The sequence below is a fragment of the Urtica dioica genome, chromosome 6 (assembly GCF_054948205.1).
Source record: "Urtica dioica subsp. dioica isolate 48M chromosome 6, U.dioica_male_clone48M_v1_H2, whole genome shotgun sequence".
In the NCBI taxonomy this organism is placed as follows: Eukaryota; Viridiplantae; Streptophyta; class Magnoliopsida; order Rosales; family Urticaceae; genus Urtica; species Urtica dioica.
In genome coordinates, this window is record NC_142761.1 from 12254523 (window position 1) to 12326162 (window position 71640).

Sequence of the window (71640 nt, forward strand, 5' to 3'; positions counted from 1 at the left end):
GACATGCCATTTCACACCTTAGTATTCTCATTTGAGAAAGTCAAAGTTCGGACTCACTATGTGATTCTGAACAAGGCCTATTGGTGAAGTACTAAGTTGTGAGTCTGTCATGAGTAACTTTGTGAAGTTCTCATAGATATGGAATTCATGTACAAGATTGCTGAAATGCAATGTATGTCACCTCATGCTTTGTTCCTTGGAGTGTGAATAAATGAACTGGCCAGTGTCCAAATTGAGTCCTGACTCTTTTGGATGAAACAATGTGACTTGTTAGCTCCTCGTCAATACATTGTTTCTAACTTATTCACAAGCGACAAAGGAGTTGAGGAAATAACAGCTAGAAGGGTAAAATGGTAATTTAGTAAATCCCGACTAGCTGATGACATTCATGAAGGGTAAACATAGATAATATTCAGTGGATCCGCTCATCATAATTAGGTCGAATTCTTGAGTAGAAAATAAATTCATTTGAACCGAGAGATTTTCAGTGTCAGCTCTTTAGTGGAGTCAGTTGGCATTAAGCTAAACTTGGAAAAGGTTTGTGAACTTTTGAGTCCAAGTGTTTAGCTCAAGCTTTGTTCATTTGGGTCCATGAGGTCACTGTCACGAATCACATCGATAGGAATAGTTAAACTGGAAGCTAAGTCAAAACAAGAACGAAAATAGTTAAAAGGGTATTTTTGTCTTTTGAGACAAAGGATGAAATGAATGTCAATAAATTTTTTGACAAGTTCATTTGATGACTTAATGTCACTCGGCCATAACTTGTTTATTGGGCCTTGTGGATTAATTTCATTTCATAAGAATTTTATTGAAAATTCTTAATGGGCTTTTCTCATGTTGTCATGAACAAATGAAGAAGCTTCTAGAAGCTCCTTCTAGATGAGAGATGGGCGCCCAAAATACCCAAGAGAAAGAGAATATTTTGTGCATAAATGTATCAAGATACTTGCCAAAAGAAAAAGAAGAAACAAATTTCCTCTATGAGGAAACAAGGAGAATCGGCCAAGGCACCAAGAAGGGAAACAAAAGAGGAAACTAATCCCTTGTGGATTGTATGAGATGGGCGCCTATATTGATAGGTATGGGTAATAAAAGATTGCTCATAAAGGCTTGGAAAATAAGAGGAAACTACTTCTTTCCAAGGCCAACCCCTCTCCTATAAATAGGACCCTCATTCCCTTCATTTCATTCATTCAACATAAGTTAGAGATTGAGAGACTCTCTCTCTAGACATTGTTGGCCGAAAATCCTCTCTCTCTCTCTCTCTAGTTTATTTTCGATTTTTTCTTGTCTTGGCACCTAGGTCCTCACTCGACCTAGTGTTTAGCTCTGCGACTTCGAGACTCGTTCTTAAGTCGTAGCGTTTAAAAGTGCCCACTCACTGATTCCTTCTTTTCGAGTGATTTAGTGATAGAAACTTTCGTGGTTGCTCGAGGTGCCGAGGAAAGAAAGAGAGACGTGCTGCGAGGGGAGACGTGCGTTGCAAACTTTCCACAAGCTTCTTCAAAGTTCAAGCTTCAAGAAAGGTTAGTAAACTTCTAGCTCATATTGGTTTTTAATTACATGTACTTGCACTTGTCTAGGTTAGTAAAAACTGTTTTACTTGTAAAAGAAAATTTTTAAAATTCCGCCGCTTACCGAAGCGTTAATTATTTTCTCAAGCCCTAGATCGATTCCAACAAACGAGGGGGCATATGGGTGTGTCGAATCGGTCAAATTATCATTTAAAGTCGATTTTTGTGTTCTCTTGATGGTGGTTGGACATATTATGAGACTTGGTGCCCAAAAGCTTTCGAGATAGGTAAACATTGCAAATGGTCTAAGGTAATGCGACCTTGTATGGGGTTCTTTCACATTTGGTAGTTGACTTAGAGTTTAAAACCATGAATTCCCATGTTAATGTAAGTCTATAGATTTAAAGTTGAGGCAAGCATGAGTTGATCGATGTATTTCAAGCACTGAATTTCACTTGTTAGTTTCGATAACTTCTTGTGTGTGTGCTTTTGTTTTTGTTTTCATCACTTGAGAACAAGTGATGGTTCAAGTTTGTGGGTATTTGACTGGTGCGTTTTATACATGTTAAATTTATATCTTTGTTAAATTTATATCTTCCGGCTTGAAGTTAGCGAGTTCTCGGGTATTCTTTTATGGTTTTAGTGAGTTTATGAGGATTTACAGGTTCAACGGAGTAAAAGAGCCTTTATAAGCTCTCTGGAGCCAGTTCTAGGCAAAACAAAGCAATCGGGAGTTGAAACGGGTCCAAACGAAGCACGTGATGCGAAGGGATAGACACTTGACCCTCCGCGTGACGACGCTCTCTCCATCGCGCGGAGTGTCCAAACGGTCCCAGAGTGATACGACGGTCCGCAAAGAGCTGAAAGTCCTACTGCGCGTTGTGAACTCCTTTCTACAGAACGTGAGGTATCATCAAAATATGCGCCAAAATCCCAGAACAATATGCACGTTCCCCGAGCTCCCCAACTCCATCGAAGCGCGCCACGACTTTTCTTCTATGCGCCGCAAGGCTTGTTCTATGCGCCTAGAAGTTTCGTCATGCAGAACAGGAAATTAACAATTTTTTAATCGTTCTGGTCCATTAGATCTTATTTAAAGGCCCACTTGGCTCCAAAAATAACCCCATAAACCTATAAATGGAGCTCTTATAAGCTAAAAAACACGCTTTTGCTTTTATTTTAGTTTAGCTTAGGTTGTTTGGCTAATTGGGTGAGAAAATGCAACCGGATAAGAAGATCACCGTCGTCACGATTGACAATCGCGATTCAGCATTTTTTATTTTATCTCGATTCATTGGAACTCTCTTTTATTTCTTCTTTGTTTTACTTTAGTCTTTATGGTTTCTTTTAGTTTATTTTTCTCTTCTGTTACTCTCGTCGCCATGAACTAATCCTCGAGAGGATGATGGTGTAGCAAGTTTCGATTATGGTTATAAATTCTTTTTATTATTTATTTTCACTCCATCTTGCTTTGTTTCGTTTAAGTCTTATCTTAATTCTTGAATGTGATTAGCTACCACATTCATGATATTAGAATTGACTTGATGCTTGAGAAAGATTATGTTGATTGTGCTTTTGAATTAAATTAACGTAATACATACCTAGGCTAGAGATAGTTAAGTTGTTAATGCTAGCCATGCTTTTAGGAGTTAAGATCGAGAGATGAAATTCCGGCATAGTTTAGGTTGTTAGATGCTCGAGAGAGATTTAGTGATATCATTGTGAACGTGATTAGCAAAGTAGGAGTGTGTATAAATTTTGCGTGAACTTCATGAAACCAAACCATATGAGAGATTTGTGAAGCCATTGCCTTGCCTTCCTCATATCCGTTAACCTGTGTTTTAATTTGTGTTTTTATTTCGTTTATGCAAATTAGTTCATAATCATCCTTCGTTCTCTTGAGTTTAGTTCGTGACTAGTATTTAAGTTTCGGTTAAGCTTAGTCCTCGTGGATTCGACATCCGTACTTATTATTCTATATTACTTGGGCGACATGTGCACTTGTGTGTGCAAAAATATCGCAACAGTACTCGTTTAGACTTTACCGGGGTACATGTCACTTTGGAAGGGGAAATCAATTCATACCCGATCTTCCTGCCCAAGAACACTCTTTGAACTGCTGGAGCATCTACCTCGGCAACTCGTATCGATCTAGGAAGGCTGCCACTGCCCCCTCTGGGCGGTCCTCCTTCTAGATCCATTCTGGGCAGCTCCAGAGTGATCTCCCAAAGAAATCAATCGGGACCCTCCACCCAGCTGGTTGGAGAACTAAAGCAAATGATGTCAGACCCGATCGAACACACCATAATGACTTTGACAGGCCTTAGATATTAGTACCCCCCCAGCTGAGGATCCCACCATGAACGAGTTTTAAATATTTAAGGAGACTGTTGTAGCCGAACTCAGGGCTATCCGTACAAAGTTCCATAGCGCCATGAGCTTGGCCCCCAAAGATCGATCGACTTGTCACCGAGACGGGTTGAACTCCATTCACTGAAAAGATAGCGAATGTGTTCATCGGGGACTCTAAGAAAGTTTGCCTCCCACGATATGGTGACACATCTAACCCTAAAGCTCACATAACATCCTTTAGGATTGCGATGGGCCGAGCTCAGTTAAGGGGAACATGGACGGGCGGGATACTGCCAACTGTTCGCTGAAAACCTTTATGGACCCGCGCTCGAGTGGTTCTCAAGATTGGAAGAAAGACCCATCGTTAACTTCAAGCAATTATCGGCGGCTTTCCTAAAGCATTATTCCTTGTTTGTGGAGAATGAGTCCACTATGACAAGCCCTTGGAATATCCAATAGTCGGAGTTTGAGTCATTGAAAGATTACATGAGCTGATTTAAAGGCATCATGGAAAAAATCTCGAGCATCGAAAACAATTCCGCCCTAACGGTCCTAAAGAATGGACTCTAGAACAATTCTAGATTTCGTCTAGAAATGATAGTGAATCGTTCTTAAACCATAGAAGATACAATTCGTCGAGCTTTGAACTTCGCCAGGGCCGAGGAAGAAATAAGCTCAGTGGCTAAGAAGCACATCGCGAACAAGAAGCTCCAGGCCAACCAGGCTAAAACCTACACTCAACTGAGAAACAGATGGAATAACCCCAAGAAGGGAAACTCTCAACACGATACTCCACCCGAAAAAAAAGAAAAACACGCCCTCAAGTCTCAGATTCAATGTGAATGACGAGGGCAGTACTTCGTTGCTGGATCAGGTGGCGCCATTCTTCAAGTCTAGTCTACAAACAACATATATTCATAAGAACTAAAAGAATCCATAAGAAATTTCAACAAAATCACATATACATTCTAAACTTAATTTCAACAATCCATATGAAATTTAAACAATCAATAACAAATTTTAACAAAATCATACACATATTCTAAACTTAATATCAACAATTTATATCACATATTCAAAATTATATGAAATTTCAACAATCCATAACAAATGTCAACAAAAAATATACACATATTCTAAACGTAATTTCAACAATCCATATCACATATTCAAAATTCATATGAAATTTCAACAATCCATATCACATAAACTTACACATACACATATTCAAAATTTGAATTTGAATAACATTAGCTCATAATCATGTTCAAAACAAATAAATTAAGTTTAACCTTGACAAATTTATAAGAAATTTCAACAAATTCAACCAAATACATTCAAAACCCTAATTTCATATTAAAAATCCCTACTTTTGGATTAAAAAGATCAACATTTCGAAATCAAAATCAGATTGATTTACTAAACATGAAAAAAAACTAATTTTTTTTAAATAAAACTAAAAAATCCATAAGAAATTAAAAAAAAAAAAAGATTTCCTCATACCAAGAACTCGGTTGGAATTTGACGGGGATACTGGAGCTTCTCGTGAATCTCACCGAGAAGAAGGAAAATTTGTTTGTCTGGTTGCCGGGATCTGCAAGAACTCAGTGGGAAGTCCCGATTTGGCATGAAAATTCTCTTGCACAGAGACGGGAAAATAGTGACCTAGTTCTCAGCGTGAATGAAGATCTGAAGTCCGGAATCCCGTTTCATAGTCCGTTTTTTAGAAAAATAATAACTGGACTAGATCGGCTTTGCTGAACCAGTAAGAAAGCCGAATCTCGTCCGGTTCCCGGTTCCCCGGGAACCATATGATTTTGTGCTGAACCATGCCGGATAGTGTCCAGAATCCGATTCTCGGACGGGAACCGGTCGGTTCTCGTGGGATTTCTTGGTGACATATTCTCCGTATCTTGTAAAATGCATAACTCCCAAACCACAACGGATAATTAGATGTTTCTTTTTCCTGAATCCGTAGGTAAACATATAGAGCATTTTCTTATGAAGAAATTATTTTCATGAGAACAAAGCAACATATTGAAAAATCCATAAACACAAAAGGCTTGATTTTGAGTAAAACTATTTGTCAATCAAAACAGCTAAGCAATCATGCATGCAATAACCTAACTCTGATACCAATTGTTGAAAATTGCATATATCATTTTGAATAACGTTTGGCATATCTATATATGGCAGAAATCAATTTGTTTTTCTTCTCATTTTACAAAAACATATTTTAAGTAAACTATACATGATGATGAAAGCATAAACCGAAGCTAATTTTTTTTTACCAACAACTAGTGATCTTTAATATTGATTTGCTTGTACCTTGAAAAATCATTCTGAGAATTTTCGGTACAATTTTTGATGGTTTAAAAAATTTTGTACCCGCAAAATATGAAAATGAATAGACAAATTTAATTTTTGGAGTTTCATATGGCGAGCTTTAGACATGCCAAAATATGTTTTCTCGTTTACTTTCATGTAAACGTGGCCTAACGGTAGCGGGACGGGACGGAATCCCCGCTACTGTTAGTGAAAATAACGGGACGAGACTCCCGTTACCGTAACAGTAACGGGACGGGAGTCCCGTTATTATGGCTAACGGGACACGGTGGTCCCGTTAGTCCCGGCCGAATATTTTTTTTTAATTAGAGATCCAACGGCCTAAAAAAACGAGTCTGTTTTTACTAGTTGAAAAAGAGCCGTTTGAGCTATTTTGGACGAAAATTTTAATTTTTTTAACCCACTTTTTGAAATCTATAAATACCCCTCATTTCATTCATTTTCTTCACACCTTTCTCTCAAACTCTCTCAATCTCAATCTCAAACTCTCAAACTGTCAAGCTCTCAATATCAATTTTTCATGGCATCTTCATCCCACAATCGAGGAGGTAGAAGGGGAAGAGCTTCCCGAGGTCAACCTATGCACCGATTTGAAGAAAATTGGTTGCACTTGTCTCATAACCCCCGACCAAAACACCGAATACAGTTTCGATCCAAATTATGTTGCTCCTACTTTCCCCCATTCTGAATTCACCGAAATTCCAAACACCCAAGTGTCATACTACCCTCAAATGGATCCCGAGCAAGCCTATCAAGCTCAAATTCCGCCATCCGAAGTGGCTTATGAAACATTTCAAGAATACGAGCAACATATGCGTGAATCCCAAAATCCAAATGAAGAAGAAGATGACGATGAAACCCAAAATCCAAATGAAGAAGAGGAGGAGGAGGAGGAGGAGGAGGAAGAAGAAGAAGACCTACCACCACCACCACCACCTCGACGTCGAAGTTAAAGCCAAAGCGATCCTGCCGTTAGAGTGCCACGACCTCGACAACGTGAATAACAAGAGGAGACACAACAATGACGACAACGACGAGCACAACAACAACAACAACAACAACAACAACAACAACAACAACAACAACAATAACAACCACCTCAACAACAATAACAACCACCTCAACAATCACAGCAATCACCACAACGTCGAAGTAGGTCCGTTGTGTGGACATGGTTTGAAGAGGTGATTGCAAACGGCGAAAAAGCCAGAAAATGTCACAATTGTGGCAAAATCTCCAGGGCTCACAACACAAGAGTCGGGACGTCGCTGTTGTGGAGTCATCACAAGCACTGATGCAGAACGCAATCTGGAGCCTCGTCAAGCGCTGTAAGTAATATCGATCATGTAGTCTTTAGACGTGATTTAGTAGAATATTTTGTTTCCACCGATCAATCTTTTATTCATATCGAATCTCAAGGCTTTGTTAGATTCATAAGTTCTATAATTCCAAACGTTCAAATCATGTCTAGGAAAGCCTTGAGATCCGATATCTTAAAATGGTTTATAGAAGAAAAGGAACAAATGAAAGCCACAATATCATCTGGTAGATATAGTGTAGCCTTAACCTCGGATATATGGACTGGTCAATCAAAGATGGATTTCATGAGTGTTGTAGTGCATAACATAGACGATGATTGGAACCTTAGCAAACGTATCATAGTCTTTAAGAGGATAGAAGGTTCTCATATTAGTCAAAACATCTTAGATATCATAGTTAGTGTTATAGCTGAGTAGGGTGTGACCGATAGGATTATCTCCGTAACCCTAGATAATATCACAAGCAACAACGCCATGGTTAGATAGTTAAAAGATAGACTTCATTGTGACGATACCCTTTTGCATCAACGATGCGCTACCCATATCATAAATCCTATAGTTCAAGCTGGAGCTGCTAGTTATGACCCTTCCATCAACAAAATTAGGAATTACATTAGTTGGATCAATAGTTCAACCACTGGAGTAAATGCTTAAGAGACACCTTAGACATAACGGTCTCCAAGATCGCACCTTTAATTTAGATAACAAAATTAGGTGGAATTCTACCTTTCTTATGTTGACCAACTTTTTATCCGAGCATTATGTCAATGTTATTGTTTCTTACATTAACAGTGAACATGGCGATGACGCTATTTCCGAGTATGATATTAAGATGGCTGAATAATTTGTTTCTTTTTTTGACGTTTTTTTTTACAAAGAAACTTGTTATCTTTCCGTTGTTTACACTCCTACTTCTTTTCTCGGTCTTCATACTATGACCGCAATTGCTGTGCATTTCGATAAGTATAAAAACGAAACAATTTTTGAAGATTGTATTCAAGCAATGAGAGCCAAGTTTCTAAAATATTGGGGGGCTGGAAAAGTTCCATTATTTTACGGTTTTGGAGCCATTCTAGATTGCCAATGTAAAATTGGTGGATTAAAAAAGTTTCTTAAGTACATTAGAATCATTTCGAGGATCAAGATTACATTGCATTTGATCTTGCGAGGATCGTGCAAGTTTTTTATGATCTTTTAAGGGTTTACGAAGCGAAACTCCTATCGCAATATCGAATGCAACCAAGTCAATCACAGACGCAATATCCAAAAAAAACACCAATACATGAATGTGTTTGTCAATGCGCCTGCTTATAGCCCATCTCCTCAACAACATGAAGGTGGGACAAGTCAACCGAGGTCGAGCCCAGTCGACACACGTTCCCATCCCGAGATACAAGAGTACGACCGGAACGAGTGGGTCAAACTGGATGACGAAGCTATCGACCTCTTGGTTTGGTGGAGACAGAACGCAAGGAGGTTTCCGGTGTTGTTATCTATGGCACAAGACATCTTCACCATCCATGTTTCAACTGTGTCATTTGAGGCGGCTTTTAGTAGCGCGAGACGCATCATCGACGATAGAAGATGTAGCTTGAAACCGGAGATGGTCGAAACATTGGCATGTGGTAAGTATTGGATTCAACATAGAAATCGAGCACAAGAAACATTCATGTGCTTTGATATTCTTGACGATTTTGAAGTTGATTTTGCAAATGTAAACATCAATGGTTAGTGTAACTTGTATAACTAAGGGATATCCCGGCCCTTGTCCGGGATAATTTTTCAAATAATTAACGAGGTAATGTTTTTTAGAAGACCCATTTTTAAATTGACCTTCTTCTTTATTATTTATTTCTAGTCATGCAGTTTTAAATCCTTTCAATTAAATCCTTCTATATAATTATTTAAAATCTTTTAAAAATTTTTTATATATATATATATATATATTTATACCTAACGGGGTCCTAAATTTCCGTTAAGTTAACTTCCGCTCCCATCCTATTACTTAATGGGACGGAACTCCCGTTTGGTCAAATAAGAGGAGGGGGTAGCCAGGTTTACTTTCATGGTAATAGAACTGTCATGTATAAAGTCCCATTGAGGCCAAAATAAAAGGAACAAAATACGGAAGGACACAAATGTAAAACAACCATTGAGAAACGCGTCTTGAAATCCACCAACCATAACAACTCAGTTCTCTCACCTCCCCAGCAAAGCACACTCGCTCCCAGTAAACGCCACGTCACTACTCCTCGTTTGCAGAACCCCTCGCGTCCGAACAATCCGATTGGCTCAATCGACGTGTAACCAGGGAGTCATCGAGAGTGAAATTCACCGCCAAAAACACAGCGCGTGGAGATTGCAAATGCCCTTCTTCTTTCTCATCTCGGTTTACGACGCCGTATTATTTTCAAACTCTCTCTCTCTCTCCCTCTCTCCTCTCTCGTCTGTCCTTTCTTGGTAATTCCGTAAATAAATAAACAAAGTAAAATCACGGTCCGAACGTAAGAAATTCAAACGACTTACACAGAGTAACACTCTCTCTCTCTCTCTCTAGGTCTTGACGATCCGACCCAGACTTGGAATCTCTTTCTCAGTCTCAGCGATGGCGTTCATTTCCTTTGTCGGAAGAGTCCTGTTCGTCTCAGTCTTTGCGCTGTCCGCTTGGCAAGAGTAAGGAAGACCATATCGAACTCTGTTTTTACTCTCTCTCTAGTAATTCCAGTTCCTAATTAATGTTCTCGCTTCGCAAGAAAATGCGAGGGAATTCGATTGCGCTAGGTTCTGACTAGGTCGTGCTTGTTCGGATCTGGTAGTCTAAGAGATTTAGTTTTCTCTCTCTAGCTGTGGTAGTGTAAATGAAGTCCTTGATTAGTGAGTGCGTGTTCTTGCTTGTTGTGTTCGTTCTCTAAAAGTTCTGAATAGGGAAGTAAGTTCATGCATTTTTTAGTGGCTTTGTTCAAGATCTAACTTTTCTTTTGTTCGTCTAAAATGTGTTTTTTCGGGGTCAGTAAGATTTTTGTGCTTTCAAATCGTAATTTTTTTATTCAAGGTTTGTTTCAGATGTAGGCTCATATACGTATATATTAATAATTGAAACATTACGTGTCTTATTCTCCTATTTTTGTAGATCTAGATGGTCTAACCACTCTAAAAATTGTTAACTCCTTGATTACGTCCCAAAAGAATTGATTTTCTCATTGTGATCAGCTTATGTCCTGTCATTGTAATGCTATTCACGTAGTATTCATGCTCGCTAATACTGAAAGAGAGACTATTGAATCCCGTTGTGAAATTGAAATTGTTCCTATCAGGTGCACTATTGGTGGCATTCAAATGAATCTGTAGTCGGTTTCTGTAGCTCATTCTTTTCGAAAGTGACAGTATTGAAGAAGTCATGGAAATAATGCAACAAATGCATTTAGATTCTTGATATTGAGTCCATTTTGTGCTTCCCATATGCAGATTCAGCGAGTTCGGGAGCGATGGTGGACCGGCAGCGACGTCCCTGAAACCCAAGTTTCATGTCTTTTCTAACCACCTCTCTACTCTTACCGGGGCTAAAGTGCCGGAATTCGATGTGAGCATTTGGTTCAGTCAATGTCAGCCTAGAATATTTTATGATACATTATACTGACAGTGTTACCTGCAGATCGAATATCTAGTGGCAGGTGCCATTGCCTTGAAGGCTCTTGGGAGCCTTCTTTTCATCTTTGGCAGCTCATTTGGAGCGTACTTGCTGGTTCGTAAGCTTAATTTGTTAGCTTATTTGACTCATTTTCCTTTTATTTCACTGATCAACTCATGAACCAGAGTTTGTTCTACTGTTGAACAGATTTTGCACCAAACTATCGTCACTCCCATATTGTATGACTTCTACAACTACGACGTTGAGAAGAAGGAATTTGCTCAACTCTTCCCCAAGTTTACCCTGGTGAGCCACTAATAATACAACTTTTTTTTTCCTCGTGTTTTTTTTTTCTATGTATATTCTTCTAGGTGACCTGAAAAAGTTGATAGTTTGAAATGCATCAATGGTTGTAATTATCCGATGTTTGTTATCCCGCTTATTGCAGAACTTGGCACTGTTCGGAGCTTTGCTCTTTTACATTGACATGAAGAACCCCACGCCAAGGCGACAACTGAAGAAGAAAGCCCCGAAAGCTAAAACCACATAAGAAAGAGATTCACGACACTTGTCTGAAAATGTCATACGTATCACTTTTGTAAGCTTTGTATCTTGGAATTTTTTTTTTTCTCGTTTTGAAAATAGGAGAATTCGACAGGGAAAAAAAGTTGGGCAGGCTTTTCTTATCGTTTTGGCGATTTTGGTTTCTTTCTTTAATTTTATTTTAAAATGAGCCAGCTTGTAGACATTGAATTATGAGGTTTAGTCGAGTGTCATGATCCAATGAAATATTTTGTTCTCGTGTCTTTAGCTCTTGTTTTTATGTATTTATGTCGTGTTTCTTTGGGTGGTGTTTTCATTCAAGAATTTTGGTCAGGCCACAGACAAACACTGCCCATTTCGTTAGCAGATTTCGCTACCTGGTAAGCATGTATGGTCAAAGAACTAGAGATTGCTGTTGTGACCCACAAAATCATCTTCACATAAAAGGTTTTTAAATCATAGCTTAAAAGTGGTTGTATTAATTCCCTCAAAAAGTTTGGTTAAACGGCTGTCGATCATCCCATGGATATTATCAGTATTCTTTGCCTGGAAGAAAACTGTGGGCCAAGTGGACAAAAAATGCCGATAAATTTGTGAGCCTAAAATCCTTTGCTCACACAATCTTGGATGGTTGAGTGGTCCACGATACTTTTGCTTACAAAGGGTTGGACATGTGATAGCTTATTGAAGCTCTAATTTAATAATTTTCCTCAGTTACAACTCATAAGTCGGCCACTTAATAATTTAAACAGACATTAATAATAATAAAAGTGAGCATGGTTGGGGTTGGTTAGTTGTGTGGAGGTTCTTTAAATCTACGATCTATCTCTTTGCCGAAATAATGCTCATACAGTTTAGCTTAGCTGTTAGTTTTCATTTTATCAGAGATCCACCGACTTGTTCTCTCACCTATCGAATGTAAAGATCAATAATAAAACTGAACTTAGACAGGAAACGTGGCTATTGCATGAAGCACCATTCTAGAAATAATCCACAAAATTAATTAACAATTTTTAATTTAATATATATATATATATATATATATATATATATATATATTTTAAATAAAATTAAATCAAAACAAAAAAGTAGATTAAATGTTTAGTCAGAAGCAATGTTCACCTTACCGTTATTGTTACCGTACCGAGACTTCAATTTTGGAGGTTTACTATTTACCGGAGGAGAAACAGAAAGATATTTAGACAACAAAAGAAAAATTGGTACCGACAAGAAACCGCTTACCATAGAGGAAGCCGGCAAAAAAATGTGGGAAACCGAGAGGTGTCCAGACAAATATTTTGCAAAAACAAACATACTTTTCATAGTTCATTAGTAGAATATAAATTTATTACAACATGTACAACAAAATATACTAATTATAGGTGGAGTGTCTGGGGGTTGAGATTTGCGCCCTAGATTTGCACCGTGGCTGATCATCCACCATCATGATACCACGTCATGGAACTAGAATATGTCCACGTACATAAGTGATAATTATAGGTCTCCTAGCTAAGACTAATAGGCCGCAAGTACGGATAGTATCCGGGATCCCAACATGTGAAAGAGGTTTGACTGTACGTCTCATGTGTGTCCTCCACTGGGATTATGAGTACTATAGGGACGGGGACGAGGACGGGATGGGGACGTAAGGGTAGGAAGAGTAAGACTAGTTCTCGTAAGGGTCGTATGACTCCATTTGCATTGGATAACCAGTCTCCGAGCCGTCGGGTGTAAGAAAACAATCCAAAATTAGAAGTCATCATATCAACGTCATTACTCGACGACATTGACGTTGCATCGTTCATACCTATTTGGTTCCCGCCTTGATTCCCTCCACTCCCCGATGCAAAAAGGAATGGGTTGAAAGGCTCACCCCCGTATTGTTCCCCGCCGCCCCCGTATTGTTCCCCGTCGCTCCCGTATTGAGACCTTCCGGCCCTGTATTGCTCCCCGCCGCCGCAGCCGCCCCCGTATTGAAACTCGCCGCTCCAGTGCGGTGACCCGCTGCCCCCGTGTGACGATCCACCACTTCTATATTGCTGGCCTTTACGGCCACCAGTCGCTGTCACACATAATCATTCGAACCATAAATATTGAAACAAGATGAGAGTAAATGCTATCATTACGACTATCACCAGAATCATGATCATGGGTATCGATTCCGACTTCATCACTCAGTACTTTTTTGGTGTTTATTCCTTCTGCCCGAGAATGGGCTTCCGCCAAAGGATCGGGCAAGTCATCCTCACTATCCATGTGGACCGGATCGATCCAACAGTAAAGCTCATCGTCGCCCTCATTATCCGTACCCGACCTTTCAAAAGTCCTTTCAATGATATCAAGAGGATCGAGATGTTCCATTTCATCCGCATAGCTCGTTCTTTTGTCTCTCAAGCTCAACTTCATGTTGTAGCTTGCAAAGACAAGCTTGTTGAGAATTGAGTGCACAAAGCGGTTCCTTTGCTTTGTAGTGTGGATAAAAACAAATGCACTCCAGTTTCTTGAACATGCAGATGAGGACGCCGTTTGCGAAAGGCTTCATCCGTGAATGTCCTTCGGGCTTGGCACCGGGATAGTCGATCCTACATTTAAACAAGATCAATATATCAACTAAACGAGATTTTAATTTATACTTGTAAAAGCGAGAATAAATTAAAATTTACTTACCCACTTCACCGGAAACATGAATCATGTTCAGGAAGTGATGGTTAAGCTACTTCTTTGCAGCAACTTGCGAATGAATGAAGAATTGATCGATGGCTTTGGCCAACCTCTTCTTGATTCCGAGGTGCGATTCCTCAATCCACCTCTAGTGCTCATTATCGCTATTCTAGAACGACGGTGCGGTCGTAGCAAATCTTCTTAGATCGGGCGACCCAGAAGATCCACCGGAACCTTTATGCTCTTTCCGCCATCGTTCGGCGGTTTATGCTTCTAGGGTCGTCTTCATCTGTCGACGGAGTTTCTGATCTTCGTTTATTTCTTCGTCAGAGTCTCATCTTCCCTGTAGATTTTTTCGGAGGTTGGCTCGTATCGACTCACACAAACTCTGACGTTGCTTCTTTTTTTGAGAGTTATGATTTTAAAGAATGGTATCCACCGAGAAGCATCATGATTTTGAAGGAATCCGAGAAACGAGGCCGGGAAATGAGCACATCTAAGCTCGTCGAAACGAAATCCCAGAGAAAATGGACCGCCAAAACTTGGATGAGGAAGCTAGGTTTCCCAAAAAATTAGAATAAATCCTTTATATGCAATCCGGAAACCGATTCAAAGAAATCCGGTTCGACTGGGTTCTGATTGGATTCTTGGAACAAAAAAGGTGTATGTCCTCACCCACCCGGTCCACTTCCTTCTGTTCTCGGTCGATTCCCCCGGGAAGTCGAACCTTGGTCAGAAGTTATAATTGTCTTGCCACTATAAGACGATTTATAAGTGATTATCATAATCATCATCATACTAATACACGTAGGGCTGAAATCGGCTCAGTTTTGACCAGTTTTACAAATCGGAACATAATTTTTGGTTTTCAAATATTTGGACCAATAACCGAACCGAATTGATCCAAAACCAAAATTCGGTAATCTGAATTTTTGGTAAACCGAATTACGAAAACCAATATCTAGTTTGAAAGCCGATTTTGAAAAGTGGTTCTCTAGTTCTGAAACTGGTTATCCAAAAAATCGATTATCCGGAGTCATAATCGGTTATCCAAAAAATCGATTATCCGGACTCATAACCGGCTATCCGGTTCAAACCAATTAATTTTTCTACAATTTTGCACCAATTGTTTTTAAAAAAAATGGTTGATAAGTTTCAAAGGTTATACGATTGAAATCGGTTATCCGGTTCAAATCGATTATCCGGTTTCAAAACTGGTTATATGGTTTAGAAAATAAATTTGGTTAAATAACGAATTTACAGATATTCAAAATCGATAACTGATCCAGTTTCATAAATTGGATCGGTTAACCAAACCGAATTTTTGGTTTGATGACATGGCATCAAATTTCGGTTCCAGATCGCTTAAATTATCGGGAAGTCAAGTAGAATAGACTTTTCATGCAACTAAAGAATTTGAAATTGAAAAATTAAATAGAGCCCGTAACTTCGGGAGAAGGGGTGCCCCCTCACAAAAGGGGTCGCAGTGACCAGACCCTGATTTTTGGATAATTTTTTGATACTCCTAAATCAACCAGTCTCACTTATATTAGTTGCATTATGGCATCAACACGTTGATGATATTTCATTTTCATAATAATTAGACTAAATATATATGTTGCAACTCTAACATCAAAATCTTATAATTAGTCATCAAACCATCAAATTTGAGATCCTGACAAGTTTAGGCGATGTATCTACAATCGTTAAACTAAAGGGAAAATTACGAAAAAAAATAACAAATTTAGGGTGTAGTATTTCTAAAATAATGGCTATTTCAAATATAATAATTTTTCAAACGGTAAATAATTAATTTTTTTAACTAAAATTTTAAATGATAATGCTCGTTTTTGAATCAACACAGAGAACCTACAGACTTTGATCCATGCCTGACCTTGTGATCGCACTTAGGCCAAAAAGAGATCTAGTCTCGATTCCTCCACTCCATGCTTAAGATATTTGATCCAGCTTTTCGGTGCATTCAAGAGAAAATAAGAAGAAACAAGATTGTGGTTGGTTCACAGGTACAACCTTTGTAACTTCATGGTATACCCATGGATTACAGTGGCAGTGTCTTTAACGCACTATCTGACGTTCAACATTAGATTGATTGCGTTTTGAATATTGAATATCCGACGCTTAACAAGAATAAGCGTGAAATAATTTTGGCATAATTTTGGGTAGAGTTAATTTCTTACCTTCCCCGTCACTAAAATGGGGCATTTAATGCAATAAGACAAGCAAATGAAACTTACCCCTTGGGCGTCAGAGACACCATTGCGAAAGAACTTTACGTCGTTGTCCGACACGACGCCCTTCCACACCTTCAAAAGGTGACTCGCGAAGGCCTCAAACGTGACCCACACTCACGTATGGGGAATAATGGTCAATCATCTGAACGCCGACGGAGAAGTGCCACCAAGGTTGGAACGGCGTATGCCTCTCTTAGACCGACTTATGTCCGGTGGGTGATCAAATCATTGATCCCCGAATAGTTGAAGCCCTCCGGAGCAGCAAAGCCTTCCACGGGATACCGCTCCACCAAGCATCGGCCCGTAGCGCCAACCTCCGTCTTCGAGACCTCGAAATGAGCACGCCTTGACAAACGCAAAAGAGCAGTCGCCTTTCAAGCTGGTCGAGACGGGTGCTATGGTCTTCTCTTAACAAGTCACAATCAAACCATCGTCGCTCTTCTAGTCATCGTCAAGTCCCTTGGACTCCATTCCGATTATATCATCAAACAAGATGTAATCAAAGACAGACTTGCCGGGGACCCCGTCCAAAGATCGACAAGACGAGATGCGCTCCACATCCCTCAGACTCACACGGGCCGTGCCGTGCACATTCCGCTTGTGCGCCGCACACAGCCAGGTCCATCATAAGGCATGAAACACTAGTCCGCATCCTCATGTGCGCCACACCCTGCCGGTACACGTATATCCTCCAACTACAGGGCTGAGCGATAGATGCGATCGCGTCCGCCTAGCCCACATTGAGCTACAGCTCATCCCTACTTGGATCCTCATCCACGTGTTGATGAGTCCTTTCCAATCCCATAAGAGATCACTCCTTGTATGGTAAAGGTCTTGAAGCAAGTGAGAGAAATCCACCTCAGGATCTCCGATTGAGAAAGAGAATTGATTTTACATCACGACTCGTGTCGAGAGAGACTATTAAGCGGGTGAGAGAACATGTAGTTGTGAAAAATTCCTTTGTAATCACGAACACAAGGAAATCAGTTTTCCTCAAACACCCAGCGCAAAATGACTAAAGTTCATTTCCTGAACCTCCCGAGAAATGAAGTTGGGGGGCTAATATTATTGGTCGTTCTAAAAAAAACCCGAAACACTAAATTCCACGTGACTTGTGTCGAATTCAAAATTTTAAGACCCGTTGGGTTACTAAAACACCCATCAAGGCCCATGAAGGCTAAGGGCCACGGTAAGCAACCCGAAAGTCCGAGCCCAAGCTCACACGCGAAGCAGAGCTCACCCATGTGCCGAGCGCGCGCTCAGAAGCATTGCGTGCTACTCAAAAGAAGCAAGCACGCGCTTAGTGCACATGGGACATGGCGCGCCTCGCCATTTACTAGGTTCAGTGTGCCAATGCACGGACGCGCCACGCGCCAAAAATTCGAGTTCCCTTTCGATTTCCTTCTTGATCAATAACAACCGCAACATTGTCATCATATCGTACTATCATACCATTTTTACGTTTGAGTTATTTACAAGTACGGACAATTACGGCTCTGATCACTTCTGATCTTTCGAATGGTGTATTTGGTATTGCTTCCTCGGCGCTCCCCGATTTGCATCCAAAGGCCCTTATAGGCCTCCGTATCCACTATAAATATCCCCTCTTAGAGAGGGTCATAGATTCATTCATTCCTCCTCAAGATTACTCTCTCTTAGAGTTATGAAACACTGTCGGAGAATTTTTTTGTATGATTTCCTCTGATCGCGCGCTTAATCTCCTACGCACGGCGTAGAATCCCTCTCATCTCCAACGGACAAGGTTGCGCCCGATATTCTCTACTGAGAATCTCCCTTACATCCAAGAGAAAACACACATTCTCTTTTGGGTCACTCGATTCTATAGTCTTGAGACGTCGCGGAGGACTCCTCTGTGCTCTGTTTCCTCTGTCGAGCACACCCTTCAAGCTACGCGCATCAAACACGGTATACACACACATTAAACTACGTATTGACTTGATCCTGCTATGGACATGTACGTAGGCAACTCATAAGAAGCGTAATCACACCCCTCATTCACCCTCTTCTCTCCTCATAGAATGTAATGCGGCCCAACATGAAGACTCAGCCCAAGAGCACGCCTTAACCTTCCTTGAGCGTTTCGATCAACTTTCCCGCAGCCCGTACATGGCCCAGCTTTGAAAGACCATAATTTAAGTCTCAGGCGTCGGATTGAAGCCCATAATATATCAAATCGAAACCCAAGACGCAAACTACAAATACTCACGAGTTACAGACCCGAAATCAACTCTGAGACGAGATTCGATGGCTTATTTTTTTTGTTTCACTTTTTCCCTTTCGTTCCTTTGTCGTTCTGTTGCAATTTTCCTTTTTCTTTTAGGGTTTATTTTTAGCAGTCTATATAAGCTTTCTTTTCTAGAGTTGTAAGTAGACAATGATATTTTGAAACACTTTTATTTCCCAAAAAAAGTTCTCTCTTTGAATTCTTTTGGAGTCCTAAACACTGGTATTCTGAAATTGAATGAACATGTTTGGAAGAATCCGAGTATACCGCTGCATCAGTTGGTATCGGAGCGCGACGACAACCACCACCTCGAGGAACGAGTTGGACAAATATTTGACGACCAGATGGAGCAGATGATGGACCAGATTACCAAACCGGTGAACACCTTTCTCGATGAGCACAAGAGGGAGCGCCGCTCGCGGAGTTCCGTGGCGGAGTCGATTGAAGGTGGGAGTGAGTACTCCGACGAGGCCCCTCCAGCCTGACGATGACCCCACTGGCTTATGAAGGCCAGCGAGCCTTTGGAGGAGACGATCGACGATGGGAATTGGGGATTCGGACCGATACCCCTAAGTTCCATGGTGGTTTGTAGGCTGAGGAATTCCTTGATTGGTTTGTCACGACCGAGGAGATTCTGGAGTTCCGAGGGGTTCCAGATGATCGACGGGTTGCGTTAGTCACGACGAGGCTGTAAGGGCGCACTACAGCATGGTGGCAACAGTCAAAACTCACCCTAACACGGATGGGAAAACCGAAGGTCAACACATGAGAGAAGATGAGGAACCACCTCTGTTCTGCGTTCCTACCATACAACTATTAGTGGATCATGTACCAACGCTTGCAGATGCTGAAGCAAGGACTTCGCACCGTGGATGAATGAACTAAAAAGTTCTACCAGCTACTTGCGAGGAACGAGGTCCACGGGATGGAGGACCAACTAGCAGCTTGTTACATTGGTGGACTGAAGTTTCAGATCCAAGAAACGGTCAACATGTTTGACCCGATCTCTGTCTCTTCAGCCTACCAGCGAGCTCTCGTTGTGGAGAAGCAGTCCCAACACGGCAACACACAACAATTCAACAATCCATTCAACAGTTCACGGCCGACCAAGGGTGGCAGTAGCGCACCTCGTGTAGGACCGACTGCCGACAACAAAACGCTAACCCCTTCCTTTAACCGAGGAGCGACAGGGGGTCCGAAGTGTTTTACGTGTGGCGAGTTGGGACATTGGCAGGCTGACTGCAAGAAGAATGGGAAGAGGGTCTTGTTCACTGGAAAAGATGACGAAGACGTAGATCTCCAGAATAACCCCGTATATAATAAAGAAGTGCATGAGTACGATGATGAACTTGTCGAAGGCGACGTGGGTATGAACCTCATTGTGCGTAGGTCGTGTTTGACACCACAGGTGCCCGAAGATGATTGGTTGAGGAACAACATCTTCCAGTCCACTTGCACCGTGCTCGGCAAAGAATGTCAGTTCGTCATCCACGTAAGAAGTTGTGAGAACATTGTCTCGGAAGAAGCCGTGAAAAGGGTTGGTGTCAAAACCGAGCAACACCCTAAATCATACAAACTCGCATGGTTGAAGCGAGGTGGAGAGGTAACAGTTTTGAAACGCGCCCTGATTTCTTTCTCTATTGGTATCAAGTCCGTGACGAGGTTTGGTGCGATGTGGCAAACATGGATGTGTGTCACCTGCTCCTTAGTAGACCCTGTTAGTTTGATCGAAAAGTTACACACGATGGCCGAGAAAACTCCTACAGTTTTGTGTTTGAGGGAGTAAAGATAGTGTTGGTACTCGGAAAGCCGTCCGACAAGATCGTGTCGAGTGCATCTGCCCCGAGCGGATCAAACACCAACCTACTATCCATGGCCCAGTTTGAAGAAGAGATCCAAGACTCGAAGGTCATCTACGTCGTGATCGGGAATGAGGTCGCTGAACTAGTGGATGTTCCCATTTCCATTTCACTATTGATATTTGAGTTCCAAGATGTTTTCCTCGACGAGTTGCCTGACAGCTTGCCGCCTCTTCGTGTCATCTAGCATCACATTGATCTGGAACCTGGGGCTGCCTTACCTCACCGATCTCACTACCGAATGAGCCTTAGCGAGCATGAGGAGCTATGCAAGCAGGTGGAGGAGCTATTAGTTAAAGGCAACATCAGAAAGAGCATAAGTCCTTGCGCGGTTCTGGTGTTGCTGGCACCAAAGAAGGACGGGTCCAGGCGTATCTGTGTGGATAGCCGAGCCGTCAAGAATATCACGTTCGATACTGATTTCCCATCCCTCAGCTCGATGACTTGCTGGACTAGATCAACGGCGCCACCGTTTTCAACCACTTGGACCTGAAGAGCGGCTACTACAAAATTTGCATGAGGCCCGGCGACGAGTGGAAGACGGCGTTCAAGGTGCGTGAGGGGTTGTACGAATGGTTGGTAATGCCTTTCGAATTATCCAACGCCTCTAGCACATTCATGCGTGCAATGAACCAACTATTAAGGCCATTAATCAGCAAGTTCGTTGTGGCCTTCAGCATGTTTGTGAAGCCTTGAGAGTCCTTCGTCAAGAGCAGTTCTACGCAGCGAAAAAGAAGTATGTCTTCATGACGCCGAAGGTTCTTTTCTTGGGATATGTCATCTCGGGAGAGGGTCTTCAGGTTGACGAAGCCAAGGTTGAGGCAGTGCAATAATGGCCTAGGCCGAAGACTATTACCGAGGTACGGAGTTTTCACGGTCTAGCCTCTTTTTACCGCCGCTTCATTCCTCATATCAGGGCGTCATGGCACCTATCACAGATTGCATGTGGAGCAGCCAGTTTGTGTGGACGGATGAGGCAGACATTGCATTCCAAAACATCAAGTACTGACTCACAACCGCGCAAATACTGATCCTACCAGACTTCTCGCAACCTTTTGAGCTACACACAGACTCTTCTAAGACGGGGATTGGGGGTGTCTTGAGCCAAAATGGAAGACCCGTGGCTTTCTTTAGCGAGAAGGTCTTAGGAGCTCGGCTCAATTACCACAACCTACGACGTCGAGTTTTATGCGGTGGTGCAGGCTGGCAGACACTAGAGACACTACCTCTTTCACCGTGAGTTTGTCTTGTACACCAATCATGACTCACTACGACACCTACAACGTCAGGATAAGGTTTCCTCTCAACACACACGCTGGGTTGCGTTTTTGGAAGGGTTCACTTTCGTCGTTAAACATAAGTCAGGGATCATGAACCGCGTCGCCGACGCACTGAGGCGCTACACCAGCTTTCTCGTCACAATGAGGGTTGAGGGACCTGGTTTTGCATCTTTTTGTGACTTGTTTGCAACTGAACCCTACTTCTCCGTGGTGCTTCAAGATTTCCAAGCCGACAACAGATCAGATTTTTTGCTACACAATGGCTTCCTTTTTCACGGGAATCAATAGTGTGTCCCTGGCTAGTCTTCGTCTTCAGATCATTCAGGAGCTGCATGGCGAGAGCCACGTAGAGAGGGATTGGATCTTGCATCTTGTCCAGTCCTCATACTTTTGGCCGGGGATGCGAGCAGAGGTCGAGAGGTTTGTACAACGATGCCAAGTCTGCCACTTGTCAAAAGGCGGAGCCACCAACGCCGGACTCTACATGCCACTTCCCGTTCTATCAAAACCGTGGGCGGATATCAGCATGGACTTTGTGGTAGGGCTGCCTCGTACACAGTAAGGAAACGAATCCATCTATTGGTCGACCGCTTCTCTAAGATGGTTCACTTAATTCTATGCAAGAAGACAACATATGTTGTAAACATTGCTCAACTCTTCTTTCGTGAGGGGTATCGACTTCACGGCCTACCTACTTCTATCATCTCCGATCGTGACACCAGGCTTCTCAGTAACTTCTGGTGGAGCCTATGAAGAATGGTGAACACTGAGCTCGATTTCAGTAGTGCATATCATCTCCAGACCGATGGACAGACCGAGGTGGTCAACTGTTCCCTTGAAAACTTGTCGCGATGCCTCGTTGGCGACCATGTCAAGAGTTGGAACCAGAAGTTGAGCCAGGCTGACTTCGCCCACAATCACGCCACCAATCGGAGCACCGGGTTCAATCCGTTTCAGGTCGTGTATTCCGCACAGCCACGAGGATCGCTTAATCTGATTCCACTCCCACAAAATGCCAAGGTACATGGTAAAGCTTCTGAGTTTGTTGATGGATTGCTTGATGTTCACAAAGCAGTTTATGAAAACTTGTCTGCCGCAAACACTCGCTACAAAGCTCTAGCTGACCAATGTCGCCGCACGAAGAGTACGATGTTGGCGATTATGTGTGGCGATGTTGACTAAGGAATGCTTCTCCATCGATGAATACAACAAGCTTGCATCCAAGAAATTGGGCCATTGAAGATCATCGAGAAGATCAACCCCAACGTCTTCCGCCTCAAACTTCCGGGCCACATCCGCACCGCCGACATGTTCAATGCCAAACACCTCATTTCGTTCTATGGCGATTATTCGGACGATGACCCGGCCAATTCGAGGATGAATTCTTTACACCCCGGAGGGAATGATGCAGTCCAACATGAAGACCCGGTCCAAGAGCACGCCCTAACCTTCCTTGAGCATTTTGATCAGCTTTCCCGCAACTCGTGCATGGCCCAGCTTTAAATGACCATAACTTAAGCCTCAGGTGTCATATTGAAGCCCATAATATATGTTAAATCGAAGCCCAAGATGAAAACTACAGATAATCGCCTGTTACAGGCCCGAAATCGACTCTGAGATAGGATTCGACAGCTTCAAAAACGACTGCAGTGCTTTTATTTTTTGTTTCGCTTTTTCTCTTTCGTTCCTTTGTCGTTTGGTTGCAATTCTCATTTTGCTTTTAGGGTTTATTTTTAGTAGACTATATAAACTTTCTTTTCCAAAGTTGTAAGCAGACAATGATATTTTGAAACACTTTTATTACCCAAAACGAAGGTCTCTCTATGAATTCTTTTGGAGCCCTAAACACTATTATTCTGAAATTGAATCAACAGGTTTGGAAGAATCTGAGCTACCGCTGCATCCGAACGCCTTTGACTGGAGGAACCACAACTCAAGAATTTCGAGTTTCCACACTTAGCTCGGGTGCGCCCACTTGATCTGGCCTTGTGTCGACTCGCCGGAAGCTTTAAATCGTTGTTCATTTTTGTGCGACAACAACTATTGTATGTTTTGAATCAAATTTGGCTGATGTTTTTTATAATACTTGATGGATTGATTCTGATTGTACTATTCATATTTCAAATATGATGTATGGATTTCTTATGACCCAAACCATAAGCCAAAATGACAAATATATCTTCATGGGAAACAGAGCTAAAGTTCAAGTTGAATCCCATTTAATTTTAGACATTGGGCATCATTTAGGCCTTTTCCAAACCTTTTATTTTCCTTTTGTTTCTCGCGATTTGATTTTTATGTCTAACTCGATAAAGTCAGGTGCTCTTTTAATTTTGGGAATGAATGTTTCAGTTTATTCAAACGAAGTCTTTTATTGGGTTTAAGTATTCTTTGTGATGGTTTGTACAAAATAAAGCTTGATACCTATTTCAGTGAAACTCTTTTAACCATGCATCGTAATGTTGGTACTAAGCGTGGTTGATATAATGAATCATCCGCTTACTTGTGGCATAAACATTTGGGTCCTAGATCCAAATAAAAAATGGAAAGGTTGGTAAAGAATGATATCGTACCTGATTTGGATTTTACTGTTCTCGGGGTTTGGGTTGAGTGCATTAAGGGAAATCACACAAAATAAACACTTAAGAAAGCAGCCATAAGAAGCTCAAATCTCCTTGAAATTATACATACCAACGCTTGTGGGCCATTTGTCCTTCCATCACTTGGTGGAGAAAGTATTTCATCGCTTTTATCGACGACTTTTCACGTTATGGATATGTCTATTTGTTGCATGAAAAATCCAGATCGGTAGATACCTTAGAGGTATTTATCGAAGAAGCCGAAAGATAATTGGATAGAAAGGTGAAAATGTTAGTGATTATTCACCTCATAATAACCATGCGGAAAAAATTAATTGCACTACTTAGCTCATTAGTTAAGGTTATTTAACAAGATCCAGATTTATTTAATCAATAGCAAACCATGAGAGCAATTATCAATCAACCGAATTAAATACACGAGTTATATGAAAAACTTACGGGTTTTTCCTCAAGCTTCTGAATCAAGTTCTCTTTCTCCTTCTCATCTTTCTCTCCAATCTTTGAGCTCTGATCCGATCTCCGGGATATCTCTAAATCTCTTGGATCTCATTGGATGATACCACAGTCTTCTGAAATGTAATCTATAGACGAACAAGAATAGAGTGTGGGCAAACTCTATTAATCTCACAAGATCTGATTATGGAGTTTCCGATCTACTCTTATTTTTCCAAGAATGAAATCACAAAATTCCGAGGGAGAGGGCGAGAGGAAGAAAATTCATCCACCTCTATGATGTTGGGCGAATTTTTGTTTCTTCTGTTGTGTGTTTATTGTGTTCTCCTTGACCCCTATAGTGGTAGAAATGAGATATTCTAGGAAGCTCCTAGAGATATCTTATCCTCCTTTATTATTTCATATTTTGTAGTTAAGCATGAACTGTTGGATCTTGACTACAAATCTTACCTTTTTACTCATCCATCATATCAAAATCTAGGATATTATATTTCATTATTTTTCTCCTATATCTAAGGAATCTAGATATTTGAGAATTATGAGGACAATATCTTATTTCCTTATTTAATGGAGAGAATATCTCTACCATTATTATTCTCTTAGATATTAGGAAATTAATTATGAGTGAGAATAAATGACAATATCTTATTTCCTTATATAATGGAGAGAGAATATCTCAACTATTATTATTCTCTCTCTTATTTAATTAGTTACCTGATTTCTTTTCCACAAGTCTAGAAACTAATTAAAGAGAGAATCTTGGGTAATCAATACCCATAGTAGGCGCCCAACTTAGATGCTATTGGGCCTAGGAATTTCGAATTTTATACCGTGCACAAGGCCCAACTTAAAATTTAATTAATTATTTACTTGATCTAACAATAAATGATATAATTCTAAAATAAATATTTAATTCGGCAAATAGAAAAATTTCATAATGAACGCTACTAAAAAAATTATAGTTGTGAGCTTGTAAATAATACTAAATAATCTTTATTTTTATTATTACTAGACAGTTCTTGTCCGCCTTAGTTAGAGCCGAATAGAGACTATGGACCTAGTAACAGAACAAAATAGTCATTTCTCTTTTCAATCGATTCGTTCAATCTTGTTTAGTACTCCACAAAGTAATTCAAGACTGCACTCTCCTTATTGCTAGAATTATATTTACTCATTGTGACGAGTGTCCACTGATCTAATCAGTTCGTGATCAAGATTCTCCAGGTTCGACCCGTATCGAGTAAGTTCAGTTATTCCGTTATATCTTTCTCGATACATATATATCCTAAGAACCGTTGCTTCCCTAGCGAAATATTCTTCCTTACGTTACTTACTATGAAAGTGCTAGTAATCTATCGGTTCTGGAATAAACTCATACATGAGTGAACATTGAGCTTCTTTCAAGAAGGCTGGATTCTATATCTGTCAACCACTTTCTTCTCAAATCACATTTCAGATTCCAAAGACACAAGTATCCCAGCATCTCAGTAGCTTTTGATGAATGAGTCAAAGAACCTGGCGATATGACCTGGAACTCCATGATCACTTCACGATTTAGATCCAGTCTCACTATGACCATCATAGCAACCCTGGTTAGTGTGTCATAATGGTACTTAAATGACACATCAACAACCAAAGTCTGTCCAAGCCATACAGTTACGACAAGTGCAGAATGCTCCCACAAAGTAATCAACCTTCACTTATGCTCCACATTTATGATTTTAGATACAGCTATCCAGGCATGTATCAATCATCGACCACGTTTTAGCTCACCGCCTGAACTCAGATGCCTAGCATGTGATTCAGTTTAATGCGGAGGCTATGGATGATAGTTGTTATTGATTCTGATTCAGAAAACAACCCACTAATCATACGATGCTAATAAAGTAAACTTCTTATCCAATTTAGTAATCATACATGTTTATTTATTATCTTCACTGGGCAATATTCCTAACAGAAAATTGATAGGTTTGAGTGAGGTGGTGAATGCTATAGAAGATATGATGAAAGTGGACAGCGCCCTAGTACATTTTCTAAGTTTGTAGAAAGCCGTGACATCTGTGCTCAATACACTATGCCAGGAACACCACAACAAATTGGTGTAGCAGAAATGCGTAATTATACTTTAATAGATATGGTAAGGAGTATGTTAAGCAATTCTTCTTTACTCAAATATTTGTGGATGCATGTTTTTAAGACCGTTGTATATTTATTGAATAAGGTTCATAGTAAGACAATTCCTAAGATAACTTTTGAACTGTGGAGGGGAAGAAAACCTAGTTTAAGGCACCTGATGTTTTTAATTGCCCATCGAAAATAAGAATTTATAATCCACATGAAAGGAAACTGAACTCAAGAGCAATCAGTGATTTCTTCATTGGTTATCCTAGAAAAATCTAAAGAGTATCGATTCTATTGTCCAAACCATAGTACGAGAATTGTCGAAACTGGAAATTCTAGGTTCACTGAAAATGGTGAAATTAGTGGGAGTTTGAAACTACGTAACGTGGAAATTCAAGAAGTTAGAGTGCAAATATATTTGCCTCATCTTCTTCTCAAGTTGCAGTTCCTATTCATGATGACCATGATAGTATTTTACACGAACAACAAATTAACAACCAAGCACCACTGAATGATGTTGTACCGAATGAACCTATCATAAATGAACAACAAGAAGTTGAATTAAGAAGAAATGTAAGAGAATGTGGATCCGCCATTACTGATGATTACGTGGTTATTATCTACAAGAGTCGGAATATGACTTAGGAATTTAAAGATCCAGTTTTGTTTTCACAAGCCATAGAAAGTGAGAGTTCTAGTAAGTGGTTAGATGCCATGAAAGAAGAGCTAAAATCAATGGATCACACCGAATTTTGGGAAACTTGTTAAATTTCATGAAGGTTGTAAAAGAGTCGGGTGCAAGTGGCAATATCGAAAGACAAAAGACCAGACTCGTTGCCAAAGATTTCCCAACAATGGTATCTCAAGTTCAACGAGACCATCACGTCTTTTGGATTTTAAAAAGCATCGTTGACCTATATATATATATATATATATATATATATATATATATCTGAAGATCAGGGAGTAAGTTTATAATTATGATTTTGTATGTTGACGACATCTTGCTTGCTACTAATGATCTTTTTTTATTACATCAAATCAATGAGTTTCTCTCTAAGAACTTTGAAATGAAAGATATGGGTGGGGCATCTTATGTGATCGGACTAGAAATATCTCGTGATAAATCAGAAGGATGATTGAGACTGTCACAGAAAACATACATTAATGAGGATCTAGAGAGAGTCAAGATGGACAAACGCTCTGAAATGTTGTTCCAATTTAGAAGAGATATAAATTTACTCTCAATCAATGTCCAAAGAATGAGTTTGGAACGCAAACAAGTGGAACAAATTACTTATGCATCTACTGTTGGAATCTTGATGTATGCACAGACTTGTACTAGACCAGCCATCAGTATTGATGTCAGACTGCTGGGCAGATATCAAAGTAATCCAATAATAGATGATTGGAAAGCTGCAAAGAGAGTACTAAGATATCTGCAAGGAACGAAAGATCATATGCTCACTAAGTGATTTGATCACTTTGAGGTGGTTGGATATTCAGATCCAGATTTTTCCGAAGGCATGGATTTTAGAAAGTCCACTTTTGGCTATTTGTTCCTCTTAGACGGAGGAGCGATTTTCATGGAAGAGTGCAAAGCAGAGCCATTGCTGTACCCACTATGGAAGCTGAGTTTGTAGCATGCTTTCAGGCTACGGTTCATGGTTTATGGCTGCAGAATTTTTTCAGGACTTGGAACTGTCGACACTATTGCCAAGCCGCTGAAAATTTACTGTGATAATTCCGCAGCAGTCGTCTTTTCTAAAAACGACAAGTAATCAAAAGGTGCTAAACATATGGAGTTGAAATACTTTGATGTTAAAGAAGAAGTTCATAATCAAATGATGTCAATTGAGCACCTTAGCACAAAGCTTATGGTTGCAGATCCATTAACAAAAGGATCTCCCCCAAAGGCATTTACTTAGCATGTCAAAAGATTGGGGATCCTTCTATGTCATCATTGATTTTATTTATGTTTTATGTGATTGACACTTTGAGCTCGTTTATTTTGTTTTTGATATGAAGTAATGTATCTTGTTATGATTAGTTTACTCATGAATGCATTATGTGATCTAGATTTGTTTTGTCTATGACATTATTGTCGAACCGTTATGAACACCTTATTATGTGTCATGTTAAGTGTGAAACTATATTGTGATACATGGAATGAACTATGTCGACAAACTAACGTACAACCGCTATGATCCTTATTAGTTTTCATGTTTAATAGAGACTTTATGATGTAACCGATATAATAATAGATTTATCTTATACTATGTGCAATTATGTTTATACTTTAAACCATGAGGTATATAATGACACATGGACCAAGTGAAAGAATGTTAGACAGTATTTTTCCTATAGCTCATTTATGGGCTTTGTATGTGGAAAATAATGTGGCATAAGTCTATTACTTCTTAGGGTTTAGTAATAATAAGATTAAATTTTATTGGTTAGTAAAAAAATGTAATTTCCCTATATACCATGTTGGTGGGTTTATATAAAGCTAACCATGAGGATTGGTCATCTATCAACTGTTAACCTAGCTTTCATCTCTATCACAAGAAAGCTATCAAGACATAAAGGATCAAGAGAGAGAAAACAATTCCGATTATTTCGCCACCACCGTCGTCGCTTTCGTCATGGATCGAGTAGGTTTCTTGATCACCAATGATATGTGAAAATAATTTAGTTCTAAGATCTTGGCTATAGAATTGTCTAAATTATGCTTACAGAAATACCTATATAATTACAAAGAAAAATATAAAAAGATATCAAATGCATCTAAAGATTTGCTTCGATTCAAATCCGATAACGAGCATATAAAATGCACTCATCACTAACCACTTGCCTGATGATGATGGATATGCCAATGAATTGATCAAGTAGCATTTGATAATGTAATGATCTCAATGTCATTGGCCACGCCGTAGATCCATTTTCCAGCTAATTGAAATCCGTGACAAAATCTGACGATGGACGAGGATGAGATAGAAATGATCTTAGCACGAAATATTAGCCTTTTTATCGAAATAATATTTTTTTTATACTAAATCAAAGATATGTAGCACGAAATTTAGCATTGTATTGAATCCGATCTGATACTGTAATTACTTAGTGATTAATAATAAAAATTCAACAACATAGTTGAGTAATTCAATTAGACAGTACATACATAAAAAGTATACGCTTTTCTTTTTCTAAAATAAATTTAGCAAGTATGAGGTAGGTACTTTAAACAGGTGTTTGAATAATTAAAAAAAACCTTGCTATTCACAACCTAAAACGCTTTAATGCGCTTTCGATTCCGTGCGATGCAAGGTACGAAACATATTCCTGAACTGTGGTTTCTCTATAGATCGGAGGATTCTCTTTCGATAGTAGCTCCTTAATTGGTCCGTATAGCCTTGTTGACGGCTGAAAACTGGTGCTGAAAAAGCAAGCCACAGACACTCTTGGCCCTTCCCGGTTCGCCACCACTCTGTGCTCTACGCTTTTGAACTTGTCGTTCGTTATGAGCTGCCAATTGTATTCCAACATAACTATAACTAGATTCTTCTTAAAAAAATTCATTAATTATTGGCTGTCCCACATCAGAAATAGAAATTGATTTGACAAAGTTTACAACCTCATGTGTTACTCATACCATTGTGTAAATTGATTTTCAGATAGAAGCTCGTGATATTTAATTAGCATCAATCCATATAAATAATAGGATCACAACAAAGATTAATGAGCTAAATAGATGATATATTTTCCCTGTAAAAAGTAAAATTCAATAACATTTTTACTTAGTATGTGAAATTTTAATATTGACATGGAAAAAAAAGGTAATAAATTAAAGGTGAGCTTGCCTGAAGAAGATCCCCGATGTTGACAATTAAGGCTCCTTCAACCGGCGGAATATTGAACCACCGATCATCACGCAGGACTTGTAGGCCACCGACATGATCTTGTAAAAGTACAGTGAGAAAATCATTGTCCGAGTGCTTTACGATTCCCAAGGTTGCCTCTGGCTCCGGACAAGCCGGATAATAATGGCTTATGAAAACGAGTCCCTCCGCGCAGTTCATGTCATTTAGGTGGTTTGGGCTCAGCCCTAGAGCCTCCGACAACAATTCGAATAATAAAACGCCTAATTTTGTAACTTCCTTTGTGTACAATATCATCTCATCCCTAAAAGAATCATCATTGAATAACCATTTACAATTATTGAAAATAAACCCCTAAAATGAAAGAGTTTATATATATATATATATATATATATATATATATATATATATATATATATATACCTGCAAGGCTCAGGTAGATCTTCTGGATTAGGTGGATTAGGAGCCATGTAACAGAAAAATGAGTCTCTCCAAGTCGCCATATCCGAATGGAATAAATCGAAGTTGCTATTGTAGACGATTTTTTTTGTGAGGTCCCGAGTGTAAAGCTCTTTTTTCTTCTCATCGTCTTGATCGTAAAATCGAAGCACACCCTTCTTCATCTCCTCAAGAACTCTTAGAGGAATTCCATGGTTAATGATTTGGAAAAAGCCCCAAGTCTCAGAAGCTTCTCTCACTCGCTCAACAACGTCTTTTTTAGGAGAGTTGAGGTCTATAATTGGAATACTCAATTGGGATTCTTCAGAAGAGAGAGCGTTTTCGTAATTGGTGTCATTTTTTATCGGACTGCGAAAGAAATGAGGGATCTTGGTTATGGAGGAGTCGACGAGTCCTTTGACACCAAGTTTTGTGTCATCAAAAGCTTTTATTTCACCCATTCTAGTGTAATATGGCTCGGTTGGTGCTGGAGAGTCACCTTTGCTCGTAGCCATGGCCATTTTTCTCTCTTTTTCTTATTTTCTCTTTTCTTCTTTTTTTGGAGTTGAAGTTGAACTTTATGGTTGTGGGATTAATTACTTAAGGACCACAGAGAAGCTATTCTATCTTTCGGATTGGAAAGGATCAGCATTGTTGTGCTGGACTAAGTTACAAAAATAGTGCGTGAAATATTGAAGCATTATGAAGTGGATTCAAATGTCAACGTTTGCCATTGAAGATTTAAGTTGAAGTATAAAATGGAAATATTTATTATTTTTTTAGGGCTCTCCAGAATAAAATTACATGAATACTCAAAAGCTTTTCCATATATCCAACATTCGTAAATTTTAAGTAAATAACCACGAGATTTTATTAAAATGACTTAAAAAAAATAATAGTTGTAAAATGACGGCATAAATACCTAATGTTTGTGGGTCGTTGTACTTATATACCTATTGTCTAAAAGAATTGGATCAGTGTTAAGTATCAATTATTAAGTAATAAGTAATCCAAGCCATCTAATCTAAGTCATGTAACTGCAGTTTGTTTTTCATTGATAGAGGTCTTCCTCCACTAGCATGTATTTTCGGAAAACTTCATTTATTCTGGTGTGGGTTGTATTTAAGAAGAAATAGGACAGTTCCTATAGACCGTTTACCTATCACTAAAATCTTTCTTTGGTTTTCGCACAAGTTATGAGTTATAAGCCGTCATTCAAATCGGATGCAGACTCTAGAATTCTAATGTAGGGTCCCGGCGTCTATAAAGTATAAACTAAAGATAACAAAAAAGGTAAAATTTAAGTCGCGGGATAAATATTTAATGTTGACTTTTTGTATATCCGTCACTACCAAACTGTTAACTTTGGATGTCAATGCCACATGTCAACATCTGGTAATTTGATAATTAAAAAATAAACAATTAATTTTATTAATTAAAAAATTAAACTCGAGCGAGCTAAAACCAGTAATATTTAGCAATCAGAGTGTTCATTGAAACAGTTAAAACCAAGGAAATACAAAGTCACAACATGAAAGACGATGAAATCTCGAGCGAGCTCGAGAATCTTAACCGCGCCCAACTTTAGGGATGTCATAGTGCTCGCTCATGTTGGCGAGTTACTAGTTGAAGTCCTAAATCCTGTTGCGGTGCGATTTGTTAGCAGTTTTCTTCAACTTTTGGCTGTCCATTCTCTCTCTCTCTATCTCTATGTTCGATGTACCGTTTCGCTGCCGCCGTGAGATGATGATCATCTGTAGATCCTTTCTCTCCGTCCCCTAATCTATTTCCCTACTCATCCTCGCCATTTATTTATGCCTTTGTACTTCCTCTAACTAAGACAAGTAATCTTCTGAGATCAAGGATTTCTGCTCTTGAAGAAACTTTTTTTTTTTTTTTTTTTCTTTTTCTTCTTCAATCCACTTCCAGATTTCATATCCAAAGCCTTGCCTTTAAGCTTCAACTTCCCACCAACAACATTTTCATATGAAGACATTGTTTTCAAACGAACTCAGAGATCGTCGGAGAAGTATATTAAAGTGATAAAATAAATAAATAAATTATTTTTTAACTATTAAAATTATTATATTTTGACACGTAGCATTGACATCCAAAGTTAACAGCTTGGTAGTGACGGAGAAACCAAAAATCGACACTAAATATTTATCCCGCAACTTTTAGACAATCGGTATATAAGTGCAACAACCCACAAACATCAGGTATTTGTGCCACCATTTTCTCATAATTGTAAATAACCATCAGACTCCAAGGACATAAATAAAATGCTAAAAGCGTACAAACATTTTCACATCATCATAATAGCTTACTTGAGATTTATGACAAAAAAATTACTATTTAGCAATTCTCAAATTTTTTTGGTGGCTTATTTACTCAGCTACTTGTTTTTTTTAATGTATATAAAAATTACTTAGAGTATCCATTATAAAAATAACATAGAGCATCATTTCAGTAAAACACTCGGGAAAATAGTATCTTATACAAGAGACACTACACACATAAGTCATAGTGAGTCTTACAGTGATCGGGATAGTGGAAGCCGGTATCTAACACAAATTGTTGGAATAGATCTAGGATTAAGAATAATTTATCGCTTCTAGCAAGCGGCGGAATATAATTTTTTTTAAAACACGTAAAACGATTTCACTCGGTACCAACCTCGCTTGAAGCTTGAGCGTTGAGAAGCCTTTGGAAAGGTTGAATCGCTTGTCTCCCCACTTAGCTCGTCTCATTCGTGTCTTCTTGAACATGAGTAACCACGATAGTTTCTACCATTAGAGTCTTCGAGTTTAGAAAGGATTTAATGTGTGGGCAGTATTAAACACAATGACTCAAGAACTAGTCTTAGAGCCAAAGAGCTAATACAAAACGCTAGGTCTAATGAGGCCTAGTTGCCAAAACAAAAGAGCAAGAAGAGAGAGAGAGAGAGGGAGGGGGTGGGCCGCCAAGTTCTAGGGAGAGAAGCTCTCAATCTCAAAAAGGTGTGTCTACAATATTGTGAATGAGGTGTGATATTTATAGGAGAGGGGATTGCCTTGCAGAGGTAGTTTCCTCTTTTCTATTGAATATCACATATTCATGAGCACAATCTTTATTTCTCATTCCTATCAAAATAGCAAGGTTGGAAATTTCCCCTTTTCTCTACCTCTTGGCCGTCCACTATCACATGGCTTATGCCATAAATTTGTTTCCTCTTTTTCCTTTTGGCAAGTATCTTCACATATCAATGCACAAAATAAATTCTTTATTTCTCTATATGGAGGGCCACAAATTTTTTGATCTAGAACAAGCTTCTAGATGTTTCTTTCTGTTCATGACAATTCAAGAAAAGCCCATGTAGAATTTTCACATAAAATTCCATAAAATGAAATTCAATCATCAAGGCCCAAATCTTATTTTGACATTTATACCATCTTATTGTCCTTATGGACAAAATTACCCTTTAGATGATTTTCATAAAATTCGTCTAGTTCAAACACTTGAACTTGTTTTGACTTAGCTACTAATTTAACAAAGCCTACTCTAATGACTTGTGGTAGTGACCTCATGGATCCAAATGAACAAAGCTTGAGCTAGCATGCTTGGACACAAAAGTTCACAAACATTTTCCTAGTTCTAGCTTAATGTTAACTGATTCCACTAAAGAGTTGACACTGAAAATCTCTCGGTTCAAATGAATATGTTTTCTACTAAAAAATTCTACTTAATTGTGATGAGTGGATTCATTGAATATTATGTATGTTTACCCTTCATGAATATCATGAAGTAGATGGGATTTATAAAATTACCATTTTACCCTTCTAGTTGTTATTTCCTCAACTCCTTTGTCACTTGTGAATAAGTTAGAATCAGTATATTGACGAGGAGCTAACAAGTCACATTGATTCATCCAAAAGAGTCAGACTCAATTTGGACACTGGCCAGTTCATTTATTCACATTCCAAGGAACAAGGCATGAGGTGATATACATTGCATTTCAGCAATCTTGTACATGAATTCCATATCTATGAGAACTTCACAAAGTTACTCATGACATCTTCATAACTTAGTACTTCACCAATAGGTATTGTCTATATCACATAGTGAATCTAGAACTCTGACTTTCTAAAATGAGAGTACGTAAGCTATGAAATGACATGTCTCATTTCAGGATTGAGGTAAGCATGATGTAATTCACACATAGTGACTTTGAGACAAAAGAGGTTAAATAGTTTGTTCTTACAATGTCTCTAAAAGTGCACTGGTCAATTCAATATCTTCAAAATGTACCTAGGAAGAACTATAGAGTCTCCAACTCTCTATGTCTCATAACCAGACATCATAGGTTCTCCTAACAATCATACTGAGATCAATAGTCATTTGATCCTTAGATTGTGAATATATTGTTTTAAGCAAACCATGAAGAGTTTGTTCATGCAAATCAATATTTGACTCTTAATTTGTTGTTATGTTTGTTTAAGGACTAAAGACTAAAGTTTATCATAAATCTTCAAACAAACAAGGAAGAATGATGAAAGTTTCAACTTTTATTAATTATTCAGCAGTTACAAACAAGAATCTTAGTAAGACTTTATTACATCAAATGTATATAAGTTATGATTACTACTCTTCTTGTGGGCAGCAATGCCAACAAAAATAACATCATAAAATACTAATAATGACATAAAAAATGAAAAAAAGCAAAGAAAATGCGTTAGCACTTAGATGACTGCAAGAACTCATGTGATACTTAGTGTTCATAAAAAAGTTGACATAACTTATTATCGAGGAATTAAAATAATTTGACATTAAAAAAACAGCTTTAATGAAATTTGAGCAATGTGTATGACAACATGTAAAGCAATAAATCTACAAACCTTCTATTGCTTTACATGTTGTAAAAAAAAAGAAAAGGAAACCTGGAAAAGAGAGAGACGTAGAAACTGTATTAAGATCTTCGGCCTCAGTCGCAACGATACTCCACACAATGGGCAGAGCTTCCCCAAAACAAAGGAAACCGGAAACCAGGATTGCGGTGCCCATTTACAAGTCACATCTTTTTTGGGTCCGCATGAATTTGAATACGGTTGCCCATGTGACTTGCAAATGGGCAAATCAATCCTGAGTTTTTGGTTGCTCTTATTTTGGGGAAGCTCCGCCCCTTGTGCTAAGCATCGTTGCAGCTAAGGCCAAAGATCTTGATGTAGTTTCTAGATCTCTCTCTTCCCCTTTCCGGAGTTGAGTTTACGCATGTTTCTATTAAAAAACTTCAAAGCTGTTGAAACGCGCTTGAACTTTGAGAAGCCTTAGGATTTTGAACACAACCTCCTCTCCTTCTTGATGACATATACACCAGAAAACACAAAAAAGATTCTTCAACTATGCTCAAAGAAACGGGTTTAGGATTTGTCTAGAAGCCTTAGAAAAAGTTTTAAAACAACTGATTATGGCGGAATTAAAAAAAAAATCACATTAAAAGGCATCTATATTGAAACTACAAATGTTTTGAATCCCACTTGAACTTTGAGAAAAAGCGGGTCTAAAATTTGTGTGTTGGCACATGTGAATCAAATGACTAGAAATTGATTTTCTTAGTCAAGCGGCTACTTGGAATTTCAAAAAAACTTGTTAACAAGAATAAGCCAATTGAGAGAGAGAGAGAGAGAGAGAGAGAGAGAGAGAGATTTTGGTGTTTTTTTTTCTGTGGCTATGGAAGGCTATTTGTAGCCTTTCAAAACGTGTAAAGGTGTCCTGAAACGCTTCAATCATAGAGTCAAGGCCAACACCTCTTTGTGGCTTAAACTTTGGCTGTGTTTGGCACAGCTTATTTTAGGCTGTTTTTATTTTTACAAAAAACTAAACCGTTTTTTAGTGTTTGGTGAAACAATTTGTAGAAAAAATTTCAAAAACGATTTCTAAAATCGTACGTGAGTCTTAATTCTTAAAATCCAGGAATCCTAGCTTTCTCAAAAAAATGTTTTAGCCTCCTGATACACAATTACGTTTTTATCCTCATATATCCTCAAAAATCGTTTAAGCCTCCTAAAATCTCTCTATCCTATCGTACACTAAGTTATACAAACCCAGTCACAAGAAGAAAACGTAAACAAATATACTAAAATATCTCAACAGAAATCTCAACAAACTAGTGTATAAATAATTTGAATTAACACATCGCTTATTGCGACTTCAGAAAATACGAGTTTCATTTACGAAATCAAACCTGTACAACGCACATCCATCACTCCTAATCAGTCTCAGAATATCTCCAAGAACCTGAAAAGAACATAATCAAGGGTTAGTATTTCTAAATAAACTCAATATCTCTGGTAGACGCTGTGACCATCAAAACTGATTACATGAACCTGTGTGTGAAGGTTTTTTCGATCTTCGTCCAACCCATGTGTGAAGGTTTTTCCATCTTGATTAGGGCTTTATCACGAAAAACTGATTACCTGAACCTGGAACGATTTTGTAGAGATATATATATATATATATATATATATATATATATATATATATATATATATATATATATATCACATATTTCATGCTCACAAAAATCTGAGATTTACAGGGAAAACAAAGTATTTATAAAAAAAAATTCATACATCGACAAACATATCCAAGACAACCCATGCCTTTTTCCGATACTCCGACGCCGATCTCAAGGTCGAAACAAAAATAATCACATCAAAACCCCAAACCAGAAACCCTAGATCTCAAAACGCCCAAACAAAAATTCAGCTCAAAATAACTTGAGCTTACCTCAGATCGCGAGCTATGACAGCCGATTCATACATCGGCAAACATATCCAAGACAACCCATGTCCTCTTCCGATACTCCGACGCCGATCTCAAGGTCGAAACAAAAACAATCAGCCAAAACCCCAATTCAGAAACCCTAGATCTCAAAACCCCCAAACAAAAAAATCAACTGAACTGATTTGAAGAAATAACTTGAGCTTACCTCAATCGCGAGCTCTGACCGCCGATTTCGTTTCCCCGGCGTTGTGTGCCTCACGCTCGCTCGCCGCTCTCTCTCTATCTCTTTCTCTCTCCCTCTCTAAAAAAATGTCGCGAGTCCGTCGGCAAGAGAAAGGGTTGAGAGAGAAGACTCTTATGAGTAAATGGAATAAGTGAAAAACATACAGCTTATTTTTATCTAGTCAATAAACCGGTTTATTATATAAATTAGTGAGTTTGGGGCACTGAGTCTGGGGCTATATAAACCGGTTTATTTTAAAATATGTCACGTATATTCATTTTGGTCGATAAGAAGTATTTCCATAAAATAGAACCATATACACCGATACGAGTATTTTTGCTATAATTAATGTAGTTTCTCCATTTATCATATATATTCATTCGGTTTTTCTAATTTCCTTTGTCCCACTACAAAAAAAAAAAAAAAAAAAGGGCTATGTTTTTTAAAACTTCTGCTTAAAGTATACGAACATTTCATTAGAACTAGGGTAAAAAAATTATAGAGGGCTGAGAATAATATCTTAGTGCAAAGCACACAAAATACTTGAATTAATCTAAAAAAATCTAATATTAAGTACATATGAACTTCATTTAAAATTAATTTTATCAACTTCAGTGGCATGTTGAATTTTTATTTTATTTTATTTTAAAGGTTAGAACTCTTGAAAAATGTCTATTTATAAATATCAAGTTATAATTTCCAATCTATTTATAGACTGGGCTTTTGTATTCCCTCAACAAAGTAGATCAATTGTCGATAGTTTTTATAGGGCTCGGGTTGTTTCAACTAAAATATTATATTCAATATTTTTTTATAAAACATTACAAAAATTTATGTTATATAGTATAAATAATTCATTTATTAAATTATCTTCTCAAATCGAGCATCTTGTGAAAGCGACGGAAGAGTGAAGCGACACCATATACGTAGTACGCAAAGACGTGTCTGGTACTAGTATCGTCGAAGTAATGGAAGTTGTTTTGTCACTGCCTGGTATTCATGTAGGACATCCAACGTGGCTTTTTGCGACTGGACTATTTCAGAGTCGCGAGAAGAGAGAAATGTTTGCAACAATACCATATCCGCATACTAAAATATGTTGGCTCAATTACGAGTATAATCTAGTTCATGGCTCTACTATAGGAGGAGCTCCAAACAACTCGAGCTTTTGAATTTTAATCAATCGTATTTAATAAGCATTCTTATATGAGAACTACATTCATTGTTTTGCAGTTGTTTTTTTTATTTTGTTTTACTATAATAATCAAACAATACGAGAACGCTAGTCTCGTTTATATTCCCTGGTTACTTACTATTTTTTTTTACACATCAGGCTATATATTTGTTTTCAGGAACAAATGGATATCACTTCAGATGATGAGTTCCAAATTATTGAAAAAAAAAAAGAAAATTAACGAACACATTGTCCTTATACGGAAAACTGCTCATTAGATGTAAATTTATTATGATACATACACACATAAAGTTCCTTGTATGGATTAAAAAAAAGGGGCATATTTCCTTCAAGAGTTGTTGAGGGGGAAATAGAATTCGGTGCCAAAGAATGTTAAAGATGGAAAAAGAGGTTTTCATAAGTTTGTGCAATAACTTGGAAACAAGTTACGGATTCAAAGGTTCAAGACATATGACTGCATTGGAGATTTTAGGAATGACTCTAATTATTCTGGGACATGGTCTAAGAAACCGATTAGTGCATGAGATGTTTCAACATTCTGGTGAGACGATAAGTCGATATTTTTCGGAGACATTGGATATATTATGTCTCATGGGAGTCGATGTCATAAAACCTGTTGATCCAGAATTTAAGAGTACTCCCAAAGAAATAGCTAACGATCCAAGATATATGCCACATTTTAAGGTATTATAATCATATTTTTGTGATTTATTTTCATCGATACTTTGTATAAATTAATTGAGATATTTTTTTTAAAGGATTGTATTGGTGCTATAGACGGTGTTCACGTTCCAGCTTCTTTATCTCAAGCAGATCAAATACCGTTTATCGGTAGAAAGAAGATTCCTATTCAAAATGTTCTCGCTGTATGTGATTTCAATATGAAATTCACTTTTGCGTATGCTGGTTGGGAAGGTAGCGCGCATGATTCAAGGGTATTCTCTGCCGCTCTTCGTGATACTGAGATTAACTTTCCAAAACCTTCACAAGGTATGACTTTAATATTTTTTTTTATAACTTTGTCTTGTATACAGTTTGAACTAAATCATTATATTCAACTTGATATGTCACAGGAAAGTATTATCTGGTTGACGCTTGTTATCCTAATTTGCCTAGATATCTTGGTCTGTATAAAGGTCAAATATACCATCTGGAGCATTTTCGTGCGAGAAGAACTCAACCTACTACAACCAAAGAAATCTTCAATCGCGTGCAATCTTCTCTGAGAAGCGTCATCGAGCGGAGCTTTGGAGTGTGGAAGAAAAGATGGAGAATCCTGAATGTCATGCCGAGTTATCCATTCAAAAATCAAGTAAAAATAGTTATCGCAACTATGACACTGCATAACTATATTCGAATGCATGCAAGACAAGAGATGGATTTTGAAATATTCGACGAGACAGAGGGCGATGGCAATGGGGATGAAAACAACACAACTGAAGATCAAGATGGAGATTGTCAGACTTCTTCGAGTAGTATGGACAAGTTAAGAGATGAGATTGTTGCAAGTTTAGTAGAAACGATAAATTTGTAGTTTACATTTTTGTCAATAACTAAAAAAATTTATATAAAAAAAATAAATTTTTGTCGTCCATATTTTTCTAGTTTGTAATTATAATTCATATATATGCATATAAATACGCATATTAATAATTATTATTTAATTTTTAAGAACATGTCTATTTTAGTCTTTTGATCATAATATATTTATTTTACCAAACGCTAAATCAGCTTTCGTTTCCAGCAACAACTGTTTTATAAATAGTTTACCAAACACCTGTTAGTTTAAAAAAAACAGTTTTTATAAAAAACAGAAACTAAAAGCACTTTTTAAAAAAACAAAGTTATGTCAAACGGTGCCTTTGTCTTATCTCATTGCATCACACGGCGAAGGAATGAATTACCCTTTTGAAAGAAATTCAACCAATAAGAATAAAGCACACGTATAAGTGCTTTAAATTTTAAGTTAAGGTTACTTAACAAAATGACATGTTATATTCTTTATCATTGACTGAAATGGCATGCTGCCTAAGGGACTCATGGCTAAATTCAATTATAGTGATGTTTACATCAATTAATCACAATCTTACATTTCAATAATCGTATTTAATTATTCCAAGACTAATAGGAAAATGACATGTGTAAAATGAATGATTAAATTTGCATTATTCCTTATTGAATTCCGCAGCCAAATTCTCTAATATAACTATGGTATTTAGTTAATTAATCATTATATGATAAACTTAAAATCATAATTTGACTATTTTTTAATTTTAGAGATTTTTTTAGTTGAATTTCTCAAAATGATTTATATTCAACATTTTGAATCTTATTCGAATTTAGCTAATTCAACATATCTTAATTAATTTGTTGGCTAGATGAAGATATCTTATGGAACCATGTTAGATGAAGATATCTTATGGAACCATATGAACAAAGTTTAAAATTGAATCATTGCACTCAAAAGTTCACATAAAAAAAAAAAATTCAATGTTCATTTTAGATTCAATTGACTTCACTAAAAATTGACACTGAAAATCTATTGGTTTATACGTGTTCTAGTTTTCTGCTTTATGCACTATTTTTTTTTTCTCTCAGTAGTTGGAGACGAGATTGGTGGTTGGAGACAGATTGGTGATCGTCTGCAAGATTTAGGGTTTCATTAGCAAGATGGTGATTATGGAGTTTTAGGGCTCATTGGGTTTGACATGTTGAAATGAGTTTTTGGTTTTATTTTTCTTAGAAAATGAGTTTGGGCATTATATTTGAATAGGGTATAATAAGAGCAATGAAATACCGTTCGCTTATATTGACTATTTTTTAAATAATATAATAATTTAGCTAGATTTTTCTATTAAGAAAATGAGCTGTCAAGGTTATATACCCTAGTAGAACTTAAAAGTTACAACTACATAGAGAGGATCCCTAAAAAAAAAGTTTTTATTTTTATTTTATTTATTTATTTACCGGAGAAAGAAGAAAGTCCTCTTGATCTTTAGACAACAGAAGGAAAAAAAAAACATTAAAATAATTTCTGAGTTGTAACATCTTAATTGGCGGGATAGCTTTTCGGACAGCTAAACTTTTACTGCAAATTCGCCAAGGCATATATATTATGGCGCTAAATGGATCATTTATACCTTATTTTAAAGTGGGAAAATATCAAGAGTATCCTCGTGTTTAATCGAAATGCGAGATTTATTCATTCGATTTTTAGAAATGTCAGACATATCTCTCCAGTTTAATATAAATGACATATAGCTCCCTTAAAAAAATGTTATATTACAAATATCACAATTTTTCGTTTATTTTTTACAAAAAAAATAATTTGAACTCCCAAAATACCCTTAGTAGAAAAAATATTTATTTACTATTTTATTAAAAAAATCCTTAATTTTTTATAAAGAAATTTTTTAATTTAATTTTTCGTATATAGAATAAAAAATAAAAGATTATTACATTAAATGTATTTTGGGGAGTTCAATTTTTTTTTTGTAAAAAATAATCGAAAATGGTGATATTTGTAATATAACATATTTGTAAGAGATATGTATGTCGATTATATTAAACTGAAAGAATATGTGATATTTCTAAAAACTAAATGTATAAATCGTGTATTTCAATTAAACACAAGGGAGGAGATGCTGTTGATATTTTCCAATATAAAGTCAACTTAAACATTAATCAACACATAAATCATTCAAGACAAACCACTCCATCCATGGATCGAAGTTATTATCAAATATAAATAAATTAGAAATATATTCCGACTGCACTGTTTGGACCTTGCCTTGCTTTCCACGCAAGTATTAGTACCACAACGTTTACATACCAATTTTTATATTATTTTGTGATAAGAAACGTACATGAATTTCTCTCGAATTTTTTTGTATACCACAATATATATATATATATATATATATATATATATATATATATATATATATATATATATATATATATATATATGAATTGATATCTTGATGTGAAGCTAAAACAAAGTGTCGTTTTCTTCTACTTCTTCTCAAGTCATAATAAAAAGAAAAAATGTTACTTTTGTCCCATGAATTATGGTGGTCCTGAAATTTTCTCCCCCAAACTTTTAAAACTCGATTTTTTCCCCTTAATGTGTGATTCAATTTCATTTATGTCCTTCCGTCAAATATTATGTGAGTTTGGTTGTTAAAATAACACATGGGTCTCACGTGCTATTTGAGAAAAATGGTGTTATGGGTAATTCCATGAATTTTTATTTTTACTTTTCCTTCCTCTTTAATTTTTTTTCACACATCGAGGCTTTCGTCGTCGGAGATTAGGTTGCAAAGACAAGCAATTGAATTCTCCTGTGCCATGGCGGTCCCTGAGCTCGCTAGGGCTATGAGGACTACAATGCCGTATTCTTCGACGAAATTTTCTTTGATTTCTGGAAATGCAGCGAGGTTTCGGAGGACTCCGGCGGCTGAGGCCTGAGAGCCGGGAGTCCCGGAACGGCAAATCTCGAGCAGAGACAAAATTCCACCTCTGGATCCAATCGCTCTGGCGTTCTCGCGGGAAAATGTTAGGGCTTGGAGGGCGATACAAGATTTTTCTTTGCTGAATCCGCTTTCGGAGTCCAAAACCCTTAGTAGGTGATTTAGTAAAGACAAGCCTTCTGCGATAAGGACTTGCTTTCCGCTCTCGACGATTGAAACCCTAGCGATCGCCGCCACGGCCTTCTCCTTCATCTCCGACGACGATCCCGGCAAGTCTAGGGTCCGAACCACTGCCGGAACCACTCCCTGAGCGACGGCGATCACGCCGTTCTTGTCGTCCTCGCCGAGGACTCGAAGCAGAGCGTCCATGGCGGAGCTCTTCGCCTCCGGAGCTCCGATCTGAAGCCGAGTCACCAAACTTCTCGATTCGGACCTCGCCGCCTCTCGCCGCAACGCCGACGAAGAAACCGCGGCGTCGCTGAGAATCCCGCTCCGGATCAGAATCTCGCCGTCCCTCGCCGCGCGGTCGAGCCTCGCGATGACGGAATCGATCTCGCTCTGCGTCCTGAGCTTCCCGTTGGTGAAGCTCGAGCTCTGGCACTTCCGTCCATGGCGGAGCTCTGGCTTTCCTGAGAAGAAGCTGTACAGAAAAGTAGAAAAAAAAAATTAAAGAGGAAGGAAAAATAAAAATAAAAATGAATGGAATTAACCATAATACCCTTTTCTCAAATAGAACGTGAGATCCACGTGCTATTTTAACTACCAAACTTCACAGAATATTAGACGGAAGGACATAAATGAAATTGAATCAAACATTAAGGAGAAAATATCAAGTTTTAAAAGTTTGAGGGGAAAAATTTCATGACCACCATAATTCAAGGGGCAAAAATAACATTTATTCTATTAAAAAATCAAGAACCAGAAAACAATAAGAGATCTAAATTTTTTAAAAAGCTATTATTTTCTTCATTTAATTCATGGAGATAACTTTTTATCCGGACCGACCAATACAGGACTTTTACTCGTATTTTATATTTTCTAGCTCTTTCTATAGCGGTCCAGAAAAGGAATTCTTATCTTCAAAGATATCGTCTTAATCATAGATATATCTCCAAACTTTGAAAGTACTAGTGGATGTATATTATATTGCACTGTGTAGACTCTACAGATTTCAAACCGTTAATTCAAAAGAGAAAATAAAGAAACCCCTTAAAATGGAAGCTAATAATGAGCCTAGCCAAGCTCCAATATCCGAGCCCAAATACGACAGACTTAGCAATCTGAAAGCTTTCGACGACACTAAGGCCGGTGTGAAGGGACTCGTTGATGCCGGGGTTACAATTATTCCTCGAATATTCCACCACAAATCCACCAACTCAGACAATAGGATCAACTTGATGATCTTCAGAGATGAAGGGTTTTCTATCCCGGTAATAGACTTGGCCGGGCTGACCAGCAAAGATCGGCGAAAGGAGGCCATTGAGAGCGTCAAAAAGGCTTCGGAGGAATGGGGTTTTTTCCAAATAGTCAACCATGGAATCCCGGAGAGTGTTTTGGAGGAAATGAAAAAAGGGGTCCTCCGGTTTCACGAGCAAGCAGCCGAGGCCAAGAAAGAGTTCTACACTCGAGATCTTGGGAAGAAAGTAGTGTACCTGAGCAATTTCGATCTTTATAGTGGAAGTTCGACGAATTGGAGGGATAGCTTTTCCGCTTTTATGGCTCCCAATCCCCCGAATCCCGAAGAACTTCCCTCCGTTATCAGGTTTTCAACTGTCTTTAGTTACTTTCTTAATTTAAAAAAAAAATGGGTCAAGTGAGCTAGAGGCAATAGTAGAAAAGAATGTGGATCTATTTTCTTTGATAAGGAGCCTCAAATGAACTTTAATCAATTTAACCCAATAGTATAAGTACTATCTTTTTGCCTAAATTAAACAAAACTAGTAACATGTTTCAATAATTCATGCATCACACAGAGGCATTCTTTTGAAATACTCGGAAATGGTAATGGACGTCGGGGTCTTGGTATTCGAGTTGTTGTCGGAAGCACTAGGGCTTAGCCCTAACCACTTGAAAGAATTGGATTGTGCGAAGGGTTTATCGGTTTTGTGCCATTATTACCCGTCATGTCCACAACCGGAACTAACAATTGGCACGACCAAGCACTCTGATAATGACTTCATCACGATCCTTCTACAAGATCGCATCGGAGGACTCCAAATTCTTCACAACAATACGTGGCTCGATGTAGACCCTTATCCCGGGGCTCTAGTGGTCAACATTGGTGATCTTTTGCAGGTATGCATGATTTTGAATTTTCATTATGAATATCATTAATTTCAATTTTAAGAGCAAATTATTTTGACGAAAAGATTCGGTTTAGCTCATTTGTGTGCACCTTCACTCACAATAGGAATTAAAAAAAAAAAAAGAAAGATACAAAGTGGCACGTCTTACACAAGCAGCATCCACTACGAGACTCACATCCGTACATGGACAAACCAGAAATCAAACGAAGGCCATGGAAAAAAAAAAAAAAAATCTTAAGAGCAATTTTGAGAAAGGCCATGAATTTAAACTTCAAGAGGTGTTTTAAATTTATTATTTTTTAATTAAAAGGGGTCTAATTTGGAAATAGAAAATTAACCTTTTTTATATTTATTACCAAAATAAGGAATTAAACATTAATAAAATATAAATAAAAGTAAAAGTGGCAATTGTTAGACTTTTAATATATGAAGGCGAAAAAAGGAAATAAAAATATAAATCGGAGGCTACCTCCACTGGCACCTATGTACATACATCATTGGCTCACTATTCTCCATATGTCACATAATTTTTGTTTTCTTTCAGCCGTATTTTCTTTTAATATATGTGAAAATATTTATAGGGTACTGAGTTTTTTTTTTTTTGTTTTGCGTACCTCCAGCTTATATCGAACGATGCATTCAAAAGTGTAGAGCACAGAGTATTGGCAAGCCGTGTAGGTCCAAGGGTTTCAATTGCGAGCTTTTTCACTACAAATTTATTGCCGTGTACGAGAGTGCACGGACCCATCAAGGAGTTGCTGTCGGAAGACAATCCACCAAAGTTTAGAGAGACGACAGTGCAAGACTACACTGCCTATTTCAATGCCAAAGGCCTACACGGCACTTCTGCCTTGGATTATTTCAGGTTGTAAAACAGTTACGTTAGATATATACAACTCCTTCTGTTTTCATTGCTATACTATGAATAAAAACGATAAATATCATGGATTCAATATCTAAGTTTGTTGCATTGGATTGGATAGATGTGGAGAACAAACTGAATGGCTAAGGAACTTTGTGAAGAATATTCTTAATTGGACAAAACCTATGCGTGCAATATGTGTATATTGTGATAACCAATCTGCTATTGGTAGGGCACATAATAGAGATATCGAAGAAGAGATCTATATGAATCAACCTGAGGGTTGTATTGCACCTGGACAAGAAAAGAAAGTCTGTAAACTAGTCAAGTCGCTTTATAGCCTTAAACAAGCCCTAAAGCAATGGCATGAGACATTCGACAACGTTATGATGTCAAATGGATTTAAGATCAACAAGTGTGACAAATGTGTGTACATTCAAACCACTGAACATGGGTATGTGATTCTATGTTTATATATAGATGACATGCTCATAGTGGGGAGTAATGATCGTATGGTCCAATCCACAAAATATATATTGAACTCAAGGTTCAATATGAAAGATCTGAGAATTGTTGATATAATTCTGGGGATCAAGATTACCCGAACACCCAATGGGATTGTACTGGGTCAAACACACTATGCTGATAAAATTCTAGACAAATTTGGAAAGGACGATTCTGGAGTCTTGAGAACTCCCATAGACATTAGTCAACACTTGTCTAAGAATAAAGGTGAAAGCATCTCTCAAATTGAATATGCGAGGGTGATAGGTAGTTTCATGTACTTGATGAGTTGCACGAGATCGGATTTAGCCTACACCGTGAGTAGACTAGCTCAATATACGAGTAATCCAAGTGCTGAACACTAGAAAGCAATCGTAAGGGTAATGAGGTATCTACGATTCACTCGTGATTATGGTCTACACTACACTAGATATCCTGAAGTAATTGAAGGTTTCCCTGATGCGAGTTCGATATGATATTCAAGATTCGAAAGCCACAAGTGGATATGTATTCACTCTGGGAGGTGCAACCATATCTTGGAAATCCTCCAAACAAACTGTGATAATGAGATCCACGATGGAATCTGAGTTTGTTGCATTGGATAAATGTGGAGAAGAAGCTGAATGGCTAAGGAACTTTGTGGAGGATATTCCTAATTGGACAGAACCTATGCTTGCAATATGTGTATATTGTGATAACCAATCTGCTATTGGTAGGTCAAATAATGTGATGTATAATGGTAAGTCTAGACATATCCGTCGACGACATAATACCATTAGAGAACTTCTTTCGTCTGGAGTCATTAGTATCGACTATGTTAGATCCAAAGAAAATATTGCGGATCCGCTAACCAAAGGTTTAAATAGGGACCAAGTAGAGAAGACATCTAAAGGAATGGGGCTAAAGCCCATAGCAAATAAAGCCAAGACAAAGGAAACCAACCATGATGACTGGAGATCCCAAGATCTTGGTTCAAAGGGACAACCTAATTGTCAAAGGCTATGTGAGGTCACTGTGGGGGAAAACTCCTAGTCCTATTCCTATATTAAATAGTGACACCACACCCGTACGAGGTTAAACTTTGAGTTTTTAATGATTCTATGAGATCGGATATCTGAGATTCCGAATGAGTAATGCATAAAAGAATCACCTATGTGAGAGAGAAGTGGGGCTGCTTCGAAAGAGAATTAATTGGGCTTAATTCTTTAGAAAATCTTGCAGAACCAAGCGAATGTTCAGGGCCAAAATGAACATAACCATGAGAACTAAACCTGTGTCAGGGAGATATCAGTGGGGGATATGTTTATCGTTTATACAAAACGACTAACAGTTCAAGGACAACGTGTCTACTGAGTAGTCAGTAAAGATGGTATATCTTTCCGAAGGAAGGTTCAAAGGCTCTGCCTACCTATCCTATATTGGTATTGACCGTAGAATATCACAACATCATGTCGTGTCTTTATAATTGTCGTCTCACAATTTCATTAATGTGGGAGGTTGTTGGAAATTAAGTAAATAAAGAGTATTTATTTACATGTGTATGGCTGATTTGTGGCAACAATTTGAGTGGGGTCCACTCATCGGAATTGAATAATTCCAAGTGATATGGATTCCTCGTAATCAGCAGTATAAAATTGAATATTTGTTTGTCAAAATCGGACTTAGGATGAATGAGAAATTGATGCTCAAAGTAGGCTAAAGAAACACATTTATGTTGTGTTGTGGAAGTGGAATACCAAGAGTCACACATTGGTTGGGGATGTGTGTTGTTGTAGTGTTTAATTACTATCCTCTTTAATTAGTGGATATCCAAGTGCAGGAGAGGAGAGTGTGTGTGGGTTAACCCTTAACCCCTCGCGCGCGCACACACACACACACGTGCGCCGCCGCCGCCGAGCCGAGCCGGACCAGGCTCGGGCTCGGGCTCGGGTTTCAAGTTTCGGGAATGTCTCAGTCTCGAGCTTTCTTTTTATTACAAAAATCACTTCTGAAAGTTTTAATTCCTCAAATAACTCATGTGTATACCGTGTGCTTTAAGATGGTTTGAGAGCGTTTGTAACAACTCTTTATGAGCGTTAATGGAAATGAAAGTCTTTAAGGCTGGGCGGTTTTGGCTGGTTCGAATTCGTAACCTCACTTTGCCTTGGCCTATATAAAGAAGGCTTAGCCCTCTCATTCGATCACACTGAGAAACACAATCTCCTACTGTTCTTGAGCTTCATTCTTCCCCAAAAATTCTTCTTTTGTTTTGTCTTGGTGGTAGATTCGCACAGGTCCTAGTTCGCCGAGAGTCAAGCCTATTGGTGCTAAACTTGCCTCTATAGTCATTGTATCCTGGGAGGCTTTCGCTCACGTATTCCAGCATCCATGGGAGGGCGATAAAAAGCTTCAAAGAAATCGTCCAACGGGCCTCGACTGTTTCTTTCATCTTCTCTGATTCGTTTTTCCGCTTCTAAGGTTTAGCCGGTTTTACTTGTAATTTTAATTTCCGTTTAATTTTCCTTCCATGCAAATTGTCTTGTATTTTCCGTCAATATTAATATAATATTGCTAACAATTACTACCTATATGTTGAGTGTCAGTGGATATACACACTTGCCATTCTCACTGTCCCTAATTCAGTCCATGAGCTTGATAGACTTTATGCAAAGTTCTTGTGGAACGACAAAGATAACAATAGATATCACTGGGTGGCTTGAGACAAAATTTGCAGACCTTTATCCTATGGTGGATTGAATATTAGGAGAATATGTGATATGGCTGAGTCTCTACTAGCAAAATTGCGGGGAAATACATTACAGATAGAGCTTGTGGACTAACTATATGAGGAAAAAATATGGAAATACTAACCATGCAGAGGGTGTGACTAAAATCCGACATGGTGGCTCTAGTCTATGGAAGAAAATTAAGAATATTATCCCTGATTTGTTGGATAATTCTCAGTGGAATATTGGGTGCGGAAACTCCCTCTTTTGGATGGACAATTGGTGTGGATTAACTCCCAAGTTTCTGGCCATGGGCTCTAATAATCTTAAGCTCTCATACTGTCGGATGGGCTCCATGTGTATCGGGAGGAGAACATGGTGGCTAACTCTCTTAGTAAGTTTGGTTTTTCCCTGACTTGTTTTACGTTTTTATTATGATAGTTTACCCGTTCATATTCGTTCTTTAATTGTAAAAGATTGCACATGATATATATATATATATATATATATATATATATATATATCATAAAAAATGTGTAATCTATGCCTTTTGCCATCTTATTTATCCTTTTCTTCACTATTTTTGAGTTCTTATATTGTAACCACGGTTTTCCTCCGCCACAAGTGAGGGATTCTCAATAAAATTCTCATGGTACCGCCCATGTTTCCAAAAAAAAAAACAAAATTAGTGGCTAAGAGTTATACCCAAAATGAAAGTATTGATTATGAAGATACCTTCTCGCCTGTAGCAATGCTTAAATCCTTCCGAATCCAAATAACCATTGTTATGTCCTTTGATTATGAAATCTAGAAAATGAATTTCAAAACTCCCTTCCTGGGTGTCAATCTTGAAGAGCGTTTTTATATCGATCAAGCAGACGGTTTTGTTGTTACTTTGAGTTGGCTAATTTTGTTTTGGAAAAACTGTTGTTCGTCGTGATGTTGGTATCTGTTGGAATTGGTGCCCACAAGAAGAGTAGTAGTCATAACTTATATACATTTGATGTAATAAAGTCTTTCGCAGACTCTTGCTTGTAACTGCTGAATAATTTATAAAGAGTTGAAACTTTCATTCATTCATTCTTCCTTGTTTGTTTGAAGCATTATGATAAACCTTAGTCTTTAGTCCTTAAACAAACCTAACAACAAATGAAGAGTCAAATATAGATTTGCACGAACAAACTCTTCATGGTTTGCTTAAAAAAGCATATTCACAACCTAAGGATCAAAGGGATATTGATTTCAGTTTGATTGTTAGGAGAACCTATGATGTCTGCTTATGAGACATAGAGAGTTAGAGACTCTATAGTTCTTCCTAGGTACCTTCTGAAGATACTGAATTGACCATTGCACTTTTAGAGACAATGTAAGAACATACCATTTAACCTCTTATGTCTCAAAGTCATTATGTATGAATTGCATCATGCTTACCTCAATCCTGAAATGAGACATGTCATTTCATAGCTTACATACTCTCATTTGAGAAAGTCAGAGTTCTAGATCCACTACGTGATATAGACAAGACCTATTGGTGAAGTACTAAGTTATGAAGATGTCATGAACAACTTTGTGAAGCTCTCATAGATATGGAATTCATATACAAGATTGCTGAAATGCAATGTATATCACCTCATGCTTTGTTCCTTGGTATGTGAATAAATGAACTGACCAGTGTCCGAATTGAGTCATGACTCTTTTGGATGAATCAATGTGACTTGTTAGCTTCTCGTCAATACATTGTTTCTAACTTATTCACTGGTGACAAAGAAGCTGAGGAAATAACAACTAGAAGGCTAAAATGGTAATTTTATAAATCTCCATCTAGTTGATGATATTCATGAAGGGTAAACATAGATAATATTCAATGGATCCACTCATCACAATTAAGTAGAATTTTAAGTAGCAAATATATTCATTAGACCTAGCGTTTTGTATTAGCTCTTCAGCTCTAAGACTTGTTCTTGAGTCACTCTGCTTAATAGTGCCCACACACTAAATCCTTTCTAAACTCGAAGACTCTAGTGGTAGAAACTTTCGTGGTTGCTCGGATTCAAGAAGACTCAAAGGAGACAAGCTAACTGGGAGCCAAGCGATTCAACCTTTCCAAAGGCTTCTCAACACTCAAGCTTTAAGCGAGGTTGGTACCGTGTGAAAACTCTTTATAGTTATTAATTTTAAATTATATGTTCATGCACTTTGTTTAGGTAGTAAAATCGTTTTACGTGTTTTAAAGAATTTTTTATATTCCGCCGCTTGCTAGAAGCGATAAATTATTCTTAATCCTAGATCTATTCCAACAATATCAAACTACAACATGAGACGTCTATGTTACACGTCATTACTGTGGCGTGAATTTCTGCAAACATGCTTTTTGTCTAATATGCTTTTGCGCTTTTGACGATCGTCCAATGAGAGGTCACCATGTGTATTGGAAAACCCTAGCAATGGACACTACGTTGGTTTGTGTAATATATAAGGGTCGCTTTCCCTCTTTGGTAGGATAACACATCTAGGTATGTTTATCGCAGTCTTCATGACAACTACGTCTCCTCTTCGAACTATCTCCCTTATGAGGTGGTATTTTCTTTCTATATGCTTTCCTCACGTATGGCTACGAGGCTATTTTGATTTTTCTATTGCTCCAGTGTTATCACAGTGGAGTTGCATAGGTTCACTCATGTTAGGAACTACCTCTAGTTCGGCTAAGAAATTCTTAAGCCAAACAGCCTCTTTGGCTGCCTCGGAAGCCATAATATACTCGGCTTCCTTCGTGGAGTCTGACCCAGACGTAGACTTTAACATGTCACGATCTGCTTCAAAATCAGAGTTAGTGTATCCTTGTAACACCAAGTCCTTACTTGTGTACACCAGTATCATGTCCTTAGTTCTCTTAAGATAGTTCAATATGTGTTTAACAGCTGTCCAATGATCAAGACCTGGGTTTGACTAGTATCTACTAACTATCCCAACTGCATAGCATATGTCAGGCCTTGTACACAACATGGCATACATAAGGTTCCCGATACCTGAAGCATATGGTGCTCGTCTCATATCCTCTTCTTCTTGCAGTGTCTTAGGACCTTGCTCTTTAGAAAGGAATATCCCTGACCGCATCGATAACAATGCGCCATAAGCATTTAGCATAGAAAAACGAGAAAGTCCCTTATCAATGTAAGTACCCGAGACAACTAGTACTTTGTTCTTCCTATCATGAATGATTTGAATGCCCAGAACATAAGCAGCATTTCCCAAATCTTTCATTTGGGATTGTTTTGTTAGCCATGCTTTTATGTCAAACAACAATGGTATGTTGCTTCCTACGAGTAGGATGTCATTGACATAAAGAACTAACAAAACCACAACTTTATCTTTTGAGTATCTGTATATTCAAGGCTCATAAGGACTTTGTTCGAAACTATAGGTCTTGATAACCTCATTAAACCTTTGATTCAAGGATCGAGCCGCTTGCTTGAGTCCATAAATAGATTTCACAAGTTTGCAAACCTTGTGCTCTTGACCCTTTTGTATGAATCTGCTTGCTTGAGTCCATAAATAGATTTCACAAGAATGCTGTCTTTACGCCCATTTGCCAGATCTCATAGTTATAATGAGCATCAATGGCCAGAAGAATTCTGATGGATTTAAACATGGCTACAGGAGTGAATTTTCTTCTTGGACGAGTGTTTGTGTTTTCTTCTTCATCTCCCAGTCTCACAGATATTAGAGGTGGAGACGATTCCCTTCCTATGTTAATCATCGGGGTAGATCTTATCGTTTTCTCAAGTATAATTTTAGTACGAGGTTAAAAGCTTTAACATAATCATCTTCAAGAAAAGTAGCATTTGTAGAAACGAAATTTTTCCTCTCAATAGGATCATAAAATATACCCCTCTTGTCCCTTCTGGATATCCAACGAAGAAACATACGTTTGTTCTTGGTTCCAGTTTACTCGATTTCTTTTTTAAGACATGAGCAGGACAACATCATATTCGGAAATGACGCAAGCTAGTGTCACTACTGCAAAAATAGCTTTTAGAAGCAACAAAAGTCGCTTCTAAAAGCTAAAAAGTCACTTCTAAAGGACCTTTAGAAAAAACTTTGTCGCTTCTAAAAGTCCGCTTCTAAAGGTCAGTCGCTCTAAAGTCGCTTCAAATATTAGAAGCGACACTTTTAGAAGCGACATGTTGCCTCCAAATCCACTTCTAAAGGTATAATTTGGCGTCGGAAATGGCTCCCGCGAAACGGCGGGAAGGGTTTAGAAGCGACTTTAGAAGCGGATTGCCGCTTCTAAATCATTCCAGCCATATCACGGGTAATATTTAGAAGCGACTTTAGAAGCGTATTGTTGTTTCTAAAAGTGCTAGTTTTTAAATTTTTTAATTTAATTTAATTTTTAGAAACATAAATTAAAAGTTTCATTTATAACAAAATTATATCTAATTAAATTTTTTAGCAAATTAAAAACAAAACATTATGTGTTTGTACATAATAAAATGTCTAAATAAGAATAATTATGCTCAACGTCATCCTCCTAAGGTGCGTCTTCCACTTGGTCGATGTCCGGGCTCATTAGGGTCGGGGCCACGACTTGCTCGAGCCGATGACAATGGAGGATTATCAGGTTTTTCTCGATGTCGTGCCTCTTGGGTGTGCTCGGATGTACGCGAGGAGCTGGATGCCAGTGACCTGTAACGGCTCGCAATCTGGCTCCACCTCGATAAAATCTATGGGTCGAACGCTCATTTAGACATTGCATCGTATGCACCGGCTAAGTCTCTCACTGCTTCCCAAAGAGTAGACATCTCTTCCCTCTAGACTTGATGTGCTGAAGGTCCCGCCTCGATATCGTGAGCTTGAGCTTCTAGCAGATCCGAATGAGGCATCAATGGACCTATCCCCGTACCCCAATCCCGTCTCGTGCCAAGAACAATAGCTATTGTAGCCTCTTCCATAGCTTCTTGGCTCGGGTATTCCTCTCACACATCAGCTTGTCGTCGTATATTAGCTACTTGATCTACGATCCGGACATGCATACAATAGTTACAAAATTAATTACATTAATTGAAAACGTGAAGCATTACTGAAAATTAAATTAAACTTACGTAGTATTGTCCAGCAGCAAGCGTTGTCCATTCCCCATGAGTGGTTTGATGAAGTCTCTCCCACGCAAAGAGAAGACTCAACATCAAACCATTAGCATGTCTTTGCAAAAGTAGATAATAACAAATTAGTATACATGTTAAATAAGTTGAATAAGTTATGCTTTAATTAAAACTTACGTTCATCCATTAGTGAACAAATGATACCGTCCTTTGTCAACTTCGTGTGGTCTTTTTTACTTGGTTGGCTTGTTTTTTTCGAGATTTTTTTTTGCAAAGCCATGGTGGCAATGTCTTTTCCCGGCGACTTCGGACCAGGAATCAAAAGCATCAACATCAAGTACTTGGACTTCATGCAAAGCCATGACGACAAATTATACGCGGTCAACACCACCAAAAGGGTTGAAGCCATCAGCAGCAAGTCCAAGTTGAATGTTCCTCGGTTCCTCAGCAAAGTCCGGATACGTCTCGTCTAGGTTTTTCCACACCTTCCCATCGGCAGGATGTCGTAGAATGCCTTCCTCAGTCACTCGTTCTTTTGCGTGCCCCTACATTTTGAGAGATGTGTATCGAGATGCGTACAACCGCTTGAGCTGATCTTTCACCCGGAAGTATCGCAAAACTTTATGAGGTACTTTCTTCCCAGCTACCCATCTACTTTCGTCGCAGACGGGGCAAACGCCAGCGGTTTTCAATCCCTTCCAAAACAAGACGCTATCATTCGCGCACAAATCGATCATCCCTTTCAGTGAACGACTTGTTCGTGACTTTTATGTGCATCAACAAAACCAAGAACGACAAAGATGAGAACTCCTTGCAACCAGGGTACAACTCTGCTTTCAACTCGGCGAAGAGATCCTCAATCTGCTCTTCTTCGCGCACTTCATTCGGGGTCTGGTCGACGAAATCGTCATAATCGTCGTGATTCATGATATCGTGAATAGCGTCATGTAATCCGCCAACATCGCGCATTCTCAACAACTGCTTCTTCTACAGGAACGATGGCATGTCATGGCTCGCCATGGTGATACCACTGAGTGTAGTACTGAGTGAATCACTTAAATAAAATATGCACCCGAACAACTCTTGAGGAATTGCATTGTTGCAACTACGACAAGGACACTTGACTTCGTCATCACTATTAAGTTGAAAACGTGTTGTATATATAAACTCATTCATGCCAAATTGATACTGAAGACTCATTCGGTCATTCTCACTAATCCAATCTTTACTTGGATTTGACATAACGCTGGATGTTGAGAATCAAATATTATTAGAAAGAATTTGGTTGATATATGACAACGAGATTCAGAATGGACATTATTTTTAAAGTTTGATGTAGGATAATTGCGATGATCGGAAAAATTAGATATTTAGACTACTTGATTAAAATGTCTACCAAAATTTCGGCAGAGTTTCTGTTAAACTATCAACAAACCCAGTGTTGGAATTGATCTAGGGTGTAAGAAAAAGTTTAACGCTTCGGGTAAGCGGCATAATTTTAAAAATTTTCTTTTAACAAGTAAAACGATTATACTAACCTAGACAAAGAGCAAGCACATGTAAATATAAACTATTATGAGCATAATTAAATGACTAACCTTTTTAGAAGCTCGAACGTTGAGAAGCTTTTGGAAAGTTGCAACGTTCGTCTCCCCTTGCAGCACGTCTCTCTTCCTTCCTCGGCAACACGAGCAACCACGATGGTTTCTATCACAAGAATCACTCGAGAGAAAAGGAATAAGTGAGTGTGCACTTTTAAACACGTCGGCTCGAGAACAAGTCTCAAAGTCGAAGAGCTAAAAACACTAGGTCAAATGAGGACCTAGGTGCCGAAACAAAAATGAAAAGAACTTAGAGAGAGAGAGAGAGAGAGAGAGAGAGAGAGAGAGAGATAGAGAGGATGGGCGGCCAAGCTAGAGAGAGAAGCTCTCAATCTCTAAAACTTGGGATGAATGAAATGTGAAGAATGAGGCTCCTATTTATAGGAGACGCTTTACCTTCAATAAGGTAGTTTCCTCTTCTATAGAATATCACATATTCATGAGAAAAATATTCCTCCTTTCCTCTTTCATTTGGGCGGCCAAACAAGCCTTCTAGAAGCCTTGGATTTGTTTCCTCATTTGCTTCCCCTTAGCCTTGGCCGATTTCCCCTTATGCCATGCATAGGAAATTTGTTTCCTCTTTTTCTATTGGCAAGTGTCTTGATACATTTATGCACAAAATATTCTCTCTTTCTTCTGGTGATGGGCGCCCAAGAGGGTCTCTAGAAGGGGCTTCTAGAAGCTTCTTCATTTGTTCATGACAACATGAAAACGGCCCACTAAGAATTTTCAATAAAATTCTTATGAAATGAAAATAATCCATAAGGCCCAATTAAACTAACTTGGCCGAGTGGATGTGTGTCATCAAATGACCATGTCAAAAAATTTATTTATATTCATTTCATCCTATGTCCAAAAAGACAAAAATACCCTTTTGACAATTTTCGTAAAACTTGTCTCGTTTTTGTTTTGACTTATCTTCTAGTTTAACTATTCCTACTCGATGTGATTTGTGACAGTGACCTCATGGATCCAAGTTAACTAAGCTTGAGCTAAATACTTGGACTCAAAAGTTCACAAACCTTTTCCAAGTTTAGCTTAATGTCAACAGACTCCACTAAAGAGTTGACATTGAAAATCTCTCGGTTCAAATGAATTTATTTTCTACTCAAGAATTCAACCTAATTGTAATGAGTGGATCCACATAATATTATCAGTGTTTACCCTTCATGAATATCATCAGCTAGTCGGGATTTACAAAATTACCATTTTACCCTTCTAGCTGTTATTTCCTCAACTCCTTTGTCGCTTGTGAATAAGTTAGAAACAATGTATTGATGAGGAGCTAACAAGTCACATTGTTTCATCTAAAAGAGTCAAGACTCAATTTGGACACCGGCCAGTTCATTTATTCACATTCCAAGGAACAAAGCATGAGGTGATATACATTGCATTTCAGCAATCTTGTACATGAATTCCATATCTATGAGAACTTCACAAAGTTACTCATGACATCTTCACAACTTAGTACTTCACTAATAGGTCCTGTATAGAATCACATAGTGAGTCCGAACTCTGACTTTCTCAAATGAGAATAAGTAAGCTGTGAAATGGCATGTCTCATTTAAGGATTAAGGTAACACGATGCAATTCATACGTAGTGACGTCGAGACATAAGAGGTTAAATGGTTTGTTCTTATTTTGTCTCTAGAAGTGCACTGGTCAATTCAGTACCTTCGGAAGATACCTAGAAGAACTATAGAGTCTCCAACTCTCAATGCCCCATAACCGGACATCATAGATTCTCCTAACAATCGTACTGAGGTTAATAGTCCTTTGACCCTTAGATTGCGAATATATCGTTTTACGCAAACTACGAAGAGTTTGTTCATGCAAATCTACATTTGTCTCTTCGTAAGTTGTTAAGTTTGTTTATGAACGAAAGACTAATGTTTCATCATAAAGCTTCAACAAGACAAGGAAGAATGAATGAACGTTTCAACTTTTTATTAATGAATAAGCAATTACAAGCAAGAGTCTTCGTGAGACTTTATTACATCACATGTACAAAATAAAGACTACAACTCTTCTTGTGGGCACCATTGACAACAAACTCCCACTTGACTCAAAGAAGATGTGTGTAGTCCTTCATGCCTAATCCCTCTCGATGTTGGTCGAAGACCTTGTTCGCTAGGGCCTTGGTGAATGGATCTGCCAGGTTGTCCACCGTTGAGATCTTCTTCATTTCCATGTCTCCGCGCTGCATGATCTCTCGAATCAAATGGTATTTCCTCTCAATATGTTTAGAGCGCTTATGGCTTCGAGGTTCCTTTGAGTTAGCGACAGCCCCACTATTATCACAATAAAGGGTCATGGGCTCGTCGACGTTTCGAACAACTTCCAAATACTTAAGGAATTTTCTAAGCCATACAGCCTCTTTGGATGCTTCACAAGCAGCCACATATTCTGCTTCCATTGTGGAGTCAGCAATGCAAGATTGCTTAATATTCCTCCACACAACAGCTCCACCATTAAGGATGAACACAGATCCTGAAGTGGATTTCCTAGAATCCTTATCCGCTTGAAAATCGGAGTCGGTATATCCCGTCATAGTCAGGTTAGTACCTGAGTATGTAAACATCAAGTTCCTAGTTCTTCGAAGATACTTAAGAACATTCTTAACAGCAATCCGGTGCTCGGGTCCAGGGTTGGATTAAAAACGGCTAACTACGCCAACGGCGAAACATATATGAGGTCTAGTGCAAAGCATAGCATACATGAGGCTTCCTACGACAGAGGCGTAAGGAATTTTCCTCATGTCTTCAATATCTTGTGCAGTCTTGGGAGACTGATCCTTGGAGAGTGAGACTCCATGCCTAAAGGGTGTTTGGCCCTTCTTGGAGTCTTGCATCGAGAAGCGATCCATCACCTTATCAATATAAGATGCTTGAGAGAGCGACAGAGTTCGGTTCTTCCTATCTCGAAAGATTTGGATCCCCAGAATGTACGCAGCCTCTCCTAGATCTTTCATATCGAATTGCTTTGCTAACCAGACCTTAACCTCAAATAATTTACCCACATCATTACCTATGAGTAATATATCATCGACATATAGTACCAGAAACACAAATTTGCCTTCGTGTATTAACTTGTAAACACAAGGCTCATCTATTGACTTTTCAAAGCCGAAGCTTTTCACAGTTTCATCGAATCTAATATCCCATGACCTAGATGCTTGCTTTAATCCATAAATGGACTTCAGCAACTCACAAACCTTGGTCTCTTGACCTTCTTCCATGAAACCGTCCGGTTGAGCCATATAAATGCGCTCGTCAAGATTGCCATTCAGGAAGGCCGTCTTGACATCCATTTGCCAGATCTCATAGTCGAGAGCTGCAGCTATGGATAGAAGTATGCGGATGGATTTAAGCATCGCGACTGGCGAGAAGGTTTTTTCATAGTCAATTCCTTCTTGTTGGGTATAACCCTTAGCCACAAGTCGTGCTTTGAACGTCTCGATGTTCCCATCTGGACCCCTTTTCTTCTTGTATATCCACTTACACCCTACAGGTTTAATCCCTTCAGGAAGGTCTACAAGTTTCCAGACTTTATTGACATACATCGAGTGCATTTCAACTTTCATGGCGTCAAGCCAAAGGTTTGATTCAAAACAAGCCATCACTTGGCTATAGGAAACAGGATCATCCATGTCGGAGACGGCTGCGAGAGAGTCTCCATAAGACATGTACATGTCAGGCTTTTGAGTAGACCTCCCACTACGTCGAAGTAGTACTTGACGAGATTCTGACGAGTTAGGTTGTGTTTCAGTTGTGGTAAGAACAGTTCTTACAGATGAGGTAGAAACTTTCTCACCCAACTTTTTTCAATCACAATTTTGCTTCTAGGTTTTGCATCCTTCATAAAGTTCTCCTCAAGGAAATGAGCATTCATGCTAACGAAAGTCTGATCGTCCTCGGGACTATAGAAATTAAAACCTTTGCTTTCCTTTGGATATCCAACGAACAGACACAATTCTGACCTACTAGCCAACTTGCTAGTCTTTTGCCTCAGCACGTGTGCAGGGCAACCCCAAATTTTGATGCGGCCAAGATTTACTTTACGGTCAGTCCATCATTCATAAGGAGTACCAGGAACCGTTTTAGACAGAACTTGCTTCAGAATGTAAGCGGCTATTTCGAGGGCATATCCCCAAAAGGAAAGAGGGAGTGATGAGTAACTCATCATTGATCTTACCATCTCCATAAGAGTTCGGTTCCTTATCTCTGACACCCCGTTTTGTTGAGGTGTGCCAGGTGCGGTAAACTGAGAAGTGATACTTTCTTCTTTAAGAAAGTCATCAAACTCTCCAGACATATACTCACCACCTCGATCGGATCGAAGGGTTTTGATCACTTTGCCAGTTTGCTTTTCCACTAAAGCCCCAAAGACCTAAAATACGTTAAAGGTCTCGGATTTGTGTTTGAGCATATAGACAAAACCGTATCTTGAGTAATCGTCGGTGAATGTAACGAAGTATTTGTATCTACCACATGCCTGTTGACTGAGCGGACCGTATACATCAAAATGTACTAGATCCAGCAACTCAGTGGCTCTTCGACCCTTATCGGAGAAAGGTCGCTTAGTCATTTTTCCTTCTATGCAAGATTCACAAGTAGGTAGTGAACCTATTGCAGAGGCTTGGAGTGGACCGTCCCTCACAAGTCTCTTAATCCTGTCTAGATTGATATGACCAAGTCTTAAGTGCCAGAGATATGTTGATTTTATTAGATCGGAGGATTCAGATAGTTTGATCCTCTTTGGCTCCCTATCTAGATCATTATCTATTTTGGTGTCTAAAAGAGAAGGTCGAGTGGGATAGATGTAGAAAAGAGCATTCTTCATACATGCATCAGTTACAAAAGAATTATCAGGAAACGAAATACGAATTCAATTCTTAATGAACTTTAAACAATAATCTTACTCAAGAAGACGAGCAACGTGTTACCAGTCATTTTCGGAACACCGGAAATTCAAAAACGATTCAAGGCCGGCCGGGCTTTGCCGGCCGGGAGCCCAACGGGCCCCGGCCCACCAGGCCCGAGCGCCCCGACGCACCCACGGCCCGGCACGGCCGGCGCGCAAGCACCTGCGCCCCCGGCCCTGAGGCCCCCGGCCCAATGGGCCTCAGCGTGCCCTATCGCGTCTGGCTCGCGCGCACCCTGCGCCCCGGCCTCCCGGCCCGCGTGCACACTCTCGCGCACCCCGGCCTCCCGGCCTGCGCGCGCCCCGGCCGAGCGCCCCTGCTGCCTCAGCCGGGTGTCCCTGCCACCTCGGTCGAGTGCCTTCGCCAGCTCGGCCGCCTCGGCCGAGCGCCTTCGCCAGCTTGGCCGCCTCGGCCGAGCGCCTTCGCCAGCTCGGCCGCCTCGGCCGAGCGCCTTCGCCAGCTCGGCCGCCTCGGCCGAGCGCCTTCGCCAGCTCGGCCGCCTCGGCCGAGCGTCTTCGCCAGCTCGGCCGCCTCGGCCGAGCGCCTTTGCCAGCTCGGCCGCCTCGGCCGAGCATCGTCGTCATCTCGGCCACCTCGGCCGAGCGTCTTTGCCACCTCGGCCGAGCGTCTTTGCCACCTCGGCCGGGCACGCCTGCTGCCGGGCACGCCGCGCCCGGCCAAGTCCGGCGCCTGGCACGCCCCGCGCCCATCCAGGTGACATGTCCCGTGCGCCCTGCGCCCTCTTGGGCGTGAGGCCTCGCGCGCCTCGCTCCCGGCCACCCGGTGGGCCTCAAGGGGCCCGCCCAAGGCCTCCCCTCAAATACTATAAATACCCCCCCCTAGGGGAGGAAAAATGAGGACAATTGATACATTTCGAGAACAATACTTCTCTTCTCTGAAGAATTCTCTCGTGCTCTTGTGACATTCCAAGAGCGCGCACTCCTCTTCCCTCAGCTCAGAAACAAGGAACCCCCTCCACGAGAGGGAGCGCGCTCCTTTTCTGCGACCCGAGCTTCTATAGTACACACTGCTCTCCAGCTTCTTGGCCCTTGAGCTAGAACTCCGAGCTACGAGCACGCGACCCCTCTAAAGTCTTCACCAGAAGCTACGAGCCGGGTCCTACTCTAAAGTCTTGGGTTCCCAAAGCCTCTGAGCCCAAGATAGCCCCCATACAAAAATTGAACTACGTTCTGACCTGATCCCGACTAAAGGGTATGTAGGCAGCCAACCTTTGGCACGGTCACACCCCCCAAAACACACCTCAGGGTCTGGAGGGTGCAGCTCGGTCTACGAGCTCCCATTTTTGGCCCGGGCGCGATCACTTGGTCTGGCCTTGGATCGAACCGCCCGAGGTATTTAATCGTTGTTCATTTTCGTGCGACAACATTTTGGCGCTAGAGGGAGGGGACTTCCCGACTTACACAGCCCGAAATCCCTTCTACAGCTCGACCCCTTTCTTCTCGACTCGAGAAAGACATGAGTGGTCAACCACCCGTTCGTTCTGAGGGCGTGAACAACCCCGAAAACGCAACCGCGGTGAAGAAATACTTCCTGCGCTCTCGAACGCAAGGCGACGAGGAGTCTCTCAACGACGAGAGCCACACTCCCTCGCCCCCTCCTCTTCAGGACAGTCGGGACGACCGCATCCTTGAAATGGAGGAGAAAATCCGCCAACTGAAGATAGCCAACGCAAGGTACCATCGCCAACTGGCGGGCAAGGCACTTGCACACGGCGCCCCCCACGGGGAATCCGAGGACCTCATGGACGAGGGACATGATTATGACCCCGACTATGAAGGCTTGGAAATTTCGGCGGACGTCGAGACTTCTCTCACCAAAGACGGGGAACTCCCTGTTGAGATCGAAGCCGGTCCGTCGAAAACGAAAGCAATACCGGTGTCCTCTCAAGAAGAGACCTCCCGACGTTCAGCCCATGACCGACTCGGTCAAAGAGGCAATGTCAGGGAAGGTACAACGACTCGGCGAATAAGGCGTGTGGCTCAGAGCTCACGCCCCCATACCGCCGGGCCGGATCTTAGAGATCAACTTACCGCCCAACGGAACAACCGTGGCGAAGACCTCCGAGAGAGGCTGAGCGCTTGTAAGGGTCATAACCCTACGGCCCCAATCAATGGGGACCCTCGCACGGCTCAAGGGTCGAACGAAAGGTGACAGGTGACTCCTCCTGAACAAGGAGTGACCCCCAACACTGGCCTCGACGTCGTCACCATGATTCACAATCTTCGTAACGAGGTGCGTGACCCGCGTGAAGGCGGCTTGGCCGGTGATACATACGGGGTCGTGGAAGAACATTCCTCTCCCTTCACCGCCCAAATCCTTGCTGAGGTGTGCACGGGAAACTTCAAACTCCCGAATCTCCCTCCATACAATGGGAAATCTGATCCCACGTATCACATCCAACATTACGAAACTTGGATGACGATGCAGGGCGTTTCACCTGGGGCTCTATGCCAAGCTTTTAGTCTTACCCTCACCGGACCCGGTTTCGAGTGGTTTAAGAATTTAAGACCAGGGAGCGTCCAATCGTTCAAAGACCTGAAGGACATGTTCCTTGCACGATTTGCTACATCCATGGTCCAAAAGAAGACCAAGATGTACTTATGGTCAATCAGGCAAGAGAATAACGAGTCCTTGAGACAGTATCTCACTTGATTCACCACAGAATCGAACAAGGTCGACCGCTTTGACGACAGTGACGCAATTACAGCCATCATCGAGGGCTTGCACACTGGAGACTTCCTAAAGTCCGTCGTCGGCAGAGTCCCTTCTACGATGGCCGAGTTAATGAACCGAGCCAAAACCTTTATGGGGGTAGAAGATTACCTCGACGGCCGTAGGAGTGGCCACCAAAGTTCCCGCCGTCGAGATGAGTCCGGCAGCGAGCCGAGTAACCCCCGCAAAAGGGTGAACAAGGGCGGTCACACTACCGATAGCCGAACCCCTACGTCTCAAAAGCCGCGTCTTGCGAGCAATTTTAGAGACTACTCGGGTTACACTCCCTTGAACGCCCCGGTAGAGCAAATCTACGCTGTGGCGCGTGACAAGTTCGTCGCTTCGGCTCCAATAAGGGGCAACCCCGTGTCTCGCGACCGGTCCCGCTATTACGAGTTCCACCGGGATTACGGTCACACGACCGCTCAGTGCTTCCATCTTAGGAAACAAATTGAGACGTTAATCCAGAAGGGAGAGCTCAAAGAGTTTGTCCTTCGCTTGGTAGGAGCGGCAGCCCCCACCGACAACAGGCCACAGCCTGAAAAAGGTGGAGGGACCAACCCAAACACCGACCGCACGGCGGTCACAGCTACGGCTGATGCGCAACTCCACGTCGTCACCACCATACTAGGTGGCTTGCAAGACGGGGACTCGGCCCGGCAAAGGAAAAAGCTCCTGAGAGCTGCCTCCCAAGAAGGCCTTGCCGGGCAGGTTAACCTCACCTACGAGGAACCTCCGTCCGTACCTTACGAGACGATATAATTCACCAATGAAGAGGCCAAGCGAGTTGTGCACCCGCACAATGACGCTATAGTCCTTAAGGCCCATGTGGCCAACAACTTGGTAAAAAGAGTTCTTATTGATAACGGCAGCGCGGCCGATATAATCTTTAAGACCACCCTCGAGCGCATGAAGCTCGGGGGGCTCCGCCCTGTCCCAACTCAGACACCCCTGTTTGGGTTCACGAGAGAAAAGGTCATGACTGAAGGAATCATTGATTTACCAGTCACCTTCGGAACTACCGGAGGCGTCGAAGTCGTTCACATGGTCCCCTTTCTTGTGGTCGACCAGGAGTCGCCCTACAATGTTATCATTGGGCGATCCACGTTGAACAGACTAAGGGCTATCACGTCCACTTATCACCTACTAGTGAAATTCCCCACCGAAGAGGGAATTGGCGTCATGGCCGGTGATCAAACCCAGGCGAGGATATGCTACGTCCAAGGTGTGGACGGCAAGCCCGCTGAAAAAAGGGTTAACACGATCTACCAACTGGAAGACGACTACCCGTGTGATCAAAAAGACGCACGGCAACTCGGGGAATTAGACCCCCGCGACGATATCGAGAGGTTGAAAGTTGACACCCCCGATGATCTCACTTCGATCGTTCTCGACGAAGCTAAACCTAACCAGGTAGTAAAGATCGGTGCACAACTCCCTCTCGCCATCAAAACTCAACTCGCATCCTTCCTTCGGGAGTTTAAGGATGTCTTTGCATGGACACATGCAGACATGCCCGGCATAGACCCCGATGTGATTGTGCACCGATTGAATGACAATAAAACCATCGCTGAAAAGGTACAAGCTAGACGTGCGTTCAACCCCGAACGGTACCTAGCAATAAACGATGAAGTCGAAAAACTTCTCTACGCTGGTTTCATCCGAGAAGCCAAGTACCCAAAGTGGGTGGCCAATGTGGTCATGGTCAAAAAGCCCAACGGGAAGTGGCGCATTTGCATAGATTACAAAGATCTTAACAAAGCCTGCCCGAAAGATTGCTTCCCACTCCCACGCATCGAACAACTGGTCGACGCCACGGCAGGACATGAACTCCTAAGTTTCATGGACGCCTACTCGGGCTATAACCAGATACGAATGCACGAGCCCGATCAGATCAAGACAATCTTTGTCACTGATCGCGGCCTCTACTGCTACAAGGTCATGCCTTTCGGCCTTAACAATGCAGGAGCTACTTACCAACGATTGGTAAACCGGATCTTTGCCGACCTAATCGGCAAGACCATGGAAGTGTACGTGGATGACATGCTCGTTAAAAGCCTACTGGCTACCAACCACGTAGACAACCTGAGGGAGATGTTCTTAATCCTCCGCCGGTACAAAATGAAGCTCAACCCCAACAAATGTGTGTTCGGGGTCAAGTCTGGGAAGTTCCTAGGCTACATAGTTAGCCGTCGAGGTATCGAAGCGAACCCCGAGAAAATCAAGGCACTCCTTGACATGAAGTCCCCGCGACGTGTCAAGGAAGTCCAAAGTCTGACCGGTCGGATTGCCGCCCTATCGCGTTTTGTGGCCAAAGCAACCGACAAGTGTCAACCGTTCTTCAAAGCGATTAAGAAGACGGACGGCTTTGAATGGACGGACGAGTGCGAAAAGGCCTTCCAAGAAATGAAGGCCTACTTCGGGACTCCTCCGTTCCTCTCCAAGCCAAAAGAAGGCGAGACGCTTTACATCTACCTCACCGTCTCCGAACGAGCTGTGAGCGTTGTGCTGATCCGTGAAGAAGATAGGGCTCAATGGCCCATCTTCTACATAAGCAAAGCCCTACTTGACGCCGAAACGCGTTATACAGAGATAGAGAAGCTCTCTCTTGCTCTCCTCGTAGCCGCCAAAAAGCTACGCCCATACTTCCAGGCTCACCCAATCGTTGTCCGAACCGGACACCCAATCGGTAAGGCTCTTCAAAAGGGAACATCGACTCGCATGGCGATCTGGTCCCAAGAATTGAGCGAGTACGGGATTGAGTTTCATCCGAGGCCGGCAATAAAGGCTCAAGCCTTAGCTGATTTCGTGGCAGAATTCTCCTACACTCCCGACATGGGAAGAGCAGAAGACGGCTCGACCGACGACTTGTCGGCTCGAAAGAGAAAGGTCGACCCTACGGGTCCCATCTGGGAACTGCACGTAGACGGAGCATCTAATGCCCAAGGAGCAGGCGCCGGCGTGATTCTGACAAACCCCGACCGGGAAAAGTTACGCTACGCCCTCCACTACGGATTCCAGGCCTCAAACAATGAGGCCGAGTACGAAGCCCTCATCGTAGGGCTGGAGCTCGCTCAAAAGCTCAACGTACAGAATTTACGAATACACTGTGACTCGTAGTTAATCGCAAATCAGGTTAAAGGCGACTACATTGCCAAGGAACCTAACATGATGACCTACTTGGCAAAGACAAATGCCAAGCTAGATGCCTTCTCCTGGTTCGAGATCATCCAGATCCCACGAGAAGAGAACTCCGAGGCTGATGCTTTAGCTCGCCTCGGATCCGGTATCACCGAAGATGGGTTGGGAACCATCCCAATCGAGTCTCTCTCGCGACCATCCGTCTCACGTGACGAGGTGGGAACGATTGAGAGCGCCGCTCATCCAACTTGGATGACCCCGCTTACGGACTTTTTGCGAAGAGGGGTACTTCCCGAAGACCGCAAAGAAGCCGAAAGGCTAAAAGCCCTCGCATCCAAATACGTGTTGAGAGGCGAAGCCTTATACAAGCGCGGGTATTCAACCCCGCTGCTCCGATGTCTCAACAGCGTCGAGTCGACCAAGGTCCTCCGCGAGATCCACGAAGGCCTCTGCGGAAACCACGCCGCTGGGAGGTCCCTCGCGTTCAAAGCGCTTCGACAAGGCTATTTCTGGCCAACGATGAAAAAAGACGCCTACGACTGGGCGAGAAAGTGCGACAAGTGTCAACGTTTCTCCAACGTTCCACGACAGCCGCCATCTCCCCTAAATAGCATCGTTGTTCCACGCCCCTTCGCAAAATGGGGCGTAGACATTATCGGCAAGCTTCCCAAAGCCCCGAGGCAATACGAATACGCCATCGTCGCTATCGACTACTTCACCAAGTGGGTCGAAGCCGAGCCTCTGGCCAGGATCACCGAGGTCAACACTACGAACTTCATTTGGAAGTCCATAATATGCCGCCACGGCATCCCCGCGTCAATCGTGACCGATAACGGCGCGCAGTTCGACAACGCGAGGGTTAGAGAGATCTGCGCCCAACTAGGGATAAGCAAGACATTCTCATCCCCGCGACATCCACAGGCTAATGGCCAAGTGAAAGCCGTCAACAAGACGATTAAGAGCAACCTCAAGAAAAAGCTCGAAGCCAAAAAAGGCGCCTGGGCTGAAGAACTGCCTTCCATCCTATGGGCCTATCGAACGACCATTCGAAACGCCACCGGAGAGACCCCTTCTCCCTAACTTTTGGGGTGGAGGCGGTGGTCCCCGTGGAAATGGAAGTCCCCACCTATCGGGTTGACACTTTCGACGAAAAAGAAAATGATGAAGCCATGCGCCTCGAACTGGATCTAATCGACGAGAAAAGATCCGAGGCTCTCACCAGACTCGCTGCACAAAAGCGAAAGGTCGAGAGATACTACAACGCCAAAGTCAAAAGGCGGATCTTCGCCGTCGGCAGCCTTGTACTCAGACGCGTGTTCCAGAACACCTAAGTGCAAGGCGCCGGAGTCCTAGGCCCAAATTGGGAAGGACCGTATAGAGTCCGACAAGTCATACACGATGGGACCTACTACATCGAACACACGGACGGAACTCCTATCCGGCACCCGTGGAACGCCGAACACTTGAGGCAATACCACCAGTGATCAAGTCCCCTCATTATTGCTCTGATTTCCCTTATTCAATAAAGGCCTATGTGCCACTGTTTAAGGATGTTCCCTGTTAGCAAAAATCAATAAAACATAAAGTTTGCGGTCTTTTTTACCCACTTTATTAAAAAAAAAAGTTTTTAGTCATCATGGCACGGCCTGTAAACTAAAAACTTGGGGGGCTAATGGGTCCTGCGACATACAAGAATTCACGGCCAAAAAAAAAAAAGAAAAGGTAAAAACCTTAAGCTCCCCACTTCTGGGATGAGGCTTAGGTCAACCTAGCTCGGCGAGCTCGGTCGCTCACCAGAACAAGCACAACAAGGCCGGCATCGAGTCGAGCTCGCTCCTCGAGCCCAGTTCTCTCCTCGAGTCGAGCTCGCTCATCAAGTCGAGGTCGCTCCTTGAGTCCAGTTCGCTCCTCGAATCGAGCTCGCTCCTCAAGTCGAGCTCGCTCCTCAAGTCGAGCTCGCTCCTTGAGTCGAGCTCGCTCCTCAAGTCGAGCTCGCTCCTTGAGTCCAGTTCGCTCCTCGAGTCGAGCTCGCTCCTCAAGTCGAGCTCGCTCCTTGAGTCCAGTTCGCCCCTCGAGTCGAGCTCGCTCCTCGGGATGAGCTCCGAGTCCGCAAAGCCGCTGGCACTCCTCGCGCCAAACCTACGCATCTCCGGGAGTCGAGCTCGCTCCTTGAGTCCAATTCGTCTCCTCGAGCCGAGCTCGCACCCCGTGATGAGCTCCGAGCCCGCGAGTCGACTGGTACTCCCCGCACCGAATCTACGCGAGTCGAGCTCGCCCTTCGAGTCGAGCTCCGAGTCTACGAGTCGATTGATACTCCTCGTGCCAACTCTTCAAAACAAAAGAGGAAGAAAAACCTTGAAGCCCCCACTCATGGGATACAGAGGCTTGAGAAGCTCGAACCCCTACGGCTTATCAAGCATACGGGTCCGAGAAAAGACGCCGGCCTAACCCGGCGCAACACATTTAAGCTCGATCGCTCAACAGCACGAGCTCAAAGACGCCGGCCTAACCCGGCGCAACACAATTAAGCTCGATCGTTCAACAGCACGAGCTCAAAGACGCCGGCCCAGCCCGGCGCAACACATGAGGTTCGGTCGCTCAACAGCACGAACACTTCTACTCCAAGCCTAAAGTCCCCTACGGGGAAAAAGACTTAGGAAGCTCGGACCCCGACGACCTTTTGTGCATACGGGTTCGGGTAAAACGTCGGCCTTCCCGGCGTGCCATAAGACGCTTAAAGGCGCAGGTGAAAGACGTCTCCCGGGACGCATGTAAGACGCGTAAAGGCGCTGCCTCAAACCCTAAAAAGGCCAAATTTTAGCCAAATAAATGTTCGCTTACCTCAGGGCACGAACAACAAAGACGCCGGCCTAACCCGGCGCAACATGGTTTGAGTAAAAGACGTCGGCCTAACCCGACGCACCCGCGTTCGCTTGCTCCAGAGCAAGCGAGCCCACAAGACGCCGGCATAACCCGGCGCAACTCGCGTCCGCTTGCTCCAGGGCAAGCGGGCCCAAAAAGACGTCGGCCTAACCCGATGCACCCGCGTTCGCTTGCTCCAGAGCAAGCGACCCCACAAGACGCCAGCATAACCCGCCGCAACCCGCGTCTGCTTGCTCCAGGGCAAGCGGGCCCAAAAAGACGCCAGCCTAACCCGGCGCACCTACGTTCTGACGCTCAAGGGCGCGGACACTAAAAAGGCGCCGGCCTAACCCGGCGCACCTACGTTCCGACGCTCAAGGGCGCGAACACCAAAAAGACGCCGGCCTAACCCGGCGCACCTACGTTCCGACGCTCAAGGGCGCGAACACCAAAAAGACGCCGGCCTAACCCGGCGCACCTACGTTCCGACGCTCAAGGGCGCGAACACCAAAAAGACGCCGGCCTAACCCGGCGCACCTACGTTCCGACGCTCAAGGGCGCGAACACCAAAAAGACGCCGGCCTAACTCGGCGCACCTACGTTCCGACGCTCAAGGGCGCGAACACCAAAAAGACGCCGGCCTAACCCGGCGCACCTACGTTCTGATGCTCAAGGGCGCGAACACCAAAAAGACGCCGGCCTAACCCGGCGCACCTACGTTCCGACGCTCAAGGGCGCGAACACCAAAAAGACGCCGGC

The 71640-nt window shown here is 40.8% G+C and overlaps 5 protein-coding genes and 1 pseudogene across 6 annotated transcripts; 3 read left to right on the top strand and 3 right to left on the bottom strand.

Annotated features, from left to right (window-relative positions):
* Positions 1 to 10015: 10015 nt before the first annotated feature.
* LOC149393379 (HR-like lesion-inducing protein-like protein) lies at positions 10016 to 11968 on the top strand. The gene is made up of 5 exons (XM_089617678.1): positions 10016 to 10207; positions 11000 to 11114; positions 11187 to 11276; positions 11370 to 11468; positions 11611 to 11968. The coding sequence occupies exons 1-5, from the start codon at positions 10140 to 10142 to the stop codon at positions 11710 to 11712; spliced, it is 474 nt and encodes a 157-aa protein (XP_089473804.1). The 5' UTR covers positions 10016 to 10139; the 3' UTR covers positions 11713 to 11968.
* Positions 11969 to 20963: 8995 nt separating this feature from the next.
* Positions 20964 to 22290, top strand: LOC149393380 (uncharacterized). The gene is made up of 4 exons (XM_089618007.1): positions 20964 to 21068; positions 21179 to 21274; positions 21334 to 21537; positions 22012 to 22290. The coding sequence occupies exons 1-4, from the start codon at positions 20964 to 20966 to the stop codon at positions 22288 to 22290; spliced, it is 684 nt and encodes a 227-aa protein (XP_089474133.1).
* Positions 22291 to 30278: 7988 nt separating this feature from the next.
* LOC149393381 (1-aminocyclopropane-1-carboxylate oxidase homolog 1-like) lies at positions 30279 to 32113 on the bottom strand. Of its 2 annotated transcripts, none has more exons than XM_089617091.1 (3): positions 31475 to 32113; positions 31034 to 31355; positions 30279 to 30698 (listed from the first exon to the last, which is right to left on the bottom strand). In XM_089617091.1, the coding sequence occupies exons 1-3, from the start codon at positions 32008 to 32010 to the stop codon at positions 30453 to 30455; spliced, it is 1104 nt and encodes a 367-aa protein (XP_089473217.1). In that variant the 5' UTR covers positions 32011 to 32113; the 3' UTR covers positions 30279 to 30452. The 2 variants fall into 2 exon arrangements, with proteins under 2 accessions (XP_089473217.1, XP_089473218.1); XM_089617092.1 differs by having other exon boundaries at positions 31484 to 32110.
* A 944-nt stretch (positions 32114 to 33057) lies between these two features.
* Positions 33058 to 33513, bottom strand: LOC149393382 (uncharacterized; annotated as a pseudogene).
* A 10439-nt stretch (positions 33514 to 43952) lies between these two features.
* LOC149393383 (uncharacterized) lies at positions 43953 to 44936 on the bottom strand. The gene is made up of 2 exons (XM_089618008.1): positions 44905 to 44936; positions 43953 to 44781 (listed from the first exon to the last, which is right to left on the bottom strand). Exons 1-2 carry the CDS (start codon positions 44934 to 44936, stop codon positions 43953 to 43955), a joined length of 861 nt encoding a protein of 286 aa, XP_089474134.1.
* A 335-nt stretch (positions 44937 to 45271) lies between these two features.
* On the top strand, positions 45272 to 47395 carry LOC149393384 (1-aminocyclopropane-1-carboxylate oxidase homolog 2-like). Its single transcript, XM_089617094.1, has 3 exons — positions 45272 to 45903; positions 46115 to 46436; positions 47068 to 47395. Exons 1-3 carry the CDS (start codon positions 45356 to 45358, stop codon positions 47317 to 47319), a joined length of 1122 nt encoding a protein of 373 aa, XP_089473220.1. The 5' UTR covers positions 45272 to 45355; the 3' UTR covers positions 47320 to 47395.
* Positions 47396 to 71640: the final 24245 nt, after the last annotated feature.

Coding starts and splice junctions, on each gene's coding strand:
- LOC149393380 (XM_089618007.1), top strand. CDS start 20,964: ATGAGCCTTAGCGAGCATGAGGAGCTATGCAAGCAGGTGGAGGAGCTA. Junction 21,069..21,178: donor GCGCGGTTCTGGTGTTGCTG/GCACCAAAGAAG, acceptor TTGCTGGACTAG/ATCAACGGCGCCACCGTTTT. Junction 21,275..21,333: donor AGTGGAAGACGGCGTTCAAG/GTGCGTGAGGGG, acceptor CAACGCCTCTAG/CACATTCATGCGTGCAATGA.
- LOC149393384 (XM_089617094.1), top strand. CDS start 45,356: ATGGAAGCTAATAATGAGCCTAGCCAAGCTCCAATATCCGAGCCCAAA. Junction 45,904..46,114: donor GAACTTCCCTCCGTTATCAG/GTTTTCAACTGT, acceptor TGCATCACACAG/AGGCATTCTTTTGAAATACT. Junction 46,437..47,067: donor ACATTGGTGATCTTTTGCAG/GTATGCATGATT, acceptor GCGTACCTCCAG/CTTATATCGAACGATGCATT.
- LOC149393381 (XM_089617091.1), bottom strand. CDS start 32,010: ATGGCCATGGCTACGAGCAAAGGTGACTCTCCAGCACCAACCGAGCCA. Junction 31,356..31,474: donor GATCTACCTGAGCCTTGCAG/GTATATATATAT, acceptor TGATTCTTTTAG/GGATGAGATGATATTGTACA. Junction 30,699..31,033: donor ACATCGGGGATCTTCTTCAG/GCAAGCTCACCT, acceptor TACAATTGGCAG/CTCATAACGAACGACAAGTT.
- LOC149393383 (XM_089618008.1), bottom strand. CDS start 44,936: ATGTCCTTCCGTCTAATATTCTGTGAAGTTTG. Junction 44,782..44,904: donor CTAATATTCTGTGAAGTTTG/GTAGTTAAAATA, acceptor TTTTCTGTACAG/CTTCTTCTCAGGAAAGCCAG.
- LOC149393379 (XM_089617678.1), top strand. CDS start 10,140: ATGGCGTTCATTTCCTTTGTCGGAAGAGTCCTGTTCGTCTCAGTCTTT. Junction 10,208..10,999: donor GCGCTGTCCGCTTGGCAAGA/GTAAGGAAGACC, acceptor TCCCATATGCAG/ATTCAGCGAGTTCGGGAGCG. Junction 11,115..11,186: donor CTAAAGTGCCGGAATTCGAT/GTGAGCATTTGG, acceptor TGTTACCTGCAG/ATCGAATATCTAGTGGCAGG.